The sequence below is a fragment of the Bidens hawaiensis genome, unplaced genomic scaffold (assembly GCF_021521415.1).
Source record: "Bidens hawaiensis isolate Kalapana, Puna unplaced genomic scaffold, B.hawaiensis_p1.1 tig00001179_1, whole genome shotgun sequence".
NCBI classification, from domain to species: domain Eukaryota; kingdom Viridiplantae; phylum Streptophyta; class Magnoliopsida; order Asterales; family Asteraceae; genus Bidens; species Bidens hawaiensis.
In genome coordinates, this window is record NW_027491068.1 from 9,498 (window position 1) to 81,586 (window position 72,089).

At 41.2% G+C, this 72,089-nt stretch overlaps 1 protein-coding gene, 1 long non-coding RNA gene and 1 pseudogene across 2 annotated transcripts; 1 reads left to right on the forward strand and 2 right to left on the reverse strand.

Annotated features, from left to right (window-relative positions):
• Nucleotides 1-8,313: 8,313 nt before the first annotated feature.
• LOC143562249 (uncharacterized) lies at nucleotides 8,314-18,643 on the reverse strand. The gene is made up of 3 exons (XR_013140449.1): nucleotides 17,812-18,643; nucleotides 17,611-17,641; nucleotides 8,314-8,401 (listed from the first exon to the last, which is right to left on the reverse strand). It is a non-coding gene; the product is annotated as an uncharacterized LOC143562249 (long non-coding RNA).
• Nucleotides 18,644-19,698: 1,055 nt separating this feature from the next.
• LOC143561698 (protein Brevis radix-like 4) lies at nucleotides 19,699-30,035 on the forward strand (annotated as a pseudogene).
• Nucleotides 30,036-31,223: 1,188 nt separating this feature from the next.
• LOC143561706 (uncharacterized) lies at nucleotides 31,224-49,014 on the reverse strand. The gene is made up of 4 exons (XM_077049706.1): nucleotides 48,749-49,014; nucleotides 45,218-45,587; nucleotides 32,451-32,615; nucleotides 31,224-31,353 (listed from the first exon to the last, which is right to left on the reverse strand). The coding sequence occupies exons 1-4, from the start codon at nucleotides 48,936-48,938 to the stop codon at nucleotides 31,224-31,226; spliced, it is 855 nt and encodes a 284-aa protein (XP_076905821.1). The 5' UTR covers nucleotides 48,939-49,014.
• Between the last annotated feature and the right edge of the window lie 23,075 nt (nucleotides 49,015-72,089).

The window sequence follows — 72,089 nt, forward strand, 5'->3', positions numbered from 1 at the left end:
TACGGAAGACTTCTGCGAAAGAGAACCATCGATTCAGTGTTGCTGTAATTGCAGGTAAGTCATCATGATTCATATCTTCATTGATGTATTGATTTGAGTTTATAAGCTTATATCTTAATTAATGTATATTTGCAGCCTGTGATTTGATTTGGTATGTTGACCATGTTTCAAAAGGTTGAATTTACAAACAAGAATAATATCATACATTTGAACATATATATAAAAAAAATGATACTTGCATATTTTCAAGAATTTGTTAAAAATTGATGATGTTGTAACATTTATTATGTGTTCTATCTTCAAACAGAGAAAACACTCAACTAAGAAGACAAGGATTGCTGTCTACGCTAATAACTGCGGGTGGCAGCTCTAGTTTCTTCTTCTGCTTGAGAACCACTTGATGCGGCATCACTTCAACCAAAAACTGTCCTCCATTCCACACGGCAGCAGACATTTTCAATATCTGGAAAACAAGGTGCAACTCATAGGACATAAATATCGGGACTGTTAATGCCATTGTTGCAACTGTGAAAACAGCTTGCAGCAAAATATACATCAACATCCGGTTTTGATCTCCAAGACAACCGCTTAATCGCCACCATACATTATTAGCCTTTTGTGCCTTTTTTGACAATCCCCTGTATATATATATAAGCACCATTAATGTATCAGACATAATTTGAGGCTAAAACTTGTGTTGTGTACTTGTGTGTATAAGTATTAACCTGTATGAGGTCATGACTTCGGGATCCTTTAACAGTCTTTGTCCACGAAGGACGTTCACTATGAGAAAATAAAGAACCTGCCATAGGACATACGCGATCAAAGGAACCGTGAACAGCCACGTGCACAGGAACGATCGGTTTTCTATGTCGCGCCATGAAAAGCCTCTCGGTGCTCCTTCTGGATGCATGGCTTCAAAGAAGGCTGGGTCCCGCCAGCAAATCGTGAAGAAGACGACACCTGAAAGAAACCATTTTAAGCTATTTTCATATCTTTATTTATCAGTTATGTACATGTAACACAAGAAAAGGAGAGTAAGGATGCAACTCACTTGGTAACAGATGTATAAGGACAGACACTAGTTTGTCAACTGAACTGAACACTAAGCTACAACGCCAAACAATTAACGCCCATGCTAGCGGTCCCTGCGAAAATAGAATATAAGTTTACTGCTTCCGTTATGCGAAGAAGACGATGTATGATGCATAGTTACTTGCCTCTGCAAATGAGAAGGTAACCATGAAAAGCTTTTGATTTCTGGGAAAGAACAAAAGCATGATCAAGAAGATGGTATTGGCATAGTAGCAGAAATCCTGCATGCAGCATACAACAAGTTAATAATTACATATATGTATTTGTATATATGTAATAAATAAGGTGAATATAGAGATGAACACACAAAAAGGTAATAATGCCACTTCTTATATCGATAATATATCCATCGAAGGGGTACGAAGGTGATATAGAACAAAACATATATGTATCGAACATCTTGTGGCCCTGAAACCAACAAGCCAAGACGTTAGCGAACCGTATGTTTAAAAATCATTCTTAACATGAAATAATACTTATATACTCACTTGCACCCAAGATAAAACAAAATGCCCCATACGCGAAGACACCTAAAAAATGAGTCACCTATATATAAAAGATGCCACCATTAACATGATCACCTACAACTGGTTTTGTATTGAACGTGTCTTTACATACCTTGGTGAGGAAGCTTTCATGTTCTTCGGCATGTTTAGCGATCAACACCGCTTGTTTGGACAATATCTCCTTTGTTTTTTCTTTCGTTTGAGCCACTTTCTATGTAAAAGGAACGTGTTAAATCAACCCAAGGTGTTTTTAACTTTTTATAAAATAAATGAATCCAAACCTTAGATCGATCTTTTAGCCTTTGCTTCACCCTTGAAAACCGACGTCCGTCATCTGAATTTTCTTCTGCCTCTTCCGTGATCGACATGTTCTCGTCCGTCCTAACACATTCACAAATTTGTAACGCATACAGCCGCCTGATTTTGTATTTGGTGAGAGATTAGATGCACAAAACAAAAGGAAATCGATGGGAGATTATATAAAAATAATTTCCAAATATGCATATAAGGGGAAAATGAGGATCTAAAAATTTGTAATACTGAGAATTAGTACATGAATTTTAATCCTCAAATTGTATTGCTCGTGGTGTATTCTTCTTGTTAAGCTTGATTTCATAACCAACTTTATTACATCCGTACACTTCGTTAACCATTTTTCATATCATTTGTTGCTCGATTAATAAATAATATTTAGACTTGAACCTGGCCATAGCCTAGTGGGTGCCGTGCATGGGCTTAACCCGAGACCTGCATGGACACGCGACAAGCTTAGGTGAGATCATTTAGCTTTACTTTTGCCAAGTAGGATCAGTGTGACAAGTCACACCCCTATTCTGCTATCTCAGATAAAAAACAATGCAACTTTCATTTGTCACCCCAAAAACCATGAAAAATTCCCCATCTCCGCTAAAAAAACGAAAAAAACTCATCTAAAAATCGGACTAGTGCATGTTTGGCCATTCTCTGTTTAGTCTCGGTTGGTCGGTTACTTTAAACTTATAAATTTACACCTAATATACAAGTTTCTATAAAACAACTAGGATTATTAAACAAAAAAACCTCACACGGCCACATATACTCGTTTTTCTTTTAACTTCTAAGCTTTTGTGTAAATTACCCAATCATTTTAAGTTTTGACATAAAGATAAAATGACTCTTAGGCTATATGTAGTGGGGCGCGGATTTGGGCGAAAAGGGGCGACATCTTGGTGGAACACCGCCCCCCCCCCCCCCCCCCCCAATTTTTGGGCGAAAAGGGGCGGGGGCGAGATGTTTTTATCGCCTGGAAGAAGAAGAAAATTATTATTATTTTATTAATATGTATGTTATACATATATATTATTATTATATTAATATTGTAGCACATACACCATTACACCCCAAAAACAAATTCTCACCCCTTGCTGACTGGGCGCCACACGGCGCAAAACGCCTCAATTTGTAGCCCCTCCACTACGCATAGCCTTAGTATTAAAAAAAAAAGAAACCAATCTTTCATCCTTGTAGCATATATGTGGGTTAAGCCTGGAACTAAGGTGAACGCCTTATACTAAACCCAAACACATAAAATTCATGTTAGATTTAGATAGATGTCTTGTTAGAAACCACTAACAAGCTTTGGGCAATGATCAATATTGTATTGAACTTACTTCTTCTAATTGAACATTTTACTATATTTTTGACATTTTACTAACAAAAGGTTAATTAAGGTTGTATTGGGGCGTATTATTGTTTTTCGTATTATACAAAACCTAAATATTGTGTAAGCTCGTTATATAAACGTTAAAAAAAATACGTTATTGGTACAAGTTATTAAAATCAGGATACAAGTAACATGGTGTGTGTATAATTATTTGAAATAAAAATAAAACATAAGCTCGTGATTAAATTCAAGTTGTATGCCAAGAAATGGCCGGACCCAGAAAGTACAACTTATTGTCACTACATCTTTATTTACAATAAGTATATGTATGTTATAAATTATATAAACAGTGCTTTAATTAACATTGTGCATCAAGTTAACAAGGGTTTGTTTATATAACATACGACCGTTCATATATACCAATCAACTTTGTTCACTTTGCTCAAAAGTACTCAAATTATTAGGTTTGTTTACCTGAGGGTGTGTTTGGGATTGCTTATTTAAGTGAAAAATGACTTTTGATTAAAAGGACTTACAAACTTATGAAATTTTGAAAATAAGTTTTTAAAATAATGTTTGGATTAGCTTATGTGGTGGGGAAAACCAAAATGACCAAAAATGACACTCTTTTTTAAAAGTGTAATGGGGTTTAAGGGTGAGAGGGGTGTAATAAGTAAATCAAACTCATTAAGTTAATAAGTTACATATTCCTAACTTTTCAAAACCCCTCTATTTTGCCTTCACCATAAGTTAAAATCCATAAGGCCTTATGGTTTGCCAAACACCTTATACACTTTATTAACTTTTCAAAAAGTTTATAAGTTATAAGTTGATGAAAATAAGAAATCCCAAACACCCCCTGAGTTGAATTTGATTTCTCATGCATGAGTCCACCCATCCACATACGGAGATACACTTAAGTGTTTTGAGTTCACATGCAAACAGTGGCGAAGCTTGGGCTTAACCACGGGGTGACCGAAGTCACGGACTCAAAAATTTTCGGGTCGACGACTCGTTTCGTGTCGGTGATTTGGGTCTGGTCGGGTCGGATCAAACAATATGACATTTATATATATATTTTTTTTCTTCATTTATTCAAACAATTGTTCTTACAATAAAAAAACAAAATAATTTTTAATCAACAAAGACATAAAATATTCATGATGATGCGAGAGGAAGGGTGAGTAGGGATAAGCAAATTCGGTATTGATACCGGTACCGATACCGAAACCGGTACAGATTTGGTACTGTCGGTACCGAATAGATACCAAGGTTTTGAGTTTTGGTACCGGTATATCTCAAATTTTACCTTCAAAACCGATATCAAACCGAATATTTGGTATCGGTACTGGTACCGGTATGGTACCGATCTCATCCCTAAGGGTGAATACCTAGAAGAAGAATTGCAAAGACCTATAATATTTAAAAAAAAAATATTTTACTATTCGACTACTATTTTGTAACTTTTCTTTATAAATATTGCGAGGTTTTAGAAAAAAAACAAACGATGGGGTATTATATTTGGAAAAAAAATCAGTAGTGACCGGTAGCATTTTGGAAAAATACAACGGGTGACCGCGCTTAATACCTATAAAAAATTTCATGAAAAATCGTGAAATTTAACATGTTAACGGAGAAAATAGCAGTGGCCGGGGCCACCCCTGGTCCCCACATAGCTTCGCCCTTGCATGCAAAACACACTATTGTTGTCATGTGTCAGGTACTCTTTTGTAAATGAATGATGTGACAACAAAAGAAGAATTGGGTTCGCCAAGAAGCATTAAGGTAAGTTACAACTTTTATGTGTTGCATAGTCGTATTTTAAAAATAGGAAATGGAAGATAACCTATTGGTCCCTATATGGGTGATGGACGAGATAGGTCGTAGGCGTATACATCCCAGTCATGACATGTCAGTCGACCCTTTACCTGTAATTAATTTAAAAGAGAAAGAAAATAAAAGTAATCATGTTTTAGAAATATAAATATTAAATATTAAACCATGAGTTTTAGAAATGTTATTTTGAAGAGATTAAATTCTATTATGTTTTAAGGTTCTACACATAAATTTGAATACAAATAGTTTTATTTCATCAAATTGCAAGTTTTATTATGCGTAAATAACTATTTGATTAAGAATATGTATATTTTTATAAAGTTCTAAGTTTTAGGCTATGTTTTAAAGTGAATTTTTATATGATTATTAATGATACGTATTTAATATATGGGTAAAGTTAAAATACAAAGGACAATAAAAATGAGAAGGGTGAGAAGGAATTCAGTCCATTGATCATAGATTTGAATGACTAAGATTAATTTAATAAATAAAAATTGATGGAAATGTGTAAAGTAAACAACCTCAATGATTTGAGGGATTGCATTGATCTCAATATATAATATGTTACAACAATCACTCCTAAGATCAAGGAGGATCAACTAATTACAAGGAAATATAGTCCTACCATTTATATGTGAAACTAACAATAGATTCCTATTTTACGTTTATACCCCCCTTCAATCGAAATGGTGGCGGTCCGAGGCGTAGCTTAGCACGGAAGGCCTCGAATGGAGCACGCGGAAGACATTTCGTGAAAATATCTGCCACCTGAAGATTGGTAGGAACAAAGCGCGTATAGAGCTTTCCAGAAGCAACAAGTTCTCTAACAAAATGGTAGTCCAAATCAATGTGTTTAGCTCGCTTATGAGAAACCGGATTTTGTGACATAAAAAGGGCACTTCGATTATCGCAAAAGAGTCGGCCGATCGGGTGGAAGAGCATTAAGTTCTTTTAAGAGATGAGTAATCCAAACTATTTCTGCAGCAGTGTTTGCCATGGCCCTGTATTCGGATTCACAACTTGACCTGGCAACAGTTGGTTGCTTCTTTGCACTCCAAGAAACAAGGTTTCCCAAAAAAAAAAATTGAATAACCATAAGTTGACCGACGCGTCTCAATGCAACGAGCCCAATCAGCGTCGGAGTAACCAACTAAAGATGGCTTCAATGGTTTGCTGAAGGTGAGACCGAAGGAGAGTGTACCCTTAACGTACCGAAGAATTCTTTTCACGGCCTTGAAGTGATCAACCGTTGGCGCATGCAAGAATTGAGAAATCTGATTCACCGCATAAGAGAGATCCGGTCTCGTGATTGTCAAATATTGTAATGCCCCGACTAGAGATCGAAAATAGGTGGGGTCCGGGTACGGGTCACCATCAGAATGGAAGCTTTCATGCGGTGCAAGTGGGGTAGCTATAGGTTTTGCATGCAAGAGCTCGGCTCGATTAAGGATATCGGTAGCATACTTTGATTGAGTAAGAAATATCCCGGAATCGGGGTAAGCCACTTCAAGGCCAAGAAAGTAACTGAGATCCCCCAAGTCTTTGGTTGCAAACTCGTCATTGAGCCGGGAGGCAAACCGTGTAATATGAGATTCATCGTTGCCAGTGAGAATAAAGTCGTCTACATATACCAAAAGATACATAACCCGACCATTGTGTTGATAAATATATAGAGACGTGTCTGCTCTACTACAAGTGAACCCGTATGAAACCAGAAACGAGCTGAGTCGTTGAAACCAAGCTCGTGGAGCCTGTTTGAGACCATAAAGGGCTTTGGATGATCTGCAAACATGATTCGGGAATTTTGGATCAATGAATCCCGGCGGCTGCTCCATGAAAACAATTTCATTTAAATTTCCATTTAGGAAAGCATTTTTAACGTCAAGTTGGTGCAACCTCCACCCATTTAAAACAGCAAGAGATAATACAATACGAACAGTGGAGGCCTTGACAACGGGGCTAAAAGTGTGAGAAAAATCGAGTCCCGGTACCTGAGTAAAGCCTTGAGCGACAAGGCGAGCTTTGTATCATTCAATAGAGCCATCCGCACGATACTTGACACGATATACCCATTTTGATCCAACCACATTGGTGGATTCAGGCCGTGAGGAGGAGCTTGTGGGCTGAGGTGGTTAGTGTGGGCCGAAGGTGGGGAAATGGGCTGAGGTGGTTCTGATGAGGGGTCGCATAGATGACAAGGCCTAGGTGTAGTATTAGGATTAGTGAATTGTGGGTTTGTTGAGTTTTTGATGGCATTTGGTGACACAGGGGGTTCGGCCGAGGGTACTGTAGGAGGGGAATGTATTTGGAATTCATCTAGAAATGTGGTAATTTCATTTTGGGATATTACATTTGCATTAGACACTCCAGTGAACGGGAATACTTCTTCATTAAATCTTGCATGCCTTGTAATATAAATACGAGACGATGATGGATCGAGACACCTATAGCCTTTATATTGTGAGCTATAGCCGATGAAAATACACGGTAAACTTCTTGGAGCGAGCTTGTGCTTGGAATAGTCTCGTAAGTATGGGAAAACTTGGCACCCAAACACCCGAAAGTTGTCATATCGCGGCGTTTGATCAAATAATACTTGGAACGCGGATTTGTTGTCCAACAACGGGGTGGGTAGTCTGTTTATAATATATGTGGCCGATTGAAAAGCCTCTACCCAAAACTGAGCCGGAACATGTGCATTGAAAAGCATGGCTAGACCCGTTTCCACAATATGCCGATGTTTCCTTTCCGCACGCCCATTTTTGTTGAGGCGTGTAAGGACATGAAAACCGATGAAAGGTGCCATTGTCTTCAAAGATTTTACGGACCGTGTGATTGGTGAACTCAGTGCCACCATCACTTTGGAAGACTTTAATCTTTCGCCCGCATTGTGTTTGAACAAGCTTTATAAATGTTGGAAGAATGGCATAGAAACCTGTTTTGGTTTTCAAAGGATAGAACCACGTAAACCTGGAGAAATCGTCAATAAAGACAACATAATATAAATAGCCATCACGTGACCCAACCGGGGATGGACCCCACAAATCACAGTGAACAAGATCCAAAGGATGCAATGAACGATTTAAATTAACATCAAATGAAAGTCTTTGGCTTTTAGCCATTTGACAAGAAACACAAATACTAGGTTTGGGCAAAATAGAAGTAACAGATAACACCCCCAGTTTATTCAAAATTGAAATGGAATCAAAACAAACGTGACCCAGTCGTGCATGCCAAATTTCAAAAGAAGCATGATTAACACTTGTAGCAACCAAGGCTTGAGGCGTCTCTTTCAACACATACAAGCCATTTTCACACACTCCTTTTGTAACACCCCGACCAAAGGCGGATTATACATCGGGGCGCCACATATTGCTTCATTACTCGCGACACTATTGGTGTCAATATTTATTAATACACATTTTATCGCGCACGCGCAGCGGGGAAAATAAAGAACATAAATCAATATATTATAAATTATAACATTCAAACAACATTAACTTGTCTTGATACATTTTAATTCTAGGTCCAAAAGTAAAAACGTCCTACGTGTCCACAAGCTCCAAAACAGCTACTGCAAACCTGAACATGTGTTAAAATAAACGTCAAACACTTGCGTGTTGGTGAGAAATCAAGTTTAATAGATAATCATAGATAATCACAGTAAATCTGCGCGCAACACGTGTATGTCTAGAGTTTAACAAGGGTGTAATCAGATTGTGATCAAGCCTAAGATAGTTCATAGATCATAGTTCAATCCATGCTCCCAATTGAGCATAAAAACGAGAAAACATCTGTGCAAGTGTAAACAAAGAAAACCGTAAACGATAGGTCTCCCGTGTTCAACTAATGGTACCAACGGAACTGCGGAATAGGCCGAACAAAGCGGTTAATGATACACACATACAAATAAACAGCCAAGTAAACGTCCTCAACACATGGGATACTGCGCGACTAAAGTTCATAAACAAGTTTAAGACTCAAGTTTTGTATGAACACATGAACATCCCAAAGCATTTAAAATAAAAAGGGATTAGATACGAGATAACTCACATGATAAACGATGCGGTGATAGATAAAGCAAGAACCAACTTTAAACAAGCACAAGTTAACCTATAAATAAGATTATTGTTTTAACGATTGGTTTTAAGTCTTGAATATAAGTTAGCATAATTAATAAGTAAACTATTATATATAATATATATTACCGGAAAAGCACGAAGAACAAGGAGGAAGACGGAGGCAGAGAGGAAGACGGCAGAGAGAGCAAGGAGCAAGAGAACAGGAGAGATTAAGTGTTTTGTGTGTGATGTGTTATGAAATATTATTATTATTTATAGAAAAACCCTAGGAGACATAATCCCTAGAAAAGGGGAAAAGATCTCAAAAAAGTAAAAGATTCCAAAAGCAAAAGATATCAAAAGATATGGCAGCTGCAGGGAGCAAGATAAAGCTGACAGGGAACAGTAACAGGCATGGGCGGATCAGATAAAGGTACTGGTCAAGCATGGCAAAAGCAGATCTCAAAAGATAATGTCAGTCACTTTTTCTGCCAACCAATGGGGTTGGTACGCATGCTGCGCCGAAAGTAACTATTCAGACATAAAGCAGATTAGGTCAACAGCTCAAAAGATAAGACAACACAAAAGCAACGGCTAGATTCAACACAAGAAAACTCAAAGGGTACAGCGCGAGAAGGCTAAGGCGCGAAGGCAAACACAGAAGGTCAAGAGAGCGCGAACGCGAAGGTAGACAAAAACAACCTTAACGCGTCGCGGAAAGAACTAAATTTCCATGCGCACTGCGGGAAGAACCACATTTCTTAGCGCGCCGCGGGAGGAACTAAGATTCCTAGCGCGCCGCGGGAAGAACTATAATTCTTCGCGCGTCGAGGGAACTACAAATCCTTAGCGCGTCGCGGGAAGCGTTCGTCTCGCGTAACGCAGGAACAGATGGTCTTCACGCAGGATTCCTTGTAAGGGGTCTGGCGCGTGGAGCTGCGCAGACATCCTTAGGCGGGAAGGAACAAAGGACAAGCAAAGAGTTGAAAGAGGAAACAAGGCTTAAGGGCGGGACAGCGACAAGAGGGAACAGAAGGCGGAAAGAGAGAAGAGGGATGGGACGGCGGAAAGAAAGAGAGAGAAAGAGGCGGGAAGGAAAATATATATATATTATTATTAAAAGTAAAATATAAGTATAAATATTAAATAATAAAAGAGAGATCGGGTCAGAGAACGGGTACCTGGGTCGGGTCGGATCGGGGCAGATGTCACAGTCTCCCCTACTTTAAGAAATTTCGTCCCGAAATTTATCTCGAAGTAGGTTGCGCAGAGAACAGGTGCGGGTACTTGATCTTCATTTGATCTTCCCTTTCCCATGTAAACTCGGCTCCGCGCTTGGACTCCCAGCGAACTTTCACGATAGGGATACGACTGCGCTTGGTTTGCTTAACCTCGCGATCCATAATCTCAACAGGCTTCTCAATGAAATGCATGGATTCATCAACTTGAACTTCATCAAGTGGAATGTGAAGGTTCTCGTCAGCTAAACACTTCTTGAGATTGGAAACATGGAACGTTGGATGCACATTACTGAGCGCGAGCGGCAGGTCAAGTCTGTAGGCAACTTTTCCCACACGCGCGAGAATCTTGAATGGACCAACATAACGAGGAGCAAGCTTACCCTTCTTCCCAAAGCGGACAACACCTTTCCAAGGCGACACTTTGAGGAGAACAAGATCACCAACTTGAAATTCGAGAGGCTTTCGCCTACGATCTGCGTAACTCTTCTGTCGGCTTCTGGCAGTCAGCAAATGATCACGGATCTTGGCGATTTTATCGGTTGTCTCTTGAACAAGTTCGGGTCCTGTGATTTGAGTTTCACCCACTTCGCTCCAACAAATTGGGGAGCGGCATTTACGACCGTAAAGTGCTTCAAATGGGGCCATACCGATACTGGAATGATAGCTGTTGTTATAAGAAAACTCGATCAAAGGCAGGTGTGAATCCCAATTACCTCCAAAATCAAGAACACAAGATCGGAGCATATCCTCAAGAGTTTGAATGGTTCGCTCAGACTGTCCGTCAGTCTGAGGATGATATGCTGTACTCATGTCCAAACGAGTTCCTAGCGCAGATTGGAGAGATTTCCAAAAGCGAGATATAAAACGGCCATCGCGATCGGATATGATGCTCAAAGGAGTACCATGGCGGCAGACAATTTCCTTGACATAAAGCTGCGCGAGATGCTCAACACGGTAGTTTTCACGAATGGGCAGAAAGTGAGCAGATTTAGTCAATCGATCCACTATTACCCAAATGCTATCATGTTTGCTTGCTGTCAAAGGTAACTTGGTAATAAAGTCCATCGCTATACCTTCCCATTTCCACGTAGGAATTTCTGGTTGTTCGAGCAAACCAGATGGGCGTTGGTGTTCAGCTTTCACTTTAGAACAAGTCAGACACTTAGCTACGAACACAGCAATATCCTTTTTCATGCCAGGCCACCAATAAGTTATGCGCAAATCCTTGTACATCTTATCAGCGCCGGGATGAATAGAATACCGAGATTTGTGCGCTTCACTCAGGATATCAGCGCGAAGATTCTCATCACAAGGGATCCAGATGCGATTGAGATAGCAGAGAATTCCACTCAGATTAGGGACAAAGAGTGCTTCCGCGCCACACGCTAACTCGGCGCGAAGGTTACCATTACTGATGGATGCGCGCTGCGCGTCACGAATACGCGATTCAAGGTTGCTTTGAATCGGCGCGAAGTGAAGCTGGGTGCGCGGCAAGATACAGTTAAGTTGGCAGGGTTTTCGGCTGAGCGCATCGGCTACCACATTAGCCTTACCAGGATGATACCGGATCTCACAATCGTAATCGCTGATGAGTTCGTTCCATCGGCGTTGCCTCATGTTAAGTTCCTTTTGATCAAAGATATGCTGAAGGCTTTTATGGTCAGTGTAGAGGATACACTTAGTACCATAAAGGTAGTGTCTCCAGATCTTCAAGGCAAAAACAACTGCACCAAGCTCGAGGTCGTGAGTTGTATAATTCTTTTCATGAACCTTAAGTTGCCTTGATGCGTAAGCGATAACCTTGCCTCGTTGCATAAGAACACAACCGAGACCTTGGTTGGATGCATCGCAATACACGACAAAATCATCATTACCCTCAGGTAGCGCAAGAACAGGAGCTTCACACAACAAACGCTTGAGCGTTAGAAAGGCTTCTTCTTGCTTCGAGCCCCAAATATACGGTTTACCTTTGTGCGTCAGAGCTGTTAAAGGCAAAGCGATCTTCGAGAAGTTCGAAATAAAGCGCCGGTAATAACCAGCTAAGCCTAGAAAGGAACGGATCTCAGAAGGAGAGGATGGCGTAATCCAGTTCTTGATTGCTTCAATCTTGGATGGGTCGACATGAATACCCATCTTGTTTACAACATGACCAAGAAACTGTACTTCATCAGACCAAAATTCACACTTGGAAAGCTTAGCATAGAGTTGCTCGGCTCTAAGCTTTTGCAATACCAATCGGAGATGTTGCTCATGCTCGGTCTTGGTCTTAGAATACACCAGAACATCATCGATAAACACGATCACGAATTTATCCAAGAAAGGCCTACACACCCGATTCATAAGATCCATGAAAACGGCGGGTGCGTTGGTTAGACCGAAGGACATGACCAAGAATTCAAAATGGCCATAACGAGTTCGAAAAGCAGTCTTCGGAACATCTTCATCGCGGATACGCAACTGATGATAACCAGAACGGAGATCGATCTTCGAGAAACAGGAGGCACCTTGGAGTTGATCAAAGAGGTCGTCAATACGCGGTAAGGGATACCGGTTTTTAATGGTGAGTTTGTTCAACTCGCGGTAATCAATACACATGCGAAACGATCCATCTTTCTTTTTAACGAACAACACCGGAGCACCCCAGGGCGAAGAGCTAGGGCGAATGAATCCTTTAGCAGTCAACTCTTGAAGTTGGCTGGCCAATTCTTGCATCTCAGCGGGTGCAAGACGGTAAGGAGATTTAGCTACGGGGGAAGCACCAGGGACAAGATCAACACGAAACTCGACTTCACGAGCGGGAGGGATACCAGGAAGATCATCAGGAAAAACTTCAGGAAAATCACGCACAACAGGGATATCGCGAAGCTTCTTTCCTTCATCGGGTTTAACCACATGGGCTAGAAATGCAATACACTTCTTCCGCATGAGTCTTTGGGCCTCGGCGCAAGACATAAGTTTAAGACCACTGGAGGGTTTTTCGCCGTAGATATGAAGATCACCATTTTCTCGAGGTATGCGAATCAATTTCTTGGCGCAAATAACTTCGGCGCGATTCTTCGAGAGCCAGTCCATACCAATGATAACATCAAAGCTTCCAAGAGGCATAGGGATGAGGTCGATCAGAAAATCGTTTTCGTTAAGGTTAAGCGTGCAATCTTTAATTACCGAGTTTATTAAAACAGTTTCGCCATTAGCCAATTCAACTGAAAAATCTTCTTTTAAGTCATCGCGCGGTCGCGCAAGCTTCTGCTCGAAGGCGCGAGAGATAAAACTTCGATCGGCGCCAGTATCAAAAAGCATAGATGCATAAAATCCGTTAAGCAAAAATGTACCATTAACTACGTCGTTATTCGCTTGCGCTTGGTGCGCGGTTATGCTAAAAGCTCGGCCACGCGTCACTTGGTTCGAAATTTGGTTCACCGGATTCGCTTGAGTAATCTGAACTTGTAGCCTTGGGCACGCGTTCCGGAAATGACTTGGATCACCGCAGTTAAAGCACGATCTGGGTCGTGGGTTTTGGTAAGTTGGCTGTTGGTGCTGCGGGTAGGCTGGTGGTGTTGGCGCAATCGGATTGGAGGGAGGGGTTCTACAGTACTCAACGGAGTGACCTACGCGGCCACATCGGTTACATTGTCGACACGGGACTTGAGGTGGGTGATGAAGTCTACAGGTTGGGCAAAAGGGTTGGTTTCCTGTGTAAGGTTTCTTAGTTGGCGGGGCAGGGAGTGCGGGGTTGGTTAAGGCATAGTTGTGGACTACAGAAGGTGCTGGGTAGGTTGACAGAGGTTGAGGGGCGTATGCTAGAGGCTGGTAAGCGGGTTGCTGGACTATGGGCGGGTTGGTAAGCGCGTAAGCTTGTCTGCGCCTACGTTTCTGGTTATGGTTTGAGGGTTCTGGTTTGGTTTCTGCGGGTTCAGGGGCAGTTTTGGTGGGTTTGGTCTTCTCAGTTCCCCGCAGGAACAGGGTTCCTGCTCTGACATGGTTGTCGCTGAGCACAGCGGCCAATTCGATGGCGTCAGAGAGGGTAACTGGGTTTCTGGCCCATACAGAATCTTGAATTTCCATGGGGAGACCCCCAAGGAATTTCTCGATGGCTCGGCGGGAAGGGGTAACAAGGTGAGGGACCAGTAAGCTTAGCTCGTGGAAGCGCGTCGCGTACTCGCGCGCTTCACCGCTGTATTGCTTCAAGTTCCAGAATTCTTCCTCCAGGCGCTTAACTTCGTTGGGAGGGCAGAATTCTCGCGTAAGAATTTCCTTGAATTCCTCCCATGTCATGCTAGAAGCAGCCTCTGCGCCACGCGCATGAGCTACTCCATTCCACCATGTAAGCGCTCTGGATTCCAGGACACTGGAAGCATATAGGGTTCGTCTGTCTGAGGGGCATTGGGTGTGGAGGAAAGTGTTTTCAATCTTCTCAAGCCATTGGAGCATCACGGTGGCTCCTTCAAGACCTGTGAACTTCGGAGGGTTACCCGCATTAAAGGACTTAATGTTATAACTGGAGGTATTAGCATTGTTTTGGCTCAAAGCTTGGGCTATTGCGGCGGCCATTTCCTGGGAACGTTGCTGTCTACGCATGCGCGAGGCTTCTCTTCTCTGAAATCGGCGAGATAGCGGAGGCATTCTATAAAAGTTTTAAATTTTTAATTAATATCTTGGTTTTAGCGCAAAGTTTTAATCTTATAAAGCTTGGTTTCACGGAGTTAGATACTATCAAAAGTTAAAGTAAAATAAATGATCCTAAATGCAGACTTAATAAAGGTAACAAATTCGAATCAAGAACCGACAATTCACGTATCACCGTGACTTTCCGAGTTCTCAATTTAAAATAGCTAGTAAACGAGTATTGGAGATTGACGATTCATGTATCACCATGACTTTCCAATCTTCAATATAAAATATACAAGAAAATGAGTATTGGAGGTTGACAATTCATGTATCACCATGACTTTTCAAGTCTCCAACCTCAGAACATAATCGTAAATGGAAATTGAAAATCAACTATTCATGTATCACCATGACTTTTCGGATTTTCAAATTCAACAAACGAATATGTAAGTAAAATCAATAAAAATCGAAATCCAACAAAAATCGAAATATCGCGAAATAAAACATAAAATCATATACTGCGCAAGCGCGAGCATATTCATAAATAACGAGTAATTAACAATAAGCGCGCAAACATGAGATTTCTTCTCATGCGCGAGAAGGGACTCTTAGGTATTCTAGGTCGTTACGTCTAACCACCTATCCTAAAGTCAACGAGCTCTGATACCAATCTGTAACACCCCGACCAAAGGCGGATTATACATCGGGGCGCCACATATTGCTTCATTACTCGCGACACTATTGGTGTCAATATTTATTAATACACATTTTATCGCGCACGCGCAGCGGGGAAAATAAAGAACATAAATCAATATATTATAAATTATAACATTCAAACAACATTAACTTGTCTTGATACATTTTAATTCTAGGTCCAAAAGTAAAAACGTCCTACGTGTCCACAAGCTCCAAAACAGCTACTGCAAACCTGAACATGTGTTAAAATAAACGTCAAACACTTGCGTGTTGGTGAGAAATCAAGTTTAATAGATAATCATAGATAATCACAGTAAATCTGCGCGCAACACGTGTATGTCTAGAGTTTAACAAGGGTGTAATCAGATTGTGATCAAGCCTAAGATAGTTCATAGATCATAGTTCAATCCATGCTCCCAATTGAGCATAAAAACGAGAAAACATCTGTGCAAGTGTAAACAAAGAAAACCGTAAACGATAGGTCTCCCGTGTTCAACTAATGGTACCAACGGAACTGCGGAATAGGCCGAACAAAGCGGTTAATGATACACACATACAAATAAACAGCCAAGTAAACGTCCTCAACACATGGGATACTGCGCGACTAAAGTTCATAAACAAGTTTAAGACTCAAGTTTTGTATGAACACATGAACATCCCAAAGCATTTAAAATAAAAAGGGATTAGATACGAGATAACTCACATGATAAACGATGCGGTGATAGATAAAGCAAGAACCAACTTTAAACAAGCACAAGTTAACCTATAAATAAGATTATTGTTTTAACGATTGGTTTTAAGTCTTGAATATAAGTTAGCATAATTAATAAGTAAACTATTATATATAATATATATTACCGGAAAAGCACGAAGAACAAGGAGGAAGACGGAGGCAGAGAGGAAGACGGCAGAGAGAGCAAGGAGCAAGAGAACAGGAGAGATTAAGTGTTTTGTGTGTGATGTGTTATGAAATATTATTATTATTTATAGAAAAACCCTAGGAGACATAATCCCTAGAAAAGGGGAAAAGATCTCAAAAAAGTAAAAGATTCCAAAAGCAAAAGATATCAAAAGATATGGCAGCTGCAGGGAGCAAGATAAAGCTGACAGGGAACAGTAACAGGCATGGGCGGATCAGATAAAGGTACTGGTCAAGCATGGCAAAAGCAGATCTCAAAAGATAATGTCAGTCACTTTTTCTGCCAACCAATGGGGTTGGTACGCATGCTGCGCCGAAAGTAACTATTCAGACATAAAGCAGATTAGGTCAACAGCTCAAAAGATAAGACAACACAAAAGCAACGGCTAGATTCAACACAAGAAAACTCAAAGGGTACAGCGCGAGAAGGCTAAGGCGCGAAGGCAAACACAGAAGGTCAAGAGAGCGCGAACGCGAAGGTAGACAAAAACAACCTTAACGCGTCGCGGAAAGAACTAAATTTCCATGCGCACTGCGGGAAGAACCACATTTCTTAGCGCGCCGCGGGAGGAACTAAGATTCCTAGCGCGCCGCGGGAAGAACTATAATTCTTCGCGCGTCGAGGGAACTACAAATCCTTAGCGCGTCGCGGGAAGCGTTCGTCTCGCGTAACGCAGGAACAGATGGTCTTCACGCAGGATTCCTTGTAAGGGGTCTGGCGCGTGGAGCTGCGCAGACATCCTTAGGCGGGAAGGAACAAAGGACAAGCAAAGAGTTGAAAGAGGAAACAAGGCTTAAGGGCGGGACAGCGACAAGAGGGAACAGAAGGCGGAAAGAGAGAAGAGGGATGGGACGGCGGAAAGAAAGAGAGAGAAAGAGGCGGGAAGGAAAATATATATATATTATTATTAAAAGTAAAATATAAGTATAAATATTAAATAATAAAAGAGAGATCGGGTCAGAGAACGGGTACCTGGGTCGGGTCGGATCGGGGCAGATGTCACACCTTTAGCTAGTGTTCTTTTTGTCACCCGATCCTGAATGTAAAAGAAAGGTTGAGACAAGATGACATCAACCGGATAATCAGAAGTTAGTTTACTAACTGACAACAACTTCTTTGTCAAATTCGTAATGACCAAAACGTCTTGCAATTTAATTTTATTTGATATAATGGAAGTACCCGTGTGGGTTATAGGTAGAGATATACCATTTCCAAATTGAACACCGTGATTACCATGATAAGGAACGGAGTGGTGAAGAGAATCGAAGTCCGGGGTCATGTGAGCTGTTGCTCCAGAGTCGACATTCTAGTCGGGGCTGTTGTTGTTCACGTGACATTGTGCGTGAAAGGCTTTCGCCAAATCTTCATCAGAGGGCGAGTGTTTCTTGGCATATTTGTAAAATTCTGGACAGGCTGTGGCATAGTGACCTGGGGTACGGCATATTTGACATTTTGGTGGTCTTTTATCAAAGGGACGACCACGGTTGTTAGAAGAATTTCCCCCACGGTCGTTGTAAGAGCCCCGCGATTGATTGTTTCGATTGTATCGGCCACGTGAACCACCCTCACGGGATTGTTGTGCAGCAAAGGCCACGGGCTGAGTTGGGCCGCTGCTGCCATGTATGGTCTGCAAAAAAATCTCGTGACTTTCCGCTTGGGTAACTAAATCACGGAACAACGGGGGCGGCTTGATTGCTCTTATAGAGACCGAAAAATTTTCAAAGGAGGGACCAAGCCCACAAAGGTACCAATGCAATTTATCCATCTCCTTAACTGGTTCACCAATGGCTGCAAGCTGATCACATATACCTTTGAATTTTCGGCTGAACTCGGAGACGGAGGAAGCACCCTTGGTTAATTGACGAAGGGTATCGCGGAGGGAGTACATACGCTCCATTGATGAATTGCTGAATGCAGATTCTAATGCCAACCAAATATTTCGAGCACCCGAAATACCAAGAACCTCAGACGCGACTTCTTCGGTCAGTGAGGCATTGAGAATAATGACTGCCTTTCTATCCTGAGTTATCCAGGGAGCCAAATCTGGATTTGGAATAATTTTATTATCAACCGTAGTTGTTGGTAGGGGCTGAGAAACCGACCCGTCAATGTGGTGAAGCAGGTCTTGGAAGGCGAAGATGGGAAGCATATGATTCTTCCAAACTAGGTAATTGGTTGGGGTGAGTTTTAGAGTGACAAGATGGAGAAGAGTACTCATGGAGAATGACTCCGAATTTGTGGAGGAGGAGGCTGAATCGGCCATGAGAGGTGAGGGAGGACAATGAAGAGGGAAACAGAGGGAAGAGAGGACCGATGGTTAGGCTGATACCATGTAAAGTAAACAACCTCAATGATTTGAGGGATTGCATTGATCTCAATATATAATAGGTTACAACAATCACTCCTAAGATCAAGGAGGATCAACTAATTACAAGGAAATATAGTCCTACCATTTATATGTGAAACTAACAATAGATTCCTATTTTACATTTATAAAAGGACATGAAGGTAATAACACACCTTTGTTGACTTTCTTTCCCCACATGCAAGGCACATGTCAATTCCCCCTATTATTTTAAAATGTCCATAACTTTTTCATACGATATTTTTTTTAAAAGTCACCATAATAATAAGCGTTTTTTATCTTTAATATGAGTATCATATTGTTATATAAAAATAAAAAAAAATTAATGGGTTTTTTAATTATGTTTTTTTGTTGTTCATTGTGTCATTGTGTAATATATTGTTTCCATTGTGTTTTACGTTTCAAGTCATTGTGTTATATATATTCATCATTGTGTCTTACGTTTTAGGCCATTGTGTTATACGTATTCACCATTGTGTCTTACGTTTTAGGTCATTGTGTTATACGTATTCACCATTGTGTTTTACGTTTCAAGTTATTGTGTAACATGTATTAATCTTTGTGTTTTATGTATTAGATAATTTGTTGTTATTTTATCATTATTTTTACATATTATTATTACACAATGGTGTTACTAGTATTTAAAAAAACATAATGATGAGTTGAAAGACACAATGACAAAAAAACACAAGGACGAAAAAAGACACAATGATAAGCGAAAAGACACAATGGTGTACATACGCGAAAAAAGACTCAATGGCGTGCGAAAAGACATAATGGCGAAAAAGGACATAATGGTGTATGAAAAGACACAATGGTGTGCGAAAAGACACAATGACAAAAAGAGACATAATGATAAGCAAAAAGACACAATGGTGTGCGAAAAACACAATGACGAAAAAAGACACAATGATAAGCGAAAAGACACAATGACGAAAAAAGACACAATGATGAAAAAAGACACAATGATAAGCGAAAAGACACAATGGTGTGCGAAAGACACAATGGTGTGTGAAAAGACACAATGACGAAAAAAGACACAATTATAAACGAAAACACACAATGGTGTGCGAAAAGACACAATGACGAAAAAACACAATGATAAGCGAAAAGACACAATGGTGTGCAAAAAGACACAATGACGAAAAAAGACACAATGATAAGCGAAAAGACACAATGGTGTGCAAAAAGACACAATGACGAAAAAAGACACAATGATAAGCGAAAAGACACAATGGTGTGCGAAAAGACACAATGATAAGCGAAGAGACACAATTGTGTGCGAAAAGACACAATGGTGTGCGAAAAAAGACAAAATGATAAGCAAAAAGACACAATGGTGTGCGAAAAGACACAATGACGTGATTTTTATTTTAAGTTTTATATAACAAAAATCATATTCATATTAAAGATAAAAAATGCTTGTTATTATGATGAATTTTTTTTAAAAAAATATCATACGAAAAAGTTATAAACGTTCTAAAATGATGGGGGTATTAACATGTGCCTTGCATGTGGAGAGAGAAAATGTGTACAATTACCTTTATACTTTTTTTTCCTTTGGTCCTCACTTGACACATGTCAATTATTTGTGGCTTCTCACCTTTTTTATTTTTATTACCCTTTGTAGAATAACTTGACCCTAATATATATAGCAATTTTAATAAGGTATCTTGGGTTTATGTATGTATTGAAGTTTAAATTTTTTATAGAAGTTTAAAAGATTAATTTAAAAATCAATTATATATAGTATTTGATGAATGAAGACAAAAAAAATGTGTTGATCATGTGTTTGAATTAAACAATCATTTAAGACAGATCTACATCAATTTTCACGATTCATTCCGAACCAGTTTTTTTCTTCTTCCTCTTCTTTCTTTCTTTCTCTTTTTTTCTTTTTAATGCTGGTAATTTTCTAATTAATTAATATCGTAGGTCGTTTTCTCACCTTATATATATTACATATCTTAGTTGGTCTTTTAAAAAAAATTAATGGATTAATTAATTCAAATACAATTAATTACATATACTTCGACTCAAAGGGGATTACACCTCCATTTTCACATTTTAACTCCAAGTCCAACCACCTTTGCCACTACACCAAAGAGTGTGGAGGTAATTAGTTCAAATAAGTAAAATTTAAATTGAAATTCTTTTTAAAATAAGATGATGTTTTATTAACATAAATGCAAATAAAACTAACATTTCACTAATTAAATTCGAACAAAAGTTGCTTACGTTCCAAAAAAAATACTTTATTTTGAATACGTTTTGATTTTCATTAAGCTTTATAACGAAATATTGACAAAAAGATAGATAAACAAAACGGTGCATTTAGATTTTTTTTAGTTAATGAGCACAACTTTATCAAAGAAAAATCAAATTAAACTAAATAAAGTAACATCAAATAATGATACTGTATATAATAGTAATAATATAGCAATATTATAAATTATTTCACAATAACAATATTATAATTATTATAATAAAAAATAATAGTAACATAACAAATGGGTGTGAAACTGCGTTCGGGAGCTCAGGTTTACCAACCTGCTAAAGATGAAATTTTGTCATGTACTGACAATCTGAAATTAGTGGAGTGGTGCAGCTGTTGGTATCGATTAATACGGGCTAAATCCAACGGCCATTATGTCTTTACATAAGCAGATACTTGGAGTGTCCTGTATAACTTTGATTGTGATGATTACGAGTATAAAATGTCGGCTATTATATAGATGACACTAGTAGGTGATAATCTAAACGTTGAAATTGGTAAAATCACACAAATTAAGTTTCCCGTGTTTTAACCGAAGCAAGTCCTCATGTTAGTAGATTTAGAACGCTATAAAATATACGATTGCTTTATTTTAGTAACTGTTATATAATCTAGTTCTATAACAAATCTGATTAAACGAAATAAGCGTGATTTCATCAGTTGTTTCTAAATCCTTCAAACCCTAGAGTAAATTAGTGCCACATATAACTTGTTTCATGTCTTTGTCCGTAATTGACAATTGAGAATACTGAATTACTGATAAAATCCACCCCATTTGATGGAGAAGCCAACAAGCCAGTGAAGCCACATCACAAGCACAACCAACTTCAAATATGTGCCAAGAAAAACCGAATGAATAACATACGATCAACAACCTTGTCCAAAGTGATACATAAGACCATGTAAATGTTGGAATGTTGTCAGTATTCAGATCGTTTGAATTTATATAACAATAAGGGTGTATAGATTCCGGTGGTCGTACCGTCGGAACGGGAGTAAAGGATCGAGGTCAGGTAGTGGTAGTGCTGACGTGTCGGTGTCGGGCAGTGGCCGGAGGACTGAGCCGGTGTGGTGGTGGAGGAGAAGGAGTGGGTGGCTCAGGTGGAACCGGGCGTGCTTATTACTTTTGTGTCTTTGCCACGTGGCGGTAACCATCTTAAACGAATCCGGTTCAGGTAATTTGTCATACTCATACTCTGAATATTATTTTTTATATATAGTATTTTTTTTAGTTATTAGTTATAGGTTTCGTCATGGGTTCCCTTTGGTATCCATATAATTATTATATGACGGTTTAGTTTAACTAACTGTATATATAAATATTTTTATTTTATGGTTGCTTGTGAGGTTGATATGCTGCTTTATGCTAAATTAAAGAATCTTAGAATATATATGAAGGTAGATATTGTAGGCTTCATTCAGTCTTTCCTATGATCAAGACTATTTCAGTATCCATATTAGAATACATTATATCTTAAGTTCAACATCAATAAATGAATATTGATTGAACTATCAAACTAATTTGTGTTCTCAAGTTTTTATTTTGAAGAGAAATCAGTTGGAAGTGAAAGAAATATATTGTGTTTTCATTTGAGCTTTAGAACAACCTTATAGTAGACATTCATGTTTTTCGCTTCTTAAAATTTGTACCTTTAGAGTAATAATACGTAAAAACAATCACGTATTAACAATCCATGTTAAACCAGAATTAAAGGGTTAAACAGAATCATCAGTTACATACAACAATTTCCCCTTCGAGTACAACGGTGTTTTCCAATGTTATTCCTTTTGAGGCATAGGCGGATCTTTATTAACAAACGTAGAAAAAAGTATAAATATACAATGCCTTATAGGTAAAATTAAAATTAATTAAAGACAGAATTACAAATTTTGTCCTTTAAAATAAGACGAATTACGGTTCGTGTCCTTTTCTAAGTTTCCTTGCAGGCGGTGTACTTTAAACTTTTTTTTCCTACAAGTTATGTCCTTTACGCTAACTGGGTTAGAAAAACTCTGTTAAATCCCATCACGTGAGAAGCATGTGAGGGTAGTTTTGTCTTTTTGCCTACCCTTCTTCTTCTTCTTCTTCTATTAACACACACACTTTGGATTCATCAACTAACAATCTAGGGTTTCACTTCTCCATCTGATTGTTAATTGATGAATTAACATAACCATCAAAAGATTCAGAGATTCACACACGCTTCACATGTCAGCAGCAAGATCCAATCCTTCCCATTCCAGCCCTCACACTTTGACAACCGTACAAACCCTCTTATCTTCACTTCCTCCATTCACCTACTACTTTTAGCCTCTCTCGCCGCCGTAACCTAGCGGCGATCTGCCGGTCGGACCTCCGACTAATCTATCAATATCTATCTATCTATCACCCTTCCCTCTCCTCTATCCCCTTATCAATTCCAAAAACAAAACAAAAAAAAAAAGTTGAAAAATTTGGAAAAAAGTATAAATTATTTCTAGGGTTTTGAGATGGCGGCGCAGGTGGTTCAACAGCAGCAGCAGCCTCAATCGGTCAACGGCGGCGGTGTTCCTGGCGCCGGTGGTGCACCGCAGTTTGTGCCGACGTCGTTGTACGTTGGGGATTTGGAGTTTAGTGTTACCGATTCGCAGTTGTATGAGTTGTTTAACCAGATAGGACAGGTGGTGTCGGTTAGGGTTTGTAGGGATTTGTCTACTCGAAGGTCGCTTGGGTATGGTTATGTTAACTATGTCAACGCTCAGGATTGTTAATTGATAATCCAAAGTGTGTGTGTTAATAGATACTGAAGAAGAAGAAGAAGAAGAAGAAGGGTAGGCAAAAAGACAAAACTACCCTCACATGCTTCTCACGTGATGGGATTTAACAGAGTTTTTCTAACCCAGTTAGCGTAAAAGACATAACTTGTAGGAAAAAAAAGTTTAAAGTACACCGCCTGCAAGGAAACTTAGAAAAGGACACGAACCGTAATTCGTCTTATTTTAAAGGACAAAATTTGTAATTCTGTCTTAATTAAATGGATTGACTAATTTGTTAACCGGAAAAGATTTGTTAGAAGAAATTTATTACGAAACTTTTATTGAACAATTTGTATTAAATAAAACAACAATAAGTTTTATATATACACACACGTATACGTATAAACTAGCATATAGTTTTTAACTCCTTCAATTATAAATTATTTAGCCTGTCACTATCGGTCTTTAAAGGAGATGGCGTTCGTTGGCACTACCATGATTTAGTTACTTTCTGTTATAAAAAGGCTTGTGATTCAAGAGCCTTGAATTCCAAATTTCTCATGGCAATTGCTATTTTGTTTCTTTTCTTTTGGTTGTTATTCTACATGTAAAAGTGAATGTTTCTTTGGTAGGTGACACAGTCATCAGAATCATTATTTTATATCATTCTTAGATAGAAAACTACAATAATCATGAGAAGTGTAAAATATGTGTACATGTTGCTTTGAACTGAATGTGATAAAAGCATGTATGTATTAGTCTCTCTACATATTATCTTACATAAATTTATGTACAAGTGAATTATGAGTGTGATTTTCTACTTAAAGTTGATTTTATATCGTTCATGAAACTCATTTAAGTTTATTTTTTTCTTCTACGCAAAGAAACACTTCTAATCTCAGGTTGGCGTTACAAACTATATTACAGGTTGATACCCGTCAGCGTGATAGATTTTATCAACACCAACCAGAATTCTTTATTTTGCCGGTATGCATTAATTACAATATATTATTTTATATAATATTACTAACAACAATAATAATAGACAGTAATATCCTACCAATTATAGCAATGATATTGTAAAGTCTAGAAAGGGTGAGACGTAGGAAAACTATACCTCTATCATAGGAAATAGAGAGACTGATTGCAAATAGACGCCGACTACAAACCATATCCAAGACATCAGATATATTAGAATATTTAAATTATGAATACTTGTTTAATCAAGCACATATATATCTTCATACAAACATGTCGTGACTCTTACGTACCGAAAATATCCTTAAACATTGTCCCGATTGTACTGCAAGCATCATGATGAGGGATCCCCCTATTAGCAATTCTTTAGGGGGGGGGGGGGGGGCTGTGTTTTCTTTACGTATACTTTTTCTCCAAAATGTTGTTACCTTGTCGGAGAAATGGTCTGTTCTCAAGCGTTTATATTACTTTGTCCAACCTACGTGTATCTAGTTTGTTTTTTAGTGATGGACAGGTTGACAAGAATGAACAACATGCTTTGCCACTTTTAAACCAGAAATAGTAATCTAATTTTAAGTTTAACGAGATATAATAACATAGTACCATTTTCATAACTGTCAATGAGCTGGGGCACAACATCAAACCAAACATGGTCATACACATGGTTTCATAAGTTTTGCCGGGAACGTACATAAATATGAAATAATCTATCAAGAGATCACTTTACATTGTGTAATTTGGTTGCATGTTGAACCTTGCCCGGACTGGGTTGATTATTATTTAAGGGGTCTAGGTTTCATACATACATAACTAGTCATTTAGCATCATGTCAAACTGCAAGCTACGGTTTACAACAAAATGACAGATTGCAGTTGACAAAATATTTGTTTGTAAGCGGTAGTTTATTCATTTAGTAACTGCAGTTTATTAACGTGTTATACTATATATAATATATCAATAATGGGCAAATTAAGTTTTTTAAGTAATGTACAATACTTTATGCATAAGTTACAACATCAACCAGGGGCAAAAATGACATTGTAACATTTAATCTCACTTGCATTTGCAATTTCTTTAATATATTAACAAGTTTCATCCATTGAAATTACAATATTGGTCCTTTGTCTTTTACTTATATATTATTTTATTTTCACTTTTAACCAAACTACCCTCACGGTTTTTAAACAGTCATAACTTTTTCGTACGTTAATATTTTTTAAAATAAATGGCATCATAAAAACGAGCATTTTATTATCTTTAATTTGAGTATCATATTGCTATAGTTTTTGAAGTAAAAAAATTTGTGCAAAAGTGTGTACGGTTTGCTTTTGATGGTTTTAAAGTAAACCATGAGCCAATTTGCACGTTTTTTTGTCGTCGAAAACCGAAATTAAATTGTTTCTAATTAAAACCAAACTAAACCGAACCATTGCCAATGATTAGGTTCCGATATAGTTTGTACTTCGATAAAAAAATTGAGTTTAAAATTTAAAATAAGAATTATTAATCAGCATATACCTTAACTTCAAACTAATCATCAACTAATACGTTATTAAGAGAATCATACTATGAACAAAGATAACTTTGGTCACATAAATAATAAACCTTATGAGAATAAATAGAAGACGAAATCATAACAAGAACAAATATTATAAAAAAAACACTGTAAATTTGGCTAAATTAAAGTTTTAATAGATGAGTTTGCTCGTATTAAATAAAACTTTGGTTAACTATATTTGAACTATGTCTAATATATATTATATCCAATACTAAATAAGTAAATAATTAATATTTAAATATGTACGGCCAGCTCCGGTTTCAACCGTGAAACCAAACTGGTGAACGGTCTCACAGTTTCAAACGAAATAATAAACACCTAAAAATTTGTTACATGATTATCAAAGTATGTGTTTCCAGTTTCCCGCTGCATCGCGCGGACACTATTCTAGTATATTCATATGTTTTAAACTAGCATAATTTATTATTTATTACTATTTTTTATTATTAAAGTATTATAATTTTATAATGGCTAGTTTCTAACGACTATTTTGTATATGATATTATCAACATTAACATTTATTCTTTCATTAAACCAATTCGAACAAAAAGAAAAGATTAATTTATTTCATCTAATAACAAATTAATTATATAGAGTACACCAAATTATAATAATCAAAATAATTATACGAGTAAACTCTATTAAATGTGAAAACTTAAGGACTGAATTAAAATATAAACTTTGAATTAAGATATATATTTTTAAAAAGTTATATTAGTTTGAAATATATAAATAGTTATGTAACTTTAAAATATATATAAATAGTTATGTAACTTTAAAATATATAAATATACATAATAAATAATAATATGAGATTCTCTTATAATGATTCAGAAAATAAATTTGTAAATAAGTTATCAAATTATATTTTACAAATTATGTAAAATACAGTTTCATACAAAGATAAATTACAGTTTAGCTTTACACCGTAAACTGGAGTTTACAATGTGAGTGTGTTAAGGGTGGATATGAACTTTTTTTAAATGGGCATGATTGATGGTTTAAAAACTACATATTCACTTGTGCTTTTTGTCTTAGAATTCACTTGGGTCATGGGTAAAACTTTGACCAACAATTTCCTTTTTCATCATTAGATGATGGATTATTTCTTGCTTTTTTTAACACACTCAATTGATTTGCATTACTTTACTCATTTCATTTTCTCACTAATCTTGCTCTTTTTTGTTGTTGTTTTAAACCATTATATGAGAACAAAAACAACCAACCTATATCCTTATATATATATTTTTTTATCAATGATTCATTTTATTTTTATTTTTAAATTTACTTCTTACATACAATGTCTATGTTATATACATTAAAAAAAACTATTGAACTAATATGTTGATTATTTTTGTTCAGTTTTTTATATTTACCTACACATGATATGTGTATTCACATGATATGAATACACATTGCATTTTAACCATTTCTTTGTATTTTTAAAATTGAAGAAATGAACAATTTATTTTGTTCTTTCTTTTCTCGCAAAAACTGTCTTATGCATAAAACCTTCCCCTGTGTGTGAGGAGTAAAGACATCAGATCTCCTAGATCAAATCAATACATATTCAATTCTGCACTGCAAAAAGAAAAAGAAGCAATGTCCTTCTAGATAAACACTAGTGGTTAGGATCTTATTATTCTATTTAAGTGGAATACATTATCCACAATTCCACATATAATATGGCCTAAACAACAACCCTATTATGCATAAAGATACCCTTTATGGTAGTGTAGTCACGCAGACTACTTAGTCCTTTTGTACCAACACACACACAACTTTACAACTCACTTTTACCCATATTTTACTCAAAAATAAAAACCATTATTTTTGTTATTCCAGAAAATAGCTAGACTTATAATTTTTGTTTTTCGTTAGCCGAGAGACGTTTAATAAGTGGCAAGCTCAAAAATGGTGGCAAGAGAACTACGACAAACTGACGGAACTTTACAATGTCCAAAGATTAAACCGACATGCATTTCCCTCTCCAACGCCTCCAAGATCTGAAGACGAGGTGGAAAAAATATCATTGTAATCAATTTAATTAAAATCTTGAAGAGGTAGGTCCCCGCAAAGCCCAGTTGGACCCGCAAGACACACCTTGAAGAGGTACGTCTGCGCAAAGACTAACTGGCCCTGCAGGACCCACCATGTTCAGAGAGATGAAGACCTTACACGCAGTACGCCAGCTGTTCCCGCAGGAAAGCCTCCCTTGGTACAGTACCCTGCCTGTTCCCGCAGCTATGGGTACAAGCCAGGAAGGAAGGCTACCCGCACTAACAGTAAGGCTACACGCATAAGGCACTAGCTCTTACACTTCAGCAATGTCACCTGAGGAAGGAATGAGCAAGGCGGGAATATTCCCGCCCAAATGAGCCAGTCCGTACACTTCTGGAAGATCTTTTGTACTATACCTGCCAAGGTATGGACAAAATAGACAAGATCTGACCAAAGCAGCCCATGAATCAATCACAGGGTGACAGCTCACCGACAATAGTACGAGGAGGAGCACGCTCCAGTACAAAATGTCACTATCAGCCGCTGCCTACCCATCAACTCCCATCGTGGCACGTACATAGCCCGTAGTTGGTGGAAAAGGAATATTATACAGCTGGTCGTACCTGCTTGGAAACCTACCTTCGGCTATAAATACTCCAACACCTTGGAACGGTATCATCATCTCATATCATCTTATCTTATCCTCTAGCTATTTCTCTCAATATACACCTATATTCAGAGCAATCTAGTCTGATTCTCACGCCGGATGGTGGTCACAAGGAGGAACCCCCCCTTCTAAGTGACGAGCTCACGGTGTCTGTTTTGCAGGTCAAGAAGAATAACCATCTTTGCCGGACCTAACTCTCGTGGGAAACATCTACTTAACCCTAAGATTATCCGTAATCTGCCAGGGTCGCCTAGTGTTTCTTCAAATCTTATTATTAGTTACAATATTCATTTGAGGTTAATTAAGGTAATTGTGTAACAGAGTAATTCTAAATTTGAATGTATTGAGGACAGTCCAATAACACCAGCTTTGAGTCAAGAAAGGCTACCTGGAACCTTAAGCCACCCGACAGTGGTTCGGTCCAACCAGGACATATCAGGTCTCACTGTTACTCCAAAAGTGTCAAGTATTTATGGAGCAAAGACAGAAACATCATCCGTGGATGCTTCTAGAAGGACTAGCTCGTCACGCGAGGCTGAGCAGTCAGGAGAGCTATCAATGAGCTATGTAAGTGATGTGGAGAATGAGTGGGTGGAACAAGTTGAGCCAGGAGTCTACATTACTATCAAAGCACTTGCGAGCGGGTCAAGGGAACTTAAACGTGTTAGATTCAGGTTCGCATGTATAAATCATTATGATTCAATAATAAAAGTATTCGTTACATGTTAGTTTTAATTGGTGTACGTGCAGCAAAGATAAATTTGGGGAGGTGCATGCGAGGCTATGGTGGGAAGAAAACCGAGCGAGGATTCATAAGCAATTTTTGTGAGCAGCAAAATATATATGAAGTTGGCTTCAACAAAGTGTTGAATGTTGTTGCTGGTGTTACAAGTGATTATTAAGTTCAAAGAGATATCTAGTCTTTTCTTTTGGATTTCCATTTTTTGATAGAAATTAAATTATTAATGTTGCTAGGAACAAATAATTTCTATTTATATATGGTGGATGGAGAAAGAGAAACTGTTGTGTTCGGGAACAAAGAGGTATTGTTTATGAACTTTCATCTTTTTATTAAAATAGTTTAGATTCTTCATTATATCTTGTTTCCAATCCAACTGGGCTTGGGGAAAATTTGGATTTTGGAGAGCCTGTACTGGGCTTTTTGTTTATAGGCCCACCCAAGTTATATACAGGCCAAAGCACGAGGTATGTATATAAATAATATCACCAATGACCGTTTTATGTATTGGGCTATTGAATTATTATAAATCATATATAAAACACAAGTATTCTAGTGTTTTTGAAGTAAACAAGTGTTCACTTAAGTATATAAAACACATGTACTGTAGTTGTAATAGCCAAATCCATTGAAAAACCGAATAGTTTAGCTGGTAAGGATGTTTTTTATATCAGACATTATGTATTAAGGTTTGTGTATAAAAACATATCAGCTGTGGCTTTGTTTCCTTTTATAAATTAAAAGAACTGCAAGCACTTTATCTGACCCAATGTATAACTAGATTTACTAATTAAAATTAGGTTAAATCCGTCTACATACTAAGTCTGGGGTTAACCGAATCAACCAAACCATATTTTAAAAAAATAAATTAACCAACCATTTACGACTCTAAAAACCAAAACGTCAATTATAGCTTTAGTTTCTATGGTGTTGCCCTCACTAACATCTAATCATTTTCAAACATTTATACGATTGCATTATGAAAACAAAACGGGCTGAAAAGTAACGTTTGAAGCCATTTAATCAACATAAGTTCCAAGACAAAGATATGAGAAACCTCGTGAAAACATACCCGTTACAGAATAAACACATATAAACCTAAGTCCGTAAAAACACACCAACCCCTCCCACGGTCACACAATAGTCACTACCTAAAGCCAAACCGAACACCTCATTTATCTGCAACAACAAGAATAAATACAAGTAACTACGAAACTATTTCTTCAAAACAAAACAAAATAATAAAACCAAAATAGTGAAGTTACCGTTACAGGCCAGAAAGAAGTCGCGAGCACAGAGCTACGTGGTGGAGTCTTTATCTTTGTTATGATCTCCACCATCATCATCATCTGGTGCTTCATCAAAGAAATGGTGCATTACCTTTTGGGGTTCATCTTTAACTTCAACTTTGAGAGCTAACCGGTCATAATGATCCTGTTTTGTGTTCTGAAGAAACACTAATTGACCCCGGGCAGATTACGGATAATCTGGGGGTTAAATAGATGTTTCCCACGAGGGTTAGGTCCGGCAAGATGGTTCCTCTGATGACCTGCAAAACAGACACCGTGAGCTCGTCACTGAGAAGGGGGGGGTACCTCCTTGTGACCACCCTCCGGCGTGAGAATCAGACTAGATTGCTCTTGAATATAAGTGTATATTAAGAGATTGCTAGAGAAGATAAGATAATGAGATATCAGATAATGTAATGTGTCCATACCATTCCAAGGTGTTGGAGTATTTATAGCCGAAGGTAGGTTTCCAAGAAGGTACAGCCGGCTGAATAGTATTCCTGTTCTGCCAACTGTGGGCTACGCACATGCCATGCTGGTAGTTGGTGGGTAGGCAGCGGCTGATAGTGACCAGGCCGGCTATGTACTATTCTTTTCCACCAACTGCAGGCTATGCACGTACTACGACAGGTTGGTGAGTAGGCAGCGGCTAATAGTGACAGGGGTTGGTGAGTAAGCAGCGGCTGATAGTGACCAGGCCAGCTGTGTACTATTCCTTTGTCACAGTGAGCTGTCGCTGCTTTGGTCAGACCTTTTGTCCATACCTCGTCAGGTACAGTACAAAAGGTCCTCCAGTAGCGTACGGACTGGCTCATTTGGGCGGGAGTATTCCCGGCTTTGGGCGGGAGTGTTCCCGGCTTGCTCACTCCTTCTTCAGGTGACATTACTGAATTATTTAAGAGTTAAGTGCCTTGTGCGTGTAGCCTTGCTGCGCGGGTAGCCTTCCCTGATGGCTAGTATCCGTTACTGAGGGAACAGGCGGAGTACGTCGACCATTGGGAGGCTTTTCCTGCGGGAACAGCTTGCGTACTGCGAGTAAGGACGTCACGTCTCTGAGAATGGTGGGTCCTGCGGATCCAGTTGGTTTCTGCGCAGACGTCTCTCTTCAAGGTGAGTCTTGCGAGTTTAGACTTTGCGCAGACGTCCCTGTTGAAGGTGAGTCTTGCGGTTTCAACTGCGCAGACGTCCCTCTTTGAGGTGAGTCTTGCGGATCCAACTGGGCTCTGCTGGGACCTACCTCTTCATATTCTGATATGTGTAACTTTGATTTTGATAAGACAGCTGTGATTGGGCCAGTGGAGAGCTTTTCATAGCCAGTGGTTCCAAGTGCCAAGAATCACTCATGGTGCCACTTTCTGACATATATGGATGATGCTCATCTACATCCTCTTTCATCACATACCTACCAAATATATTTCGCCAAAATCAACTTTCAAATATGAAGCAATTCTTTCAATTTTGCAAGACTAAACTATTGAGAGAACAAAAAGAACAAAATTAATTAAATCGTTTAACTTTTTCTATCAATGGTTCATATGTTTTAAAACTTTTACTTGTTACATACAAATGTGTACTTCAAAAGACACCATTAAATTAATGTGTTCATATGTTTATTTCATTTTCAAATGTTTACCAACACATGCGTAGGTTATGTGTTGGAAAATAAAACTATACATGATTTAGGCGTACCCACACATGATTTACACATGTGTAGGTTCTATATATTAACAAATTTTGTTTATATATTTTTTAGAATGTTGAAGAAACACTAAGTGACCCGGTACAGATTATAGATAATCTGGGGGTTAAGTAATGTTTCCCACGAATGAGGTCTAGCTGAGAAGGCTGTTCTTCAGGAGACCTGCAAAACAAACACCGTAAGCTCGTCACTGAGAAGGGGGGGGTTCCTCCTTGTGACCACCCTCCGGCGTGAGAATCAGACTAGGTTGCTCTGAATATAAGTGTATATTAAGAGATTGCTAGATAACTGGATAGCAGATGATCTTACCATTCCAAGATGTTGGAGTATTTATAGCCGAAGGTAGGTTTTCTAGAAGGTACAGCCGGCTGAATAGTATTCCTGTTCAACCAACAGTGGATTACGCACAGGCCATACTGGTTGGTGGGTAGGTTACGGCCAACAGTAACAAAGTCGGCTGCACTATTCCACCAACTGTAGACTATGCACGTCCCACTTACTGTGGATTGTACGCAGGCCATGCTGGTTGGTGAATAGGTTACGGCCAACAGTAACACTATTCCACCAACTGTAGGCTGCGCATGCTCCACAGTAAGGGTTGGTGAGTAGGCAGCGGCTAATAGTGACAAACAGTACTAGAGGGTGCTCCTCCTCGCACTGTTGTCGGTGAGCTGTCACCCTGTGATTGGCTCATGGGCTGTTCTGGTCAGATCGTCTGTCCTATCCATACCTTGGTAGGTATGGTACAAAAGATCTTTCAGAATCAGACTGGCTCATTTGGGCGGGATTGTTCCCGCCTTGCTCATTCCTTCACGTGACTGCTGAAGTAGCTAGTGTCTTGTGCGTGTAGCCCTGCTGTCTGCGGGTAGCCTTCCCTGATGGCTTGTATCCGCAGCTGCGGGAACAGGCGGGGTACTTCACCATTGGGAGGCTTTCCCTGCGTGTACAGCTTGCGTACTGCGCGTAAGATTCTATGAGCATGGTGGGTCCTGCGGGAGCAGATGGCCTTTGCGCAGACGTCCCTGTTCAAGGTGAGTCTTGCGGGACCAACTGGTCTCTGCTGGGACCTACCTCTTCAAGTCCCCCCAGTCCAATGTTCTTCTCACGAATGTTTAATAAAGTGAGGTGAACTTTTGGACTTTAAGCAAGGGGTTTTGAAAAGGGTTTAGTTTTAAGGTTCTCCGTGGGGATTCTTCCCGCGGGTTTCCTAATGTCACTTGCAAAAATTCCCGATTTTTTTTGCTTGATCTTTGGGTATGATGCGGGTAGGTATGTAACCTTCTCGCAAGTCAGGAGCGTTGAGTCTCACTTGTGTGGATTCTCCTTGAGGTTTTAGTGGTTTTGAACATAGTGATCAATTATGTTTAAACCACCAATTCCATCCTGGAGCCTCAAACAATGTAGTTCTCGACGTTCCCGCTATGCGGGGATGTTATTTTCGTTTCCGCAAGCATTGCCCAGAAGATCCTTCTTGGTTTCAATTCCCTGCGGAGCGCTAGGTACGTGAAGGGTTTTGCCTGAACACTGTACCCGCGCTCGTCTTACGGTTACTTTACTTTCAAGGTGCCCCTGGCATCAATTCCCTGCGGGTGCTAGGTATGTGAAGGGTTTTGCCTTAACACTGCACCCGCACCCGTCTTATAGTTACTTTGTTGCCGGGGTATTCTTGGCTTCAATTCCCTGCGGGTGCAAGGTATGTGAAGGGTTTTGCCTTAACACTGTACCCGCGTCCGTCTTATGGTTACTTGGTTGCCAAGGTAAGGGGTGTTTTCCCGCTTACTTTTGAATCTTTTTGAATTTTGAAATTCAAAAGGTTGGTAAGGATAAGAACAATCCAAACATCTGAAACGTCGTGCGACAGTTTCTTCTGACTGTCAGGACGTGCAGGAAGTTATGGTGACGTGACAGAACATGGTCATTCCAGTCGCTTTTTCAGGCGCGTGGGCGTGTTTTTTCGGGCGCGTGGCCGCGAAGTTACTGGCACGTCCTTTCAACAGCTGTTGCCAGCTTGCTTTTTGCCACGTGTCATAGTTTCATTGCACCGTCGATTTCTCTCTCCTCCGCATTAAATTCACCGCATTAATTGCGATTACTATATAAAGGGGAAGAGGGTTATTTGCAATTCACACTTTCACCTCTCTTCTTCTTCTTAGTGATTTCCGGCAAATACTCCCCTTTTTCAGGCAAGCATTTTCCCGAAATCACTCTTCTTTCTGCAAAAATGTCTTCTCATGATGCTGAAGCTGTAGCCGACGATAGGAGTACTGCTGGCGAGTGCCAGTGTGCTCTACCTGTCGATCAGTACCAGTACATCGTCAGGAAGTTCATGCTCGAGTCTCTCGAGCCTGAGTTTCCTGAATCTCACCAGACTGTGTACGATGCCCCCAGTGGCAAGATCGGGGTAAATGCTGCATTCTTTGTTTATGGAAACCTTAGGTTCCCATTGACAAAGTTTATGTACCGTGTCCTGGAGAGGCACGGGGTGCACCTGACCGAGGTGCATCCGATGGCGATTGCCAAGGTCCGGCACTTCGAGTGGGTGTGCCGGATTCTGGGTATTGAGCCCTACGTGGACCGCCTGATGACCTTCTATACTTGGAGGTGCGTCCAAGGGTGGTACACCCTGACAACCCGTATTAAGGGTTTAAAGATCTGCGTGACCGAGCGCAGTCTCCGATCGTGGAAGCGGGAGTTCTTCTACATCTCTGCCCGCGCCATCCCCATTGCTATGAAGTTCAAGAAGGGTCAAGCGCTTCCGAGCCTTCACGCTTCCAGCTACCAGGAGGCGGAATGGTTCGCGAAGATATCCCGGGTTCAATCTCCGGTTTACCGGTTTGCGGAGTCCGGGATGGTGCTGCTGGGGATGAGCCGGGTATGGAAGGATGCGTCTCGGTTTCCTATCCTTCTCGAATACGGTTTGAACTCTATTCCTTATGGTATGTCTTGTCTTTCTTGCTGATATTAGTTTATTTTCTAACTGTTTCTTTTCTTTCAGAGGGGAATAATTTGGAGTCGCTCCTGTTCCCGCGGGAAGCTGACAGTCCCGTGCGGGTGGGCACTCGTGCTCTGGACGACAATGAGTTGCCCATCCTGGAGCAAACGGCGGATAGGTTTATGGAGGTCTATCCGCCGGGCCAAGAGATCCTGAGCCACCGGCGGCCAGGTAAGGAGATATTTTATCCCGAACCCCTCAATGCTGTACCCGCTGTTGGAAATCCTTACATCCTATCTTCTTCTGAGGAATCCGCAGATGGTCCTCCCCTTGTGCGGAAGAAGAAGACTGCTGCCGGCGTGAAGGGGAAGGAGAAGGCCTCCACAGCTGATCCAGTGGTTCTATCTGACACGGAGTCAGATAGTGAAGAGGTGGCGGGGAAGCCCGGTGGTGAGAAGACCACTGCTCCGGAGGCTACGACCGTTACCTCCGGAGAACCAACGAAGACGACGGTGACCGGTACCAAGAGGCCGGCTCCATCGGGTTCCTCCCCGCCCGTCCGTACGTTCAGGGTCAAGAAAACCCGTAAGTATAATCATAATGCCTTTGTAGATTTGTCACTTCATAATTTTCTTTTTAACACTTTCTTTGTGCAGGCGTGGATGTTGACGCAATCCGGGGTGAAACGCAGGGGAGTACCTCCTCGCCAATGACGGTAGGCTCGGTCAGCCTTCCTGAGGCGTCGACCCAGTCGCCTGCGCCTGCATCCGCTGGTCCAGTTGCTCGTTCCGTCGAGCCAACTGTTCCGGCCGAGATGACGTCACCGCCGGCCGTGAGTGCGATTTTTACAGCATCCTTCACGGAACCGGCGGTTACTGCTGCTTTTAAGGAGGCGGCGACCGCGGCGGAGACCACGACGGCGACCACGGCGGCTGCCACCATGCCCGCGCCACCGGCACCGACAGCCGGACCATCAGGTACGCGCAGGGCTTCCCGCCGATCTTTGCCACCTTCCCATCTGCCTGACCTGTTGGATGGATTTCCTTTAGGTTCAGGTGATGGGTTTGGCGGATATCGGCCTGTCATTGACCCTACAGGTGCGTAGGGTTCCTTTGTTTTTCCCCTTTTTTTTATCATCTTTTCCTTACTGTCTTTGTTTCTTTTGCAGTGTCGGATTCCAATGAAGTGTATGTTCCACGATGGAACATACGCCGAGGAACAACCCTTCGTACCCCTGTGGAGTGCGTGGACCGGGCTCGCCACGCTGCTCCTCATGGTGCGTTGGGGGAAGCCATGGCTAGCTACCAGGAGGGTAGGCTAACCAATGAGCTTCGGGTTCTCCAGGCCCGGATGCAGCCGCGCATCGAGCTGCTTTGTCGTGAAAACGACAAGTTGAAAGCAGCTCGCGCCAAAGACGTATCTGAAGCGCGTGCTCTCCGGGAGGAGAACCAACAGCTGGCGGCAGCTGCCGCCGCCAAGGAGAAGGCCTTCAAGGCCCTCGAGGTTGAAGTTCAGGCGCGACTCGAGGCCCGTTCCAAGGCTGCCCAAGCTGTGAATGAACAGCTTCGGCTGGCCAGGGAAACTGCGCGAAACGCAACCGAGAGGGCTGCCCAGGCTGAAGCCGTTGCTGAGCCTCTGCGTTTGGAGAATGAGGAGCTGAAAGGCAAATTAGAGGCTCTCCAACGCGCTCATGATGCCTTGGCAATGGAAGATGCCAAGAAACTCCAGGAAATCCTGGACCAGAGGGGGGTGCTTGACCAAACCGAGCGGAAGCTTAAGGGCGTCGAAGAGGCTGCCGCTAAGGAAGTTTTACTTGCCAACCTTAACAAGAGCGAAGCCGAATGCGCCCATACCGAAGCTCAAGCTGCCCTCCAATGGCTTCTTCGAGAAGCGTTGCCTCAGGTATGTTTAGATTTATCTTCACGCATTTCTTTTGTAAGAAAAGGTTCTAATACTTGTATTTTTTTCTTTCTAGGTTGTGCGTCGGGTCTTTTCAGAGACCTCCTACGATGATGCTATGACCGCAGCCCTCAACGCTTCTCATGATGATGGGGAAAAGGCCGGCTTCATGCTTGGTCTAGGGTTTGTTGAGAAAGGCGTCCCGCCTTCCAACTTCCCTTTGTTCGATGTGGATACCGAAGCCATTTACGACCAAGCATTGAACCAATACGCCGCCTTCCCGCATCCAGTGGTGGAAAAGGTGGATGAAGTAGCTGTTGCTGATGATGGGTTAGCTGTCCTCAAAGCTTTCCTCGAACCACCCCGTTCTTCTGACGGAGCGGGTCCTAGTGGAGGCGGCCCTGAAGCTTGACCCCGAAGATCCCTTTCCATTGCTTAGACTTGTATAGATTCTCTTCTAGGCGGGTAGTAACCCGGCCATTCTTGTAATATATTATTGAAATATAAATCTTTTTGCGTATAAGATTGTTATTTCCTTCTTTGGATTCCTTGCTTTATAAACTCATGACTTGCATACTTAGTTTAAGTTAGCAATTTTCCAAGTGTTCTAGAATAAGTTAACCTTTTGAACGTGGTTGATGATGGGTTAAAGTTTCGCTTCCTCTTTCGTGATTGTGCGGGTAGAACCGTCACTTGCACTTGGTAGGATGGCTAAACTTTAACCTTTATCTGACCTGCGTGCAGGTTTTCCTCATTTCTAAGTATTTAGGATAAGTTAACCTTTGAACGTGGTTGATAGTGGGTTAAAGTTTCGCTTCCTCCTTCGTGATTGTGCGGGTAGAACCGTCACTTGCACTTGGTAGGATGGCTAAACTTTACCCATACCTGACCTGCGTGTAGGGTTTCCTTTTTTCCTTGTATTTTTTTTTTTTTTTTTTTTTTTTTTTTTTTTTTAGGATAACCTTTGAACGTGGTAAATGATAGTTTAAAGTTTTGCTTCCTTATTTGTGATTGTGCGGATAAGACCGTCACTTGCACTTACAAGGATGGCTAAACTTTACTTACATCATACCTGCGTGTAGGTTTCCCTTATTTTTAACGTTGTGTTTATGCGGGTTTTGCCGCCTTCCACACGTAACGACTTACTTCTCCCCCTTTATGTGGTAAACACCGGCACCAGTGGGGAGTTCATAAGAATAAAGGTAAACACATTATGAAAGGAGAATCATTTCCATTAGAAGTGGCTCTTGGCCTTTTCTTTACAAGTTTTGGAATTGATCTACATATAACATTTGCGTAATTGAGCTCCATTCCATGTTCTTGGGATGGGAGTGCCATCGAGCCTTTCGAGCCGGTATGCGCCCTTTCCCAGAACTTGTTTGATAACATATGGCCCTTCCCAGACTGGGGCCAACTTTCCTGGGCGTTCTTGGTTCGAAGCCTCGTTGTTACGCAGTATGTAGTCTCCTTCCTTGAAGTTGCAGAGTTTTACCCGCGTGTTGTAGTACTTTTGCATTTGTCGTTTGTAATTCTCTTCACGCACTGCGGCTAAGTCTCTGCGTTCCTCGGTTAGCATAAGATCCAACCGTCTTTCCGCATCATTGTCTTCTGGCTGACTCAAGACCCTTGGTGAGGGTAGACCAATTTCGACCGGGACCATGGCTTCCGTGCCATAAGTGAGGCTGAACGGGGTTTCCCCCGTACTGGCCTTCTTCAGCGTTCTGTTTGCCCAAAGGACGTGCGGAAGCTCGTCCACCCAGCCGGATCTGTGTTTCAAAAGTCTTTTCTTGATGCCTTCGACGATGCTCTTGTTTGCTCTTTCCACCTCACCATTACCTTGCGGGTGTGCCACTGAGGTAAAGGTGTGGGTGATTTGAAGTTCTTTCAGCCACTGTTGTAGCTTCTTGTCAGCAAAGTTGGTGCCGTTATCGCTCACCAAATTCTGTGGAAGTCCAAAACGACAAATTATAAATTCCCAAATAAATTTTTTGATATGCTTTGCGGTTGTTTGGGCTAAAGGTTTTGCTTCTATCCACTTGGTGAAGTAGTCGATGGCTACCACTAGGAACTGAACATTTCCTGCTGCTGTAGGAAATGGGCCTGTCACATCGATGGCCCACTTCTGAAATGGCCACGAAGAAGTGACTGGAACCAGTTCGTTTTTTGGGCGATGCGTGTTAGGTGCGTAAAGCTGGCAAGACCTGCATTTTCTGATGTATGCCAGTGCATCCGTATGCATCCCCGGCCCCGTTGTTTAGCTTGGCTACAACAGCGCGGGGGCCTGCGTGTACCCCACAGATGCCTTCGTGTACTTCCCTTAGGAGGTAGTCGGCATCTTGGTTGTCCACGCATCTCAAGAGTGGGCCAAGAAAGTTACGTCTGTAAAGGATGTCATTGACGAGTTGATAATTCAGTGCTTTACAGCGTAGTTTTCTTGCCTGTGTTTTTGACTCTGGTAGTATTCCTGCTGCAAGGTAATTTATTATTGGTGTCATCCATGTTTCTGTATTGTTCTGGATGACACAAATTTCCTTGTGCGGGACTGATGGTGCTTCGAGGAGTTCAATGCGGATGTCCTTTCCCAAGTGGGTGAAGGCTAGTGATGCAAGCTTGCTTAACGCATCCGCAGATTTGTTTTCGCTGCGCTTGACGTGTATGACTTTACAATCACTAAAATCACGCATAAGGGTTTTCGCCTGGGCGAGGTACAGGGCCATGGTGTCATTCACAGCCGTGTATGTTCCATTTATTTGGTTGGCCACCAGCATGGAATCCACGTGGGCTTCTAAGTTTTTCACTCCCATCTTACGCGCAATTCTCAAACCGGCCAAGAATGCTTCATATTCGGCTTCGTTATTCGTACTTGGAAAGTCCAGCCGAATAGCGTAAGTATATTCTTGGCCTGCTGGGTTGGTTAATTTTAACCCTGCGCCTGAACCCTCGTTACTGGCTGCTCCATCAGTGTAGAGTCGCCAGACATCATTGACGTCCTGTGCTGGGGAGGGTTGAGCCTCCTCCTGGCACTCTTTTTCCCGCGAAACGGGGACTTCTGCAATAAAATCGGCCAAGACCTGGCCTTTTATGGCTGGTCTTGGCTTGTACTTAATTGCATATTCTCCCAATTCAATTGCCCATTTGGCTAGACGTCCCGATAATTCGGGTTTGCCTAGAACATTTGAGAGTTTGAAGTTGGTGAGAATGGTGATTGGGTGGCCCTGGAAATATCGTCTTAACCTGCGTGAAGCGTGTATAAGTGCTAAGACCAATTTTTCGAGGGTAGAGTACCGGGTTTCTACGTCTGTTAGTACACGGCTAACATAATAGATTGGCATCTGGATGCCCTTTCGTTCTACTAGCAAGACTGCCCCGGTTGCTCTATCTGTTGCGGAAAGGTATAGGATTAACTCCTCTCCCGCTTGTGGTGCTGTAAGCGTTGGGAGTTCGATCAGGCGTGACCGAATCTCCTGAAAAGCTGCTTCCGCTTCTGGTGTCCAGCGGAAGTGCGTTTTCTTCAATCAGTTTCTCAGTGTTGACACGAAAGGAAACGACTTATCCGCATGGTTTGCCAAGAAGCGATTAAGTGCGACTAGTCGCCCATTCAGTGTCTGAGCCTGTTTGATGGTGGTAGGTGATTCCATTTTAACAATGGCTTCGACCTTTTCAGGGTTCGCTCTAAAGCCATCTTTAGTAACAATGACTCCCAAGAACTTCCCTTCTTCCATCCCAAATGAACACTTGCTCGGGTTGAGCTTCATGTTTATCTTTCGGAGCGTGTTGAAAGTTTCTTCAATGTCTTTCAACATCGCCTCAGGCTCGAGGCTTTTGATGACCAAATCATCCATATAGACTTCCAAGTTTCTCCCGATTTGGGCATGAAACTCTTTGTCCATTAGTCGTTGGTACGTGGACCCTGCATTCTTAAGTCCGAATGGCATCATTTTATAACAAAATGTACCATCGGGCGTCCGAAATGCGGTTTTGTCCTGGTCATCAATGGCCATGTGGATTTGGTGGTACCCCTTATACGCATCCAAGAAGCATTTAAGGCGAAATGGCGCCAACGAATCCACTTTGAGATCAATTTCTGGTAACGGATAACAATCTTTGGGGCATGCTTTGTTCAAATCTTTGAAATCTATGCACATGCGCCATTGTTTGTCATTCTTCGGTACCATTACGGGATTTGCAACCCATGTTTGATATCTACTAACGCGTACGATGCCTGCGTCAAGGAGTTCCTTGACTTGGGTTCTACACGCGTTAGTTTGTTCAGGCCCCATTACCCTGCGCTTTTGTACGATTGGCGTAACAGCCGGATCGCATTTGAGCTTATGCTCCGCCTTACTTCGGGGTACACCAGTCATGTCAGCTGGTGTCCACGCAAAGATGTCAGCGTTTTTCTGCAGTAAGCGCTTGAGTAAGGTGCGGGTGGGATCAACAATTGTTGGTCCAATGGTAACGGCCTGGTCGGGGTATTTGCCATTGAAGGCCCATTTTTCCGGTTCAGTGACGGTTGGTTTAGCCTTCTTCGGTTTGGGTTTAGATGAGACAGATGCAATGCATACCTGGGGAATGCCAGAGATCATTGCTACACCCTCAGCTGTTGGCCATCCCATCATGCCGTGGACTGAAGATACCACGGCGTTGAATCTTGCCATCCCATCTCTTCCGAATAGGATGTCGTATGTGTGGTGTGGCTTTTTCATCACGACAAAATCCAAGTCTTCTGTGCGTGAATGATTCCCATCAGTAAGAGTAACGGGGAAAGATAGGATACCCAGGGGTGTTTCTGTACCGCCATCAAACCCTTCCATTGAAGCGTAGACCGTTTCCAAGCGTTCCTTGTCTTCATCATCCAGCTTATCAAAGAACTGCCTGTACATCACTGTCGACGAAGCGCCGTTGTCAGCAAGAGTGCGGGAGGTGATGTAGTGCCCCAGCTGGCTTCTGATGACGATGGGGCCTTCTTTGCTGGGGCCTCCTGGCACTCGCGGGAAGCGCACCTCAGCTTCCTTCCACGCGCATGGTTCTATCACCCGTCTTTTTCTTCCTCTGACCTTGCCATGAACCATGTTGATGCTGATGTCGACGGGCTTTCGTCCGTTACCTCTGTACCGGTTGTCATTCCTTCCTCCCTTCCTGATCGATGCCACGAGATGTGCAAGCCTTCCATCCTTAACAAATGTTTCAATAATATCCTTCAAGGATGTGCACTCTTCAGTACCATGACCCTTTGTCCCGTGGAAATCACAGGATTTGCTTTGATCCGCATTAGGTTTCTGCCGGATCGATGGGGCTTTGGGCCATGGCAATTTTTCCGTGGCAAATATCTCCGTGACGCTCTTTGTGAGTGGCGTCCACCGGTGTTTTCGATTTGAAGGGTGTGTGTTGTCCCTTCCGCCAACAAGAGGGCGAGAGCTGGATGAGGTGTCAAAGTTTACCCTTGACTGCCAAATACCTAGCCTCCTCTTTTTGTTCTGCCGGGCGATCCGGACATTGTTCTCTCTTGTCCTCTGCGTGTAGAGGTGCGTACTCTGGGGAAGGTCCCTTCCCAGTTGCTTTCAGAATCAGACTGCCGGGCGATCCGGACATTGTTCCCCGCCTGTTCCCGCAGCTGCGGATACAAGCCATCAGGGAAGGCTACCCGCAGACAGCAGGGCTACACGCACAAGACACTAGCTACTTCAGCAGTCACGTGAAGGAATGAGCAAGGCGGGAACAATCCCGCCCAAATGAGCCAGTCTGATTCTGAAAGATCTTTTGTACCATACCTACCAAGGTATGGATAGGACAGACGATCTGACCAGAACAGCCCATGAGCCAATCACAGGGTGACAGCTCACCGACAACAGTGCGAGGATGAGCACCCTCTAGTACTGTTTGTCACTATTAGCCGCTGCCTACTCACCAACCCTTACTGTGGAGCATGCGCAGCCTACAGTTGGTGGAATAGTGTTACTGTTGGCCGTAACCTATTCACCAACCAGCATGGCCTGCGTACAATCCACAGTAAGTGGGACGTGCATAGTCTACAGTTGGTGGAATAGTGCAGCCGACTTTGTTACTGTTGGCCGTAACCTACCCACCAACCAGTATGGCCTGTGCGTAATCCACTGTTGGTTGAACAGGAATACTATTCAGCCGGCTGTACCTTCTAGAAAACCTACCTTCGGCTATAAATACTCCAACATCTTGGAATGGTAAGATCATCTGCTATCCAGTTATCTAGCAATCTCTTAATATACACTTATATTCAGAGCAACCTAGTCTGATTCTCACGCCGGAGGGTGGTCACAAGGAGGAACCCCCCCTTCTCAGTGACGAGCTTACGGTGTTTGTTTTGCAGGTCTCCTGAAGAACAGCCTTCTCAGCTAGACCTCATTCGTGGGAAACATTACTTAACCCCCAGATTATCTATAATCTGTACCGGGTCACTTAGTGTTTCTTCAAATGTTTTTAGAGATAAATAAATATCGCATTTCAACCATTTTCTTGTATATAAATATTTCAAAACTGACAAGAGTCAAGGTTAATTTTTGCATCTTGAAATATTAAGTAATTAGTTAGCATGAAAAAGTACAAGTTGTCAGTATTAAACTACATAACTTAGGCTAAGGGGTGTGGGGGGCTCTAATGGGGGCTCCAGTAGGGGCTCCAGCCAATAATATTATGACGTGTGGCAGAGAGAGAAACTGGATAAGGGGGGTGTTGGAGCCCCTGGCCCTGGTGTGGAGGGGCTCCAGCAGGGGCTCCAGCGGATTTTTTTTTTATTTTTTTATAAATGTATTAAAAAAACGTATTATTAAAAAAACATCGGTTGGTCTGGTGACGACCATAAATCGTCGTCAATATAATCTGAATCTAGGTTTGAGTACCAATTTTCAGACATTTTTGGGTATTATATAGGAGTTTGGGATATTATATAGGAGTTTGTAAGGTGAAATTGTGTTTTGATATGGTTGAAATGGGAGTAATTTGGGGTATTATATAGAGGTTTTTAAGGTTTTTTTTTTTATTAATTCCGAGCTCAACGGCTCTTTTGGGCATCCACACCAGCTTTTTCTCTCTCTTCTCCCGCGACCACACTCACGCCTGCCTGGGGGCTCGCGCTCGCGCCCCGGTTCGCGCCCCGGTGGTGTGGAGTTAGCGCCTGGGGGCGCGAGCGGAGGGGCTCTCGCGCCCAGGTTAGCGCCCCACACCCCTCAGCCTTAGTTAAGGTTTATTCAAATAATTGTCACAGCCTGATTATATTATTTTTTTTTTCTTTTCATAATTATTCTCATCTACCCTACTATAAATAGTTAATAATACCACACAATATGTTAGAGGTTTTATAAATATTCTACAGTGTAAGTTGATATATGCTCAGAGAAAGAATCATTTATACGACACTGGACATTAGCATGTGGTGTCTGCATCTGCATGTGTACAATCATGACAAAAGCTTAATGCTAAAATATTAACATGAACAAACCTGTGATCTTTTTGTGAATGAGAGTAGGGGCTAGATTCCAACAAAAACCGATCTTGAGAAGACAAAACATTATTATTAATACTAATATTAATAGCAGGAGAAGATCTAGATAGTTGAGGATAAGCAAAAGCAGGTGAAGGAGGATAATTAGTTGAAGAAGATTTAGCACTGCAGATTGATGAAGCAGTTGTAGGTACTTCCACAGGCTTTCTTGAACGATTCCTGCCTCTGTGCATGTGCCTTTCACAGTATTTAGAATCAGGGTAGACTTCTTTTGAACACCTCCATTTTTTACCATCTGTTCTTCTGCACCTTCCGGGTTCTGGATCAATCTTTCTACCAAATCCCATCTGGAAATAATCTCTTCCAACTGCACATTATTTCATGTAACTATTCAAAGTTAGTTCAAAATAATAATAGAAGAAGAGGTAGCTAGGTTATATTACTTGGGAGTAGAGGTGCACAAATCGGTTTTTTTTAAAAAACCGATTCGGTTATTAACCGGACCGGTTTTTTTGGCCCGGAAAAAAACCGGTTCGGTTAATAACCGGACCCGTTAATAACCGGTTTTTGTATCTGAAAACCCTAACCGGTCTAACCGGTTAGGACCGGTTTAGAAACCGGTTAGAACCGGTTAATAAACCGGTTTTTTTATTAACCGGTTTTTTAATAACCGGTTTTTTTTTTTTTTTTTTTTTTTAAATAACCATTATTTTTTCACAGTATAAACAAACCGGTAACTACAAGGCAAAACGGACTGACTCCATTCTTTGCTTTCGTTGTTAGGGTTCTTTGCTTGGAAGATTAAAAACACATAACTTTCATTTATAGCTTTTACATTAAAAATACAAACATTAAATCGTTATCGCATATTCGTAACTCAAAAATACAAACATTAAAGAATGCTTAGACACGATTACATTAACAACTTGCTGTTTCTTACTCATTATTTTCTTCGCTAACCGATCCCGAGCTATTCCTTAGGTAATCGTCGTACGCGGCTTCTTCATCGGTCATTGGTTGAGTGTGTCCTTGATTGACCTCGTCTTCATACAAGCCCGCCTCATAGTCCATTTCCCCCTCGAGTGAGCGTTGATGTTGTGCCCTATCTAAAGAGTCCAAGTAATCCTTGTAGCAAATCGACATCTCTACAGCTGGTGGAGTGAGTCGAGTCCTCCTAATCGATATAACCCTGCCAGAAACAGAAAAAGCAGACTCCGAAGCTACCGTGGAAGCTTGGACCGTTAGTAAATCTTTGGCCATGGCGGCGAGGATCGGAAACTCATCCTCCTTACCTCTCCACCAAGCCAGCAAATCAAGACTTCTAAATTCATCCGGAGTCATGTGTTTCACAAAGTTGGTACCACCATACCTTCCAAGTTCACTGCTTGGGGTGTTTACCTTTTGACGTTTACCGGCGTCTTCCCAAATCATGTAGTACATCCCCATTTCAAGGTCGGTTTGGGATTGGGATTGGGCAACAGCTCTTAACGAGTCATGAATTTGGGAAGACGACCCGTATTTTGTAAGGTAAACATCATACATGTTAGACAAGGTGGTGTTGAAAGCATTCTTTAAAGTTTGGTTATAATAGGGGTTTTGATCGTCGTTTAACTCTAGCTCATCACAAATTTTTTCTATTAAAGCTTCAACACCACCAACATTGATGCAAGGGTTTAACGCAGCAGCACATGTCAAAACAGCGGGTAGTTCTTGAAAATATTTTCTAAATTTTTCTTTCATTTTTACACCCATATCAAAATAAGGTGCACCCCTATAATGAAGTTCACTCAACTTTGTGCACATGACAGCAATTTTTGGTAAAGCAATGGGGCTTGTTGGATAGTAAACCCCGGATAAACTAGTTGTGCAAGATTTAAAAATTTGAAGGACCTCCGTAACGATCTCAATCAATAACCAGTTTCTAGGATCGTACGGTGCACATTTACCCCTACTTGACAAAATTTGATGAAACGCAACTAGTGATTCTTTTTGTTGGATGGCTTTCTCAAACATATCACAAGTCGAGTTCCATCTTGTTGGACAATCCCAATTTGGCCCCAACCATTGACAATTAGCTTCTACACAAAATTTTTTGTATCTTGAAAATGTTTTATTGTTGCTAAAAACATCTCGTAACATTCTTTTAAAATTGTTTCTTTGCGTTTCGATCACGTTTAACCCATCTTGCACGGCCAAGTTGATAATATGTGCAATGCATCGGCTATGAAAAAACGCTCCATCACAAATAGGTTTATACTTTAATTTTAAATGGCCAACCGCGGCCGTATTGTTGGACGCGTTATCAAACGAAATTGAAAAGATTTTATGTTCAATCTTGTATTGTCGAATGACTTTATCCAAGAGTTTAAAAATATTTCTACCCGTGTGCGGGTAATCAAACAATTGAAACGCAACGGTTCGTTTCATCATTTGCCACGACTCGGGGTCAACCCAATGAGCCGTCACACAAATGTATGAGTCGGGCGAACCATTAGGTACCGACCACACATCCGTTGTTAAGTTTACACCAGTTTGTAAGTTTGAAAAGTATGAAATTAGTTCGGATTTAGCGTTTTTCCAAGCTTTAAGACAATCTCTTCTAAGGGTCGAACGACTTACGTGTTGGTAGCGTGGTTGAACATACTTTTGCATCATCTCCGTGAATTGAGGGTTGTCGAAGTGGTTGAAAGGAAGTGTATTTTGAATCACAAAGTTTGAAAACTGTTGACGTACCGCTTCAAGGTCGTACGTAAACACCGTTCCTTGATTCGTCATCTCCGGCTGCGAACTACTTCCCGATTCGTCCTTCAAGGCCTTGCAAAAGGGCCTTTGTACATGCGCTTTTAAAGTGGAGTTTGCATCTTTGCCATAAAACTTCAAACAATGTTTGCATCGAGCTTTTTGGCTACCGTTAGACATTTCGCATAGGTCGAAATGTTGCCAAACATCTTGGTTTCGTTTCGTGGGGATGACCCGAACGACCGTTTCTCCCGTGTTCGAGGCACCCATGTTGACGGATGAAGCAGCACTTTGGGAGGCCATGATAATCGACTACGAAATAAGAGCGTATGGAGTGGTAATGTGGTATAATAGAGCATGAGATAACAAAATAATCGCCTATGAAATAAACGTTTAGAGCGTTTGGAGCGTTTGGAGTAGTATAATCGAGTGTGTTCTAACCAATACCCAACCTAAACTATATATAGATGTTTATGGGGGCAGAATGGTAAATAAAAAAAAAACGGCTATATAGCCGTTTCTCAACGGCATTAAACCGGTTTTTAACCGGTTAACCGGTTACTAAAAAACCGGTTAACCGGTTTTTTAGTAACCGGTTAATTAAAAAAACCGGTTTTTTTTATAACCGGTTTGAAAACCGGTTTGGGCTCTAAAAAGTATAACCGATATACAAACCGGCGGTTTGTAAACCGGTCAAACCGGTTTTAAAAAAACCGGTTTTTTAAATAACCGGTTTCCGGTTTAAACCGGCAAACCGGTTCGGGGACCGGTTTTTTTGACCACCTCTACTTGGGAGGTTCTGAGAGTGGTGGTGCATGATGAGTCTAGTGGAAGACTCCAGGCTTCTTTGAATGGAGAAGAGGAGATCAGGGGGTATGGGCATGCCTGAGATCATGTATTTGTAGACAAGTGCTTGGTGTTCTAACTCTTGCCATTGGCTTGATGTGAATGGAAACCGAGAAGAACTCATGATTTCCATTTTTTTTAGATGTGAAATGGATGAATGAATGAATGAATATTAATATAGTAGGAAGTGAAAGGAAACTAAACTAATGGTTAATGTTTCAGATTGATATTTTATGCAGCAGCAGAAGCAGTAACTGTGTATGTATGAGAGAGAGAGAGAGAGATCTGTAACACTTCTGCTGCTTACTATGCTGCCTTTATGGCAGCACTTGCCCTGACAAATTAACATTATACAGAAACCTATAAAATATATATGGTCACATACGTATACTATACGGTTTTGAATATGGTTATAATTTGCTTATCCGAATCTTTCTACTTCTGTATTTCACTATCTATTTAAAGAAAGGCTTAGGATCCTTTTACACCACTTAACATTCTCACACATCATTTTTTTCCTATACGACTTGTATAGCACCTAAATCGTGTCATATATTTAGTATATGTGATTTATGACTTTAACATCATATGTAACCTTCATTGTATCGACACTCTTTTTGAAATTTTTTTTGATGACCATATATTTAATATATGTGATTTATGGCTTTAAAATCATAGTAGCCATCATCCAGACATATTATCGGACTTGCATCATATTTTTTTTATCAGTTTTAGCCGTTCACTTTTTCGACCATTTCATGTGTTATTTCACTTATACAGAATTATGTTTTATATTAAAAAGTTGAATGATATGATATTTTAGAATAAAATAAATTGTCTATTAATATTTGCATAACACGCTTGGCTAAGTAATTTGTAGTTGTACCCTAATAACATTTATTTAAGATTATATTATGTTACACTTTATAGTAGTCCGTACACAATAGTCTATACGGGTCGTTTAGCACTATACGACTCATATAGGCTCGTCTGAGCGTTTTTCGGCAGCGATTAACAGTGGCCAAAAGACAGCCTGAATTTTTCTAGCAAATGTTTTCTATACGGCCGTATAGCCTAATACGACCGTATAGGTTTGTCAAGGAGCAATACGAGACGTTTAATGCCTATACGGTCGTATAGGCTGAAAAAAAATTGTCCCATGTCAGTCATCTGTATCCTATACGGCCTGTACAGGCCTATGCGAGTAGTATAGACATGTGGGGGTGGTGTATGAGGATCACATCCCTTGAAGAAATGATGTTGTGTTTGAAATAAGTTAAATAACCTTTCAAAGTTGGTTTATCCATCGTTATAGTGTCTCATTACGAATGACCTCATGATATAAACTCTTAGTCGTATTGAATTATCTTCAAAACGTTTGCTTGGATCTCGATAATACATCGTGACAGTTATAATAATACTGTCTATTTTGATTAGAGATGACTATTGTTGGATCTCGATAATACATCGTGACAGTTATAATAATACTGTCTATTTTGATTAGAGGTGACTATTGTAGATTCGTAGACGCTTAGTACTAGACTTGTCGTTTAGTAAAAGTTTTGTAAGGCCCCATTACCGGTGCCATACTTTAGACGATGGATTTACTCATAAACATAGTTCTAAATATCAGAGTTAATTAAAACTTTACGCGGAATATAAATCTTTCATAAACGTCACATATCAAATCATAAACATGTCTTAAAACATTCCTCTTCTCTTTCAAAATCAAAATATAACAGGTCTTCAGATGCCAGACTCTTATTCTTCTGCCATGTGTCCCCGCTCAAGCCAGCTGTCTCATTCTACTCACCTGCGTGCATACTAAAAGTCAGCTACGCTGAGTGAGTTCTAGTTAATCATACATTACACACACTTGCCTTCAATCATGCATCCGAATATACATAATAATTACTTTACTAATTTACTTTCATACATACATTCATACTTTATTACTTTCATACTTTATGTTTACTGTTCATTCTATCTCAGATATTATTAGGGTCTGATCCCTCTTTCCTTTGTCTATCTCAGATATTATTAGGGTCTGATCCCTTTCTTATCTATCTTAGATATTATTAGGGTCCGATCCCTCTTTACTTCTCTATCTCAGATATTATTAAGGTCTGATCCCTTTCTTCTCTATCTCAGATATTATTAGGGTCTGATCCCTTACTTCTTCATCTTCGTATATTCTGTCTTTGCATACCCGTAACATACATATACTTTCTTTAATCATTCATACATACTCATATGTTGTACATATACATATATATATATATATATATATATATCATACACATTCATCTTTCATATACATACCTCCCTTGTCAATACGTGCAATATCCGAAGATCGTTCACGTACCGACAAACTTTCATTCACAATCATAGCATAATATCTATCACATAAATCATACATGGCATACACTTACCATTTAAGGTAAGTGTATTAACTATCACATCGAGTATGCACACAGCCCCGAAAACATAACAAGGAATGGGGGCTAGAAACTCACCTGAATGCGGTTACGTTCACCGTTAATCGTAATCCCTTTCCTGAGCTGTGCACGGCTAACTATATAATATCTACATGTATCAATTAACTATTACTACTCATATCGTATTTCTTATCTTTATATAACCCACAACGAACAGGGGTCCGGGGGCAGCGCCCCTGGCAGCAGGGTTTTAGGGGCGGCAGCCCCTAGCGGGGTCCAAGGGGTAGAGCCCCTGGCTGGGAAAATTTTATTTTCGTTAACTGTCTTAACGCATTTTCTATTAGGATTTTAAGTTATTATTTTATTCACCTACTCATTCGTTACAGTGAATTAAGCCTGATTCGTTAGCCCGATTCATGGTCTACTACTGGATTACTTTTACTTAGCGTTTTAAGCGAACTTAACATTAAGCGAACTTAATCATTAAGCGAACTTAACATTAAGCGAACTTAATAATTGAGCGAACTTAATCATTATGCGAACTTAACATTAAACGAACTTATCACCAGGCGAACTTGTACGAGGCGAACTTATATGGGTGCGAACTTATCATGCACGCGAACATATTCGTTAGCGAACTTATCTACAGCAACGACGGGTTTTGATTTTAACCCCATAAACATCTCTGTTCAACCCGTAACCCTTAGATATGATGTTAATCAATCCCGTGAACATTCCCATGATCATTTTTTATAAGATTCGGCCCGAAAACGCACAAAGTTTGGACCTTTAAGCCTAAAAACGTTCAATACTAGATCTAAGGTTTTCTATGAACGAACCGTACGTGTTTATGGGCCCATTAGGTTCGTTCTAACATCAAGTTCGTTACTTTACTTTTCGTTTAGACCCGATCTATTATAGTTTCAAGTTTCGTGGCTAACCGTTTATAAAAACGTAAACTTTAAGATCAAGAACATACCTTTTCGTGTTCGTTTGGTCTCGGTTAGCTAGGTTATGAATTTGAATCGTGTATCTATCTCGTATATTGAAGATCTATCTATATTGGGCTCGATTTTGGTCACGGATCTCGCTCCTCCCTCTCACGGCCGTATATATGTATGGAGGTGTGTGTGTGTTCTTGAGTGTGTAGAGAATAAGATGGAAAGAAATGAGGGTTTAGGGTTTTAGGGTGGTTTAAGGGAGTACTTATACTACTAAAGCCCATGGACCCTAAGCCTATCTTATCCATAATCCCATCTTGATTAATCTAAGTCCATGATCTTTTCTTTATTAATTATTAACGCGAAATCACTAAACGTAACTTTCTTTATTTAATGTTATAACTTGACATTATAATATTTAGGATGTTACAAGTTTTATGTCAATTATTCAATTTTAATTTTTAACTTTTAACATGTTTAATACTTCATTTTAGGTGTTACTCAACATCAACCATACTTATCAAATATCTCACTAGTAGCAAGGTAAATTGTATGATCTGGGAGAGTTATAAGATGCAGACAACCATACTTCGATTGCTCTATCCTAATAAATAAAGAAAATGCTTTCAAAGAAACACTCAGCTCTAAAAAAGACATGCATCAAAAGGTATCGCATGAAAATAAATAGTACTAATCTGTCGGTGATGGTTTCAAACTATAGAAGTATTGTTATACCGTTAGACCATGGTATAACAATAAATCATTAGTAACCTACCAATAATTGAAACAAGGTAATAGAGTGTAGACAAAACATCAAAGTAAGATGATGATTACATAAAGCTAATATGCAATAATCACCATCGCTTTGATAAAAATTGACTCCTTAAGAGAAAACTATGATAGCATTGTACTCTTTCCCCTAGAGATTCTTAACTTTAATCTTGCATCTTCACGAAACTATATCTCTGACCATGTCCTAAGAAAAGTGAAAGACTATCAAATCTGGGTTTGTATGTCCATCCCAAATCAGTTTGGGTCTGCCTCATCCATCTTGTCTAGGGCTGTAAGCGAACTGGACGTCCGGCGGACGTCCGGGCGTCCGTTCGGCAAGAAGTTCGTTTATGTCCGTCCGTTTAATAAACGAACCGGACATGGACACAAAAATTTCGTTCGGTAAGCTTAACGGACGAACACGGACAAGGGCCAAGTCCGTTCGATAGTGTTCATGAACGTCCGGTAACGTTCGTCCAATTACGTCCGGTAATGTCCGTCAGGTATCGTTAGTGTTTATATCTATCCAGCATTGTAATTTAACTGCGGAATTTCTAGTGTTATTAATAACACTTTTATATTACTACACATGTTTGATGTCTCTTATATTATAGTGATCCATTTTATGTTAATATATTAAGTGTTAAGTATATTTGGATGTTATGTGGTGTAATTCCTAATTTGTATGTGAAGTTGTTAAGATATATGCTTGGTGTTAATATGTAACCGTTTATATTTGTCAATTAGTGTTCGTTGTCCATTAATGTTCACATGTTTGTTTGTCTATTAATGTCCATTAGTGTCCGTTTGCCCATTATTGTCTGTTAACGTCCGTTTAAAATATTAACGGACGGACATTGACGGACACGGACAAACTCAATTTCTTAATGGACGGACACGGACATGAATTTTCGTTCGGTAGAGTGTTCGTGAACCGTCCGTTTGTCCGTCAAAAGCTTAACGGACGGACACGGACACGGACACGGACATGCTCTCGTCCGGTTCGGTCCGGTCCGTTTACACCCCTAATCTTGTCCCTCCACAGTGAGGGTTTCCATGGCTCTAACTGATGTCATTAGTCTCCTCTTCACATGTCCAAATCATCTCAATCTCTCATCTTTAATCTATCTTCAATACAAGTGACCCCTAATCTATCTCGGATACTCTAGATTTTTATCCAATCTAATCTCTTATAACCACACATCCATCTAAGCATCCTAATATTTATTACCTCCAGCTTGCACGTATGTGTCTTCTTTATGACCCAACAATCTATTCCGTAGTTGGTCGAATTGCAACCCTATAAATTTTCCCGTTAATGTGGTATGGAACCTTTTGTCGCACAGTACCCTTGTGGATGCTCTCCACACACACCGTCCTTGTCTGCACGCGGTGTATCACGTCATCGCTTTGTATAAACGATCCTAAATACTTGAATTTGGTTTAACGTGAAATCGCTTGGCCTTTGAGCGTGACGTGTATGTCACCATCATATTTTTGCCCCATTGTAATTACAGTGGATGCATTTATTGTGGGGTGTTTTTATTATATAGAGAGTGGTTTAGGACTTTAGGTGTTGTGAGAGAAAAGAGAAAATGCAATGAGCTTTCTATATATTTGAAAAGTTAGTGTTGATTCATTATAATTTTTGATATTATTAGTTGTTAATGGAGGAAATAAAAAATGTAATGATAAATGTATAAATAAAATTATCTAATTGAAAATGAAAAAGAAAATATAATGGTTTTTAATATAATTTTAGATTTTTAGATAAAAATGTTAAATACTTTTATAGCTTAACTTTGAGCGTAACTTATACTTGTCATCTATGTGTTATTCACAAATAAACAAAACATTTACTATATCAAACTAACTCTCTGTCTCTATGTATAGTTTAGAATTTTAATATTTGTTAAAAGTGTACATTATAAAATTGGGCCTATTATGTTCAATTATTATAACAGTCTATTCATATTTGATGTTTAATTAACATTTGCTACCTCCTACCATCCATACAAATTTGTTTTTCTTAATAGTTTTTATTGACTCACTCATCCTACTATAATTCTTACATGAGCATGCTTAATGGTGGAGGTCTTTTATCCATCCGCTACATTTATGTTCAAAACATTTTGTGATATTTGAGACGAGATGTTTCTTATAAACAAAAAATCACTATTGTACATGTTTGATGTGAGACTTGTCTAAGAAGTTACATTGACAATTTTAAGTCAAGTTTATACGTAGATACAAGGTTGAAAAAGTTTGCAACATATTTACCATGGTAGTTGTGTGATGAAGCTTTAGGTTTGATCCCATACCCAGTGGCGGACCCAGGATTTTTTGCCAATGGGGTCCCATATTTTCGGTGTTCAAATTTTTCGGGTCGGTCGTTGTTCAGGTCGGGTCGAGGCGAATAACATAATAAAAAACAATATCATAATAAAACTTCTTTTCAATCGTCACTACCTGAACGGGTCAAAATGGGTCGGGTTGACACATAAACACTTTGTTTTCCCTTTCTTAAACATTTTTGAGATAGAACCTAGATCCACCCTTTCATAAGCATGTGTTGAAAACCATTAACTTAAACTAGTGAAAAATAAAACTGATATTTTAAAGTGTTTGAATGTTTCTAAAGAAAACCATGCATAAAGTTGAAAACAATGATATGTATTTTAGAGGTGTTTGAATGTTTCCAAAGTTATCATTGCAACATTAGCAATCAAATGATTGATTAACACTAAAAATTAACACAAAAAACCAAAAACTGAGCCTTGTAAGACTTGAACCCATGACCTTTCAAAGATAAAACAAGGGACTTTCCACCAGACCACATCAACATTAATAGTATGGGTTCCAAGTATTAAATCTTATGGGGTCCTCAAAAAATTTAATATACCGCTTCTAATAAATTTTTAAAAAACATTGGTGTCCCGGGACCCCGATCCACACTATGTGGGTCCGCCCCTGCCCATACCAAATTAAACTTGTTGCAGGGGTTAACAATGGACACGTCAAAATGAGTTTTTTAAGTGGTTTATTTAACGTTTTTGAATGCTATCATTTTCGTAGACTTGACTATTGTTTTAAACATTATGTAAATTGTGTTATTTTTCATATTAGTTTTGATATGAAATAATGTCATGTATTCTAAGTCGCATGTTAGAATCTTAGATGCATGTTAATGTTGTTGATAGCGGAAATATTTGGAAAATTATCTATACTTGTTGTGAGTGTTGATTTATAAAACCATGTCTCAGTATTTGATCTCATACATGTCAAGGGCTTTGGGGTGTTTATTACCGAAAACTGATCTTAAACCATCTTAAAAATCAACTAAAAAATACCAAATAATCAACTGCGTTTTTAGTGATTTTATAATTCCAAATACTTTCAAGTATGTGCAATTCAACATATCATTTATTAAATTTAAAAATCATATTACACTAATATATTTAGTTTCGATTCAAGTAAGCAGGTTTTGATATCGAAGGCGTACTACCTAGTACTATATCATCCAAAAATTTGTAACTACCTTCATATCCATCCTTATACTCAAATTCTAGGATTCAGATTTTTCGTTCCACTTTAGTGTTTTTTTTCCCTCTCATCCTATATACATAAGTTGTTATAATGTTTATTACAATAATAGAAATCTCTTTACCATGGGAAAATATATATTTTCAGTTTTATATAAGTTTATTTGTGGTTTCCAATAAAACAAAAGCTAAGCATGCGTCCAAAAGGCTAAAAAATATTAAAAACACATGTCAATGAGCTTTATAGCTCAACTAGTATTGGAAGGTTTGGACCGAAGACTACAAAGTTTCAAGTTCAAATCAGATCATAACCGGGTTTTATCGTTGTGAGCCGTTGGGCGTTGGGTTTTACCTGGAACAGGAGATTGTGGTCTAGAGATTACCCAGTGCTATCTACGACCACATGCGTTTGGGTCGCCTTTTACCATTGGAGTAATGGATTGCCCTGGATAATCAAAGTTTATTCATTGGTCGTTTAAAAAAAATAATAAAAAAACACTCAATGAACAATCGGTTGAGGCTTTGAGGGAGTTAGTCTGGATGTAGCGGGGCACCCTCACCACTATAGCGCCCGGAACATTGTCCCCAGATAAATATGGATTTTTTCCCCTCTAGCATGACGTGTAATGCACAAATGTAGGTTGAATTTGTTCCAGCTAATGAGAGGGAGGGGGATGCTATGGTGTATTGGTGTGTGACCACCAAATATGGTCTTAAGACCATATATAGTGAATGAAGTCTTTATGGGCTGTTTTACTAATTATTATTTTTTATAAGAAAAAAAAAACAAATAAAGAAACCATCACTCACCTTCCACTTCTTCTTTCAAGAGCTTTATGGGAAGTGCACCCCCTTCCAAGGCACCAAAAGTGTCTCGGGGAACGGTGTTTTTGAGCACCCCCGCTACACACAGTCTAATTCTCTTAATTTGTTTGGCAATGCATTATATTAACACATTTATTTATTTTCAATAACCCTAGTTATTTTATGATAAATAAAATAAGACGAGTTATATGAGTTCTCTTAAAACTTATAAATATTATGTTTATCCCTATCATGTTTTATTAGCATTCTTGATTTGTTGTCTTTCAGAAAATATAATGCTTTATGCTTTAGTGTAGAGTGGGGCGTATGCAATTGTGCCAAAGAAAATCTAAACGGCATGCTTTTGCATCATAAAAAAAGTTAATAAAAGCCTCTTTAATAAAATCATTGCTTCATAAATAACTCCAAAAGATAATAATATGCTAATTTACCAATTATACAATCTGACCATGTATTCCTTTTTAATTAATCGGGAGTGGATATTGTTTAAATAATTATGCTACTAAAAATGAAATAATAAGTTTAGCAGGGAAAAAAACTCGTATAATCCCGAATGGTCATCTGATACATGGTTTTTTATTTGAGAAAATTTCTAAAATGTCTCATTTAAAGACAAAGATCTATGAAATGTTCATAAAGTCTTAAAACTTTCAGAAATGTTCCCTTTAAAACACGTCGTCAAGGACGGACAGTGAATTTTTTTGTTCAACTAGAACTGTCATCAAAGAAGTCAGCTCGACATGTTTACCAAATATTTGGTCGGGGTTGCATAAATTTTTGTTTCCATAGGTAGGGATGCATAGATTTTTCAACTTTTTGATAGCGACACATAAATTTTTCAAATTTCGTGTGACGCATAGATTTTTCAAATTTCATGCCCAAATACATAGTATTTAGGTTGGGCCGCCCTTTTTATGACATGTGTCATCTTATTCGACGAAAAACTCGTAATGACTAAACAACACGTCACTGGCAACATGTTAGGAGGGAACAAAACTGGAACTATATTTTCGAAAGGATAAAACAAAATCTCTCACTGAAAAATAGACATTTTGAGAATTGTTACAATAAATATAATATAATTAAAAACAAAAAAATTTCTTTATATGTTTATTTTTTATTATATATTATACAAACTAGTTTTATCCCTCGTATTACGATGTTGTTTTACATTATTCTTTTCTAATATTTATATATATTTTGGATTTTAATTTTATTTACTGTAAGGAAGTTAATAATATATTTCAAATTTGATGATAAAATGGTTTCACAAATAATTGAGATGTTATAACCCGGTTTAAAAGCTATTTGGGTTTGATATGACAAATGACCCGCTTATTTTTTTTTTACTATAAAATTGTTTCTTAATTTTTAAATAATATCTTTAAAAAAAATCGGATAAATATTAAGCATATCCCTATTTTATAAGATTTTTCATATCAAATATTTGGTGAGATTAATTTCTAATTTAATAAGATGTTATAACCCGTTTAAGAGTTATCTGGGTTTTGTGAGATCCATACCTGTAAATTCGAGTCAAATGCATGAGAACCATACATTTACAAATAAAGCAATCTGGTAACTTAAAATATAAAGAGGTTTCATTTATTTATATTTAAGACTAAGATTAAGATAGAAGGTTATAAAATTTTGAGATTGTTTATAAGTTTTTAAAGCGTGTAACACAATATTCAGATTTTGGCATCTGATCCATAATAATAAGGTACCTGAAGAGGTATGTACCCGCCTCAACAACGAGCGAGGCGGGTCAACCCACAAGATATAGACAAGAGTCTTGAAATCAAAGACATTACGAAGGCACAAAGCCAAAACCTACGCGCATGGCGCATGTCACATATGCTCAGGCATCATATGCCCAGGCACCACACATATTACGAAGGCACAAAGCCAAAACCTACGCGCATGGCGCATATCACACATGCTCAGGCATCATATGCCCAGGCACCACACATGCTCAGGCATCATATGCCCAGGCACCACACATGCTCAGGCATCACATATGCTCACGCATATCACATATGCGCGTGGCGCATATCACATACATCTGCGCATGAAACATCTGCGCGTGAGAATAAAGAGAAGACCTCGCGCATCCTCAGGATAGGCGCGCATCACACATGCACATAATCAACCTCATCCTTATCCAAATCAGGATTAGGGCAGCCTTGATTGTGCACATCAGACAACCTTCCAGAAGGTATCTTTTTAAGGAAATAAGAATATGCTGATGTTGACAGCTGCCAAATGAAAGGTGGACAACTCAGCATGACACATGTGCTACCACGTGATTGAAACCAATGAGAAAGCACCAGGTGTCCCAGAGGACACGTGGCGCAGAGCAATTGGAGGAGGCCAACAAGGCTGAGCCCAATCAGTGGAAACCCTAGCACTATAAATACAACATCAACTCCACAAGGAAAGAGGGATCCAACAACACACAGTTACAGTCAGTAACACACACAATCACAGCAAATCACAGAGTATTCAGCTATTAAGCAATACTCTCCAGATTTCCTTACTCTCATAACATTATCTTCTCCTACAAATACTTATTCTCACACCGGAGGGTTACCCCAAAGAGGACCCCTCTGTCCCTTTCTGAGGGGTAAGTTGACGGTGCTGTTCATTTTGTAGGTGGAAGAGCCCAGATCCAAGAAAACCATCGGTGAAGAAGCATAATCAAACCCGAGGAAAGTAGATCGTCCACCAGTGAGTCGATCTACGTTTCTTCATTGGCGCCATCCACTGTTACTACGGCAATCAGATCTCATCAGATCTATATATAAAAACAAATCACCATGGTTTCTAGCGTTCATAACGTTGATCAAGTTCTGGAGGATATTGAACGTGAGGATGTTAATGAGGGACAGCAGTTTCTGAGGGGGCCGCGTGATGCTACGCGCACCACCAGTAACCGTCCCTTCATCACAAGTCCTCACGGCCAGACTGAAACTCCTCCAGACGATCTCACGTTACAAAATCTTGCCGGCGCGAAACAAAAAGGACCGATGGGTCCAGAAGATGAAACAAATGATCCTAAAGAATGGCTCATAAACGAGCAGCGGCGTCTAATGGACAAGTATAATGAGATGGTCAAACAGAAAAAGCTAGCCGACTTAACACAGAGGCAAGCGCTTGATAAGCAAACTGTTCATGGAACAAAAAGGCCGCGAGTGCCGGAAGAAGGACATTCTGTTCACACCGCACATACTGAGTTCAGTGATGAAGAAGTGCACAGCTTGAGGAAGACGCGAGATACTCATGCAGGAGGCTCACAGCTCCGCGCGCCTGTGAACATGGCGCCTGGAGCCAGAGCCGATCTGGATCTGCACATGCCGTACAGCCCACCAGTTAGAGGGCAAGTGGACGTAACCACACCGTATAGACCAGCCATCTTGGTGAAACATTCAAAGTTCACTGAGCGCATCGCGAAGGCTCCCATCCAGCACAAAACCAAGATGCCAAGTGGTTTGGGTAAATATGACGGCACAACAGATCCAGACGATTTCTTGCAAGGTTTTTACAACACGGGAAACCTAGAGAGCTGGACGATGCCAACATGGTGTCACATGTTTGCTCGCTGCCTCACGGGCGCGGCGCGTGTCTGGTTCGAGAGCTTGCCGACTGGGCAAATTGATGGGTTCGAAGAACTATTAGAAAAGTTCCAAGCCCACTTCGTACAGCAGCGCAGACACACGCGCGATCCTGATGACATCATGCACTGCGTACGCAGGAATGATGAAACGATTGAAGACTACATCACTCGTTTCAATCAGGAGTCTCTGGCAATCGGAGGTATAACTGAGCAACTCCTGCGCGTGGCCTTTATACAAGGCGCGCGCAGTGATCAACTCCGCCGAGCTCTCGTAAGCAGAGATGGCATGCCCACCACTTGGGCAAAACTAATGGAAGCATCGCGAGTCTTCGCGAGAAACGAAAAACAAATTGCCCAAGATAGGGCAAGAGAAAGAGCGCATCAAGCTGAGTCACCGCGCAGCAAGGAAAAGAGGGGCAAGCAGAACTCTGTATGGTCCAGGTTGCAACCAACCAGTTTTTCTTCCGCAGAAAAGCAGGCGCAACCAAGCTCACCCCAGCCCCAAAAAAATGTTCGTAATCGCGGGGAGGGTGACAAGAGGGAAGGCGGCAGAGATCATAACAGACCTCTGCCAAGAATATGGACTCCCCTCACTAAAACACCTTCACAGGTGTTAAGCACTGAGAATGTCCAATTCAAAAGCCCCAAGCCACTACACTACAAGGGACCATCAGACAGTGGCAAGTACTGTGAGTTTCACAAATCCACAGGACACAACACTGATGCATGCCACCACTTGAAGGATGCAATTGAGAAGGATGTGAAATCGGGCAAGCTGGCTCACCTGGTAAAAAACTCAAGACTAGAAAATGAACAACCAGAAGGAGCCTCTGCCAGCAAAAAGTACAAAAGAATCTGTGTAGCCGAGGGAGGAAGGCAAGGGAAAACATCAAGAAAAAGAAGCGCGCAAATCCAAGGAGATTGGCGCGAGCAACAAGTAATCTTCCCAAGAATCAGGGGAGGCCCTTCCATCAGCAGTCCTCTTGTCATCACTACACACATTGCTCATTATGAAGTGTCAAAAGTCCTGGTGGACACTGGCAGCGAATCAGACATAATGTATGAGCAATGTTTCAGGAAACTGGATCCGGCAGACCAAGCAAGGCTTGAAATTGTGAATGCACCGATCTCTGGTGTTTCCAATGAAATCATTCATCCCCTAGGTCAAATACAATTTGAACTAACCATGGGGAATGAGAAACACAAGCGAGCCGAAATTGTTAACTTCTTGGTCTTGCCCACCACTTCTTGCCACAATATGATCTTGGGTAGGGGAACGATTGCCCAATTCAACGCCATACCGTCGCCAGCGCACGGCGCGTTGGGGTTCCCAACACCGACAGGTGTAACTTTTTTATACCGAGATCATTTGTGCGCAGTGACAAGTACTCCGCGGGAGGGGAGAATGAAAATTCCAATGGCAGAAAACGCGCCAGAGGAATGGATTCTCAACCCGAAATTCCCGGAGCAAAAAATCACAATTGGCGCTACGTTATCAGACGACACGAGGGTGAGAATGAAAAGATTGCTCACAGCAAATATGTCGGTCTTCGCGTGGCAACACTCTGATATGACTGGGGTTCCGCGAGACCTGGCGCAGCATTCTCTAAACACCTTCAAGTCTGTAGAGCCAATTGCTCAAAAGAAGAGAATCATGGGGGATGAAAAGGCGAGGGCCATGAATGAACAGGTTGAGGACCTATTGCGCGCAAACATCATCCGCCCGATACGATACCAGACATGGGTAGCCAATCCTGTGATGGTAAAGAAAAGTAACGGGTCATGGAGGATGTGCATTGACTTCAAGGACCTCAACAAAGCGTGCCCAAAAGATTGTTACCCTCTCCCAAACATCGACGCAAAGGTGGACTCCGTGGCGCCATTCAAGCTCAAATGTTTCCTGGATGCCTACAAAGGCTATCACCAGATTCAAATGGCACCACAAGATGAGGACAAGACCGCATTTAGAACCGACAAGGGTGTTTTTTGCTACACAAAAATGCCCTTTGGTTTGAAGAATGCGGGCGCCACCTACCAAAGACTTATGGATGCCGTTTTCAGCGAGCAAATCGGAAGAAACCTAGAAGTCTATGTGGATGATTTGGTGATCAAGAGCAGGGAGGAAAAGCAAATGCTCAAAGACATCGAAGAAACCCTTGGGCGCCTAAAGGAAGTTAACATGAAGCTCAATCCGAGCAAATGTACTTTCGGCGTACTAGAGGGAAAATTTCTAGGTGTAATGGTCACCAAGGATGGTTTCAAGGTGAACCCTGAGAAGGTGGAGGCCATCCTTGACATGCCCTCGCCATCCACCATGAAAGAAGTTCAGAAGCTGAATGGTAGATTGGTATCAATCAACAGGTTCCTAGCGAACCATGCAACCAAATCTACCCCGTTTGTCAATACATTGAGAAACTGCTTAAAGAAAAGCCAGTTCAAATGGACTCCTGAGGCCGAGCAAGCTTTCAGTGAGATTAAAGAATGTTTGATAAATCTGCCCGCGCTCACAGCTCCTCTTCCTGGTGAAACTTTGACATTATACCTATCAGCAGGAGAGAGCGCCATCGGCGCAGTATTATTGGTGGATCGTAAGGGAATCCAAACACCAATATACTATGTGAGTCGGGTGCTGACAGATCCTGAGACGCGCTATTCCATCATGGAAAAGTTAGTTTTGTCACTAACACACGCGTCGCGCAAGCTTCATAGATATTTCAATGGTCATCCCATTGAAGTTCTGACTGGTTACAACATCCAGCAAGTCTTGTGGCGCCCTGCGCTCTCAGGAAGGCTGACGAAGTGGGCGCTGGAATTAGGAGAGCACACGATCTCCTATAAGCCCCGTCCAGCAATAAAGGGACAAGTCTTGGCTGATTTCATTGCAGAAGTCCCCGAAGGAAGAATTGAAGAGGCTCAGCGCGAGGTAGACCCTCCGCGAGCCAATGATGAAGAAAATGTTTGGAGATTGTTCACTGACGGAGCTTCAAACAATGAAGGGTCCGGCGCAGGCCTCAAACTGGTGGATCCAGAGAATCATGAATATACTTACGTCATCAGGTTGGACTTCAAGAGCACCAACAATGAGGCTGAGTATGAAGCCCTGCTGGCTGGCCTGCGCATCGCGCAAAAATTCGGAGTCAAAAAGCTAGAGGCCCATGTTGATTCTTACTTGGTAGCAGCACAGGTCAATGGCCTTTATGATGCCAAGGAGAACACCATGCCTCTATATCTAGAGCAGGCGAAAAAGCTCATCGAGCAATTTGACAGCTTCAGAATCATTCATATTCCGCGCAGTGAAAACAAATCTGCAGACGCGCTGAGTAAGATGGCATCAACCAGTTTTGATCACTTTGGCAAAGATGTCAGGGTAGAAGTAATGAGCAACCCGTCGGTGGTAGCGAAGTCTGTCCTGGTAACTCATACAACCCCTTCATCATGGATAACTCCAATAATGGAATTCTTGAAGGAGGGAAAGGTACCAGATGATCGCGCTCAAGCGAGGAAGATAAGACACAAGGCGCAGAACTATGAACTGCTTGATGGTACATTATATCGACGCTCTTATCTTGGGCCGCTCATGAAATGCCTAGATGCTGAGGAAGCAAGCTATGTGATCAGAGAAATACACGAAGGAATCTGTGGAATTCATGCTGGCCCGCGCATGGTAGTGGCCAAGGCAATGAGCGCAGGCTACTATTGGCCAGGCATGTACTTGGACGCTCTAAAGGAGATCCAAAAATGCAAAGCATGTCAGAGCTATGCGCCGAACACCATGCGGCCAAAGAACAACTTGATTCCAGTAACCTCAGCATGGCCTTTCCACAAATGGGCAATCGACATTGTGGGTCCCCTACCGCAAGCTCCTGGGCGAGTAAAATTTTTGGTAGTGGCAATAGACTATTTCACAAAATGGGTTGAAGCCAAGCCACTAGCAAAAATCACAGCCGAAGTGATGAAGCAGTTTATCTGGAGCCACATCATATGCCGTTTTGGCTTGCCCATGGAAATTGTGAGCGATAATGGCAAGCAATTCACTGACAAGAAGATTTCCAGCTGGCTCAAGGAATTGCGCATCAACCAAATTTTCACTTCAGTTTATCACCCTCAAGGGAATGGACAAGTGGAACGCGCGAACCAAAGCTTGTTAAATGGGCTGAAGAAAAGGTTGGAGGGAGAATCCCATTCTTGGGTCGTAGAACTACCTAATGTCCTATGGGCTCACAGGACATTAAGCAAAACCAGCAATGGCGAATCCCCGTTCAGCCTAACCTATGGAACAGAGGCAATGATTCCAACAGAAATTGGATGCCCATCCCATAGAGTGCTCATGATGAACAACATTGATAACGAGCGCGAAAGGAGGTTGGATCTCAACTTACTTGAAGGGCGCAGAGAGGCGGCTATCATCAGTGAAGCCAAGTACAAGAAAAAGCTGGAAAAATATTACAACCAGCGCGTGAAAGAATGCCATTTCAAGAAAAATGATTTTGTCCTTCGAAACAATGAAGCTAGCCGCGCGATACCCCCGGGAAAAATGTCCCCCAATTGGGAGGGACCTTATCAAGTCTCGGAAGAATTGGGAAAAGGCGCATACGCTTTAAAAGATTTGAATGGAAAGAAGATCCCGCGAGCATGGAACGCGGCACAACTTAGAAAATGTTTCATGTAAAAATGTCAAGTTTGTAATCAAGGCTTTTTAAGCCATTATGAATAATGATACGCGCTATCTTCTCTTAATGTGGATTCTACTACCTTTTAGCATACATGTTTCACACTTCCCTTTATTAGTTTTGAGCAATATGACAACATTGTATTGACATCAAAACGAATTAAAAACGAAGTAAAACATACATGCGCGAGCTTCAAGCTCAAACGCGTTAACGAGTCTTAACTCTAAAACGTCAGGGCCTTAGCCCAATTCTATTACCTTTTGCATACATGTTTCACACTTCCCTTTATTAGTTTTGAGCAATATGACAACACTATATTGACATCAAAACAAAATAAAACGAAGTAAAACATACATGCGCAAACGCGTTAAAGAGTCTTAACTCTAAAACGTCAGGGCCTTAGCCCAATAATGTGAGCCTTAGCTCAAACAACTCACAACATCCATCCTACATGCTGCGCAGCCTGACCATAAAATACCTAAACACAACTAAGGCAAAGCAAACGCCAAAACATAATTGTTAAGGTCTCAGGTCGAGGTCGCGTATAAAATTGTAATGGATATCTGAGTAACACATTGACGCGTAAGGCTAAAAAAAATCATAATTCCATAAACGCGCGATAACGTCGCGCAAAAGAGGAATAATGAAGCGCCAAGACACGTGTCAATATAATCAAGATATGGCAAAATCACTTACAATATGACAAGGGTTAAGTATAATAAATTCCTTACAACCTTGTTCTTATTCCAACGCGCAAGCATATCGAATATTCAACAAGCAAACATGCGATATAAAGAGATGAATGGGAACGCGCAAGATGCGAAGAAGGGAAAAACAGAATTTCATTCAAAAGCATTGAAATTTACAAGTTTACAAGATGAGATACAAACTACAAATAAAAAAAATAAATAAATAAATAAAAACATGAAGGGCTTCTCAAGTCTCCACGTTGACATCAGCCTCTTCATCATCCTCATCATCGCCCTCGGCATCTGGCGCAGCCTGCTCCTCGTCATCTCCAAACTGACCATAGTCAAGTTCTTCATCTTGAATGGAGTCTTCTATCGCAACAGCGTCAGGAGCGGATCCTTTGGCCACGCCAGAGCCGCTAGCAACGCCAGCATTCCCCGCGCCATCATCGCCGCCAGCCCCTTCGCACTCGTCAAGTAATTTCTTTAGCGCGACGAGATCGGGCTGGTCAGCAAGCGCGGATATCTGCAAATCATAAGGAAAAATATGAGTACAAAAAGACTTAGAAAATAAGTCAAGGTAATCTCATTAAAGTTAAAATACCTGCGCAAGGATGGGAATGGGAGTGTTCATATATTTCTCCCCCATCGCGGCCATGTCCGCGCAGGCCACGTCGCTCTGATAAGGGTACTCGGATGGGTTCTTCTTCAACATGCCATATTCATAACCATCCGTAAACCCTTCAGCTCGACCCACCAAGCGCGCGGCAGCGTTGCAGTCCATCACAAGGGCCTGAAACTCGTCTGAGTATTTCATCGCGAAAGCGCAACGAGTCATGCCCTGTGAGATGAGCCAGTGGCGATCCTGCGCGAGGCCAGCAACAGACGTCTCGAGGGCAGGAACCTGAGAGTTTAATAACTCAACAGTTTCCTTAGTCTTTTTCAGCTCCTCTTTGTCGGACGCTGCTGCCGCCAAGATTTCTTCTTTCTCCGCCTGCGCAGCATCAAGTGCTTCCTGGCTAGACGCTGCCGTCGCCAGGGCTTCATCTTTATCGGCCTGCGCGGCCGCCAGCTCCCTCTTCAGGCGCGAAACCTCACTCTCCAGTGATGATTTTTCAGTGATAGACTGGACAAGAGCTTGGTCACGCGCATCTGCGCATGAAACATCTGCGCGTGAGAATAAAGAGAAGACCTCGCGCATCCTCAGGATAGGCGCGCATCACACATGCACATAATTAACCTCATCCTTATCCAAATCAGGATTAGGGCAGCCTTGATTGGCCGCATCCGCCTCCGCCGCCTGCAGCTTCTCCCGCGCCGCCAGAAGCTCATGCCCGCGCTTCACGAAGGCGCTATTGGCACTGGCTCTGTTCTCACTGAGCTCGGCTTGGAGCTTTTCAGCTCTCTCGCGAGCATCAGAAAGATGCCAAGCAGACACCTTAGCCTCTTGCTTGGCTTCCGCAAGAGCATCACGTACTTTTACGTAATCAGAGCGAAGCTCTTGGGAGGCAGCAATGAAGGCCGACCCAGCAAACATATGATCATTGAGCAGGTCGTCGCGAGCGCGGTCCTCCTGGAACCTCCTTTCAGATGGAGGCACAGCATGAGCCCAGAATTCCGCACACACACCCATGGACTGAAAGGTGCTGTCTTCAGTTATATTCCATCTCGGGCGATAAGTGTGATCGGCTTCCTGCAAAAAACAAAGAAATTGTCTAAGTCATCAAAACATTAAGATGGAAGTCCGCGCAGCGGAGCAAAAAAGAAACTATACCTGCGGGGATGAAGCAGAAAAGTCAGCGCCAGCCCCACGAGATGGCTCCGCCGCGAAACCTCGTGGCGCTGTAGGGCTGGCGCGGGCGCCATCGGAGTCTTCAGCTGCAAACTCCTCATCCTCCTCTGAAATAGGCCTCTTCTCCTGCGACCGAGAATCAAAATCGGTCTCGCGAGGAGGGCTGTGCGCAGGAGGAGGTGAGGGAGGTCTCGGCGCCGCCAGGTCGGCGCGCAAAACGGCCTCCTGCTCCTTAGTAATCCCGATGAGGGGAGATTCATCGCTTGCAGGAGCAGGAGCAGAGCCAACGGCGCTGGCGCCGGCGCCAGGAGTGCCGCCAGAAGCTTGTACGCCAGCTACGGCTTCTATGAAAAAATCAACAACAACAAATGGTTTATGACTTGATCTAAAAGAAAGTCAGAAGAAAAAAAAAGAGCGCAATACGTACCTTGGCGCAACTCCGTTCGCGAAGCAAACATCGCCATGAAGTCCATTCTACCCTTCTTTGAGGGTAAAACGGGGGACTTCGAAGCGACCTCCGGCGCAGCCTCGGCATCTTGTTGCGCTGTCGCCGGCTCTACAAACATTTGAGTTCGCAAAGATTCATTAGTAATTCTATAAGAATCGCGCTCATAGAACCATAAAAGATAAGCAAAGGATAAGCAAAGTATACCTGTCGAAGGCGCAATGCCACTTCCCTTTTCCGTAGCGCGAAGGGAGGAGGTAGCGCCACCATACCTCAAGTGGACAGGAGGTCTGCCCACTTTTTGAGGCAGGGAAGACAAGGAAACCTTGGTGGTAAACCCCTGGGTTTTCCCAAATCCCCCCGCCTGGGTAGGAGGATCCTGAACAACAGGTGCATCATCCTTCTTCTGTTTCTTACTGGCCCCTGCGCCAGTTTTCCCCTTAGCTTTACGCTTTAGTTGGGGCGGCTCCTCCTCCTCCTCCTCTTCCGCGAGCTCCAGCTCGTAATTTTCGAGCGCATCTACAATACATGCAACAGAAGTGTTAGCAAAATTTGGTATTCTAAAGGAAAATGCATAAGTACAAAGGCTTACCAGGCGCATCGCTGTCGAAGACAAATCCCAGATCAACAGGGATGAACATGTCATCAAAGCGATCAGGGAAACCAACCTCCCCAGCGCCAAGCGCGACGGAGCCACCCTACATGTGCTCATCATAGGCGGCATGGATATACTCCTTGGTGACTGCACAAAAACAAGTCAAATGATATCAGCAAAAAGAATTATATTCACACAGAAGTAAAGCAATGAGATTAACTTACATAATCCGTCGACTTGGATAACGGGCTCAAGCGCGCTGTCCGCCCACCTCTTGCTCATACCAACCCCCACCAGCGCCTCCTCACAAATGTTCTTGGCGGGGGATGGTTCAGCGGTCAGCTTATTAACCCAGGCGCCAGTTGGGTTCTTGAGGACACCCACATCCGCAGGCGCAGAAGAAATCGCGCGCACGGTCATGCGGATGGGGATCACACCAGCCCTTATGTAAAAGAACCTCTCAGACCAGTCATGAAGGCTCTTGAATGAAACAGTGGAGCACTTCACCTTCTGACTGCGAGGAACAAATGAGAACCAAGAATCTTGGATCTTGGGCTTGTAAAAATACTGAAAGCGCCGAGGGGTGGGCTTCTCGCGCTGGGATTTGCACATGAACTCAAAGTGAGTCATGCGCACAAGTCCAAACGGATGGACTTGGGATATATGAATCCCATAGAACTTCAGCACCGCACCCACAAACCTTGTCATCGGAAGACGAAGGTTGCAGTGGGTGAAAAAATGGCTATATAGGGATATATAGCCGGCAGGCGGGTCCGCCGCCGTTTGCCCGGCTGCAGGCAACATGCAGCCAAACACAGGGAGGAAGCCCTGAGAGGCGATAAGGCTGTCAAGATCAGCCTGCCTCAATTTGCAGGGGATTTCATTCCACCTCTTCACGGCTTTGGTCCTCCCTACCTCCTCCGATGAGACCTCAGCAGCCTTCTTCCCCTTGCCGGTCTTCTTCAATGTAGACATTACTAATGATTTTCTATGGCAATGGATGGGGGAGATTGTGTTGTCTGAGCTATCAGACATACAACTATGACAACGAACGAAGGTTGTTTCTGAGCAGCAGATATTTGGGAAGCAGAACAAAGGTAATCAGAAGACAAAGAAAGAAAGAAAAGCTCAGAAAAATACACAACAAGATGAAGGATAAAAAAAAAAAATCTAAGGGCTGGTTTTTATAGGCCCAGGAGAGAGAAAATTGGGTGCTGATCGGACTTCACGCGCCCCACTCGCAGGGGTAAACCAACGGAAGCGCGACACGTGTCAATCACACTGTATGAGGGGACACGAAAAGAAATAATACGGCTGTTGCCAGAGTTCACGCGCCACCACTCGCAGGAATGACCAATGCGAGCGCGACACGTGTTCCTGACACTCTGTGAGGGGACACGAAAGGCAACTGTAGCACCTCGAGCACACGAAAGGTCTGACACGTCTCCATCACGTACATAGACGATTCGTTTTCAACCAAAAGGATAGATCTTCGCGCAATGACGAGTAAAAAGAAGAAAAAGACAAAACCCCTACTAAAAGAACAAACTGTTAAGTCTAACATCTATCTTGCCTCGCTCGCGCGAGACAAGACACACATTAGACTGGGGGGGCTTGAAGAGGTATGTACCCGCCTCAACAACGAGCGAGGCGGGTCAACCCACAAGATATAGACAAGAGTCTTGAAATCAAAGACATTACGAAGGCACAAAGCCAAAACCTACGCGCATGGCGCATGTCACATATGCTCAGGCATCATATGCCCAGGCACCACACATATTACGAAGGCACAAAGCCAAAACCTACGCGCATGGCGCATATCACACATGCTCAGGCATCATATGCCCAGGCACCACACATGCTCAGGCATCATATGCCCAGGCACCACACATGCTCAGGCATCACATATGCTTACGCATATCACATATGCGCGTGGCGCATATCACATACATCTGCGCATGAAACATCTGCGCGTGAGAATAAAGAGAAGACCTCGCGCATCCTCAGGATAGGCGCGCATCACACATGCACATAATCAACCTCATCCTTATCCAAATCAGGATTAGGGCAGCCTTGATTGTGCACGTCAGACAACCTTCCAGAAGGTATCTTTTTAAGGAAATAAGAATATGCTGATGTTGACAGCTGCCAAATGAAAGGTGGACAACTCAGCATGACACATGTGCTACCACGTGATTGAAACCAATGAGAAAGCACCAGGTGTCCCAGAGGACACGTGGCGCAGAGCAATTGGAGGAGGCCAACAAGGCTGAGCCCAATCAGTGGAAACCCTAGCACTATAAATACAGCATCAACTCCACAAGGAAAGAGGGATCCAACAACACACAGTTACAGTCAGTAACACACACAATCACAGCAAATCACAGAGTATTCAGCTATTAAGCAATACTCTCCAGATTTCCTTACTCTCATAACATTATCTTCTCCTACAAATACTTATTCTCACACCGGAGGGTTACCCCAAAGAGGACCCCTCTGTCCCTTTCTGAGGGGTAAGTTGACGGTGCTGTTCATTTTGTAGGTGGAAGAGCCCAGATCCAAGAAAACCATCGGTGAAGAAGCATAATCAAACCCGAGGAAAGTAGATCGTCCACCAGTGAGTCGATCTACGTTTCTTCAGTACCGTTGGTTGGTTGGTTTGTATGGTCTAAAGATTTGCCAAAAATATAAAATCTGTTCATCAGAAGGTGGCAATAAAAAAAAGTGGAAGTTCCCAGTGAAGAGAAGCAGCATCGTACGGCTATCTCTCTCTTTTACTTTGACAGTAAATAATAATAATAATCGAATCCACTTACATTTTGACCTTTCTTTCTTGTTCTGGGGTTACTCCAATCACCCAAATTGGTCCCATTTCTTCTTTATGCTTTGTGACTTATACATTACACTACATCACTGCATCTTCTTCTTTATCAAAAGGGCTGTGTTCCACCTTTGTCACA

Coding starts and splice junctions, on each gene's coding strand:
- LOC143561706 (XM_077049706.1), bottom strand. CDS start 48,938: ATGGAAATCATGAGTTCTTCTCGGTTTCCATTCACATCAAGCCAATGG. Junction 45,588..48,748: donor CCACTCTCAGAACCTCCCAA/GTAGAGGTGGTC, acceptor AATAATGTGCAG/TTGGAAGAGATTATTTCCAG. Junction 32,616..45,217: donor CATTCACAAAAAGATCACAG/GTTTGTTCATGT, acceptor TATATTTGGTAG/GTATGTGATGAAAGAGGATG.